The sequence below is a fragment of the Argiope bruennichi genome, chromosome 5 (genome assembly GCF_947563725.1).
Source record: "Argiope bruennichi chromosome 5, qqArgBrue1.1, whole genome shotgun sequence".
NCBI lineage: Eukaryota > Metazoa > Arthropoda > Arachnida > Araneae > Araneidae > Argiope > Argiope bruennichi.
Window position 1 is genome coordinate 128,421,619 of NC_079155.1, and position 65,598 is coordinate 128,487,216.

Sequence of the window (65,598 nt, forward strand, 5' to 3'; positions counted from 1 at the left end):
CATTCAGATAAATTAATTGATTAATACTATAGAAGAAGAAATGTTCCATGGAAAAATTTCTGCCAACATTTTTGAAACAGACGACTGACATTAAATCTTCAGTTGTTTTATTTTATCCTAATATTCTCTTTTTTAAATAACTTATACATTGAAATAAAAATAAAAATATCTAGTAAAAAGCATATAGTTTTGGAATCTGACCCTCCCGCTGTCCCTATGTTGTCTAGCTAGTATATTAGTAAGTTATTGATTTTATCAAAGGAATGGGATCAAGATGAAGAAGCGAATTAGTTGTGAGAAAATGGTAACAAAAGGACGGAGAATGCGTGTGTTCGCTTGATTGGATCACAATTCTAGAGCTTACTTACACACGGAATTTTTCTTCTCTAGAAAAGGAGGTAACACGATCTGCTCTGCCTACATGCCTCGTAAGAAAGGGGAATAAGTTTAAAGTAAACGGATGGCAACGTGTTTGCTCGCAGACTTTCATGTCCGGAATTAGAAAGCAGGGCTTTTTGTTTTATTCGCAAAACGGGATTTTTAATGTTTTGTTAAGTAGGCGAGGTGGTAAATCCATCGAATAAACGAGCTTTCGTGCATTCTAATAAAACTCGACGAGAGCAATTGGGTCGTTCTGGACTTTTTCAGCCGATTTAAAATCATTCGCTCTTTTACAGAGTGACTTTACGAACGGAGTATTCAAATCATAGGATTGTGACTAAAAACAGTTTCAAAGGCGAGCTTTTCCATTGCTCAATAATTGCATTAAATATTGTAAGATGTGCCAGACTTTGACAGGAATTGCATAGAAGTGCAAATTGTTCTTACTTCAAGAACAAAGAGAAAAAAAAACCTGGGGGAAGCGAAGGTAGATTTCTCTCTACCAATTCTTTAGAAGAAACGAAAATTCCTCCTCCTTCCTTTCCGTGCTTAATTTCAAGTGGTTAGAGCTATAAGGATGGAAAAAATGCAAAGGAAGAAAAATTTTTAAAGTGTTATTTCGGACAATGTTTAAAAAGCGTTTGATCAGGGATTGAAAATTTTAATGTTTTTAAAGGTATAGATAACTCTTTAAAATGAAATGTGGTTGCTATGAAGTGACTATAATTCTTCTAATGTGAAAAGTCCTTCTACTTCAATAATAAATGAGTTAAGAGGGAATGAAACCACCACTTCTTTGAGATGGATGCCTTTCTAGCGTTTCGGCCAAGACATTCGCCTTCGTTTCAATCTACTCTTCGCTGTTTCAAGTCTATTACTGAGTTATCGTATTCGAAAGATAACACAGGCAAAACCTTTAAGCAAGGAACCCCGATCGCAAAACCTGGGCAAATAATTTCTCTTACTCGTTATCACGATGCAGCGAGCAGTTATTTTTCTTATGAGGATTCTACCAGAAAAAGCACTTGACACCTATTATTTATGAGACACATTACGAATTTTATTTATTTGGGATTTTACGAATTTACCTGCAAAAAAATTGAAATTTTCATACTTAAATATCAGATTATAATGTAGCAACATCAGTTTCGTTTAATAAGGACATTGATCAGTTTAGTTAAGTTAGATTAAAGTCTAGTTTTAAAGTTAAGTGAAAATTACTCTGTGATGAACCATATAATTTCGAACAAGCATAAGATGCCTGGAATCAAACTTGTGCTTTTTCTCTCCTAAACCCCACTCCACATCAACGCTTCCCCAGAATCAGTGACGATTTGTTCATTTGGAATGGAGAGATGCCTGCTTCTCCGGATTTTATTTTAAAGTAATTAAATTAAGCTGAGAAATCAACGAACAAAGAAAATGAAGTAAAAACATTAAAAACAAAAAAAAACTGAAAACAATTAACATGTAGGAATGCACAGCTCTGGAGCAGCAAGTCAATTTATCTTCGATAGTATCAAAATTTCACTCATTAGACATTTCTAAGTGGTATATCGAAAACAAAGAGCCGTTTTTCTCTCCTTAAATTTAGCACGAAAATAAATTCTGTCTGTCAAAGTCTTTGCTCATATTCGAAAATAAACTCGTTTCTTTGCTTATTTATTTATTCACTTTCTTTCATTTATTACTTTATGACTTTTGCTTTGTTTTCCAATAGAATCCCATCTACTTAATGCATATCCATTTTCCGTTATAAGTCATTCATTGAAAAAAAAAGATGCGGCTATAACTTCCCTAAATATACACTCATATCCATCAAGTAAGGATAATTCAAATCACACGGAAATCGAATTTAACAATAAAAACTACACCTTTGGAATAATCAAACACATCTTCTAGAATAATATGCAAATGACATGATGCCATCAGATGACGCGGATAGCATGTCACAACAACGAGAGTGTAAGAGAGGGATATATAATAAATGGTGGCAAAGAAGTCAAATTGTTAACAAGCCTCTTAGTGCCATAACCGAATAATTATGACACAGAGGATGTAAGTGGATGCAGAACTTTACGTGATAGAATTATCGACAGCCTGGAATGTGGGCGCACTCAGATAGAAATATCTGAAGAACTTGGAATCGCCCAAAGTATCACCTCTAGGGTGTGGCAAGATGATGGAAATGTCAATAGTTACCCCCGAATTACAACACCGAATGACGGCCGGTATTTGGCCGTAACTGCCAAAAAAAGCAGACAGAGCACAGCATAGAACTGTCTCGTCAGCTATTTTCATCCAGGAGTACGACACTTTCAAGGTGTTTTTCACCGTGTGCAGACGTTTGGGATATATTGGCCCATATGCTCGCAGGCCTGTCAGATGTGAGATTTCGCTCACAGCAGCCCATTGTCACCAGCGGTTAGCCTGAAATAGAGTATATGCAATATGAACATCGTCACAATGGGCTTGTGTAATGCTTTCCGACGAGTCCAAATTTAGCTTCCAATCTGATTCAAGTCGGAGAACGCCAGGTATCCGTTACCACCAAGAGAACATCATTGAATGATGCCGATTCGTTGGTAGGTATAGGCGGTGTAGGATTCGGTAGTGTAGGTGTAGCGTTTGGGGTGGAATTACATTGGGCACCAGAACAGGTTTGCATATTCAAATCGGAACCAAGACAGGCCAAATTTATCGAGACATCATTCTGGAACAAATGTGTTTTTGTTTGAAGGCACCATAGACGCAGAATTTGTACTTACGGATAACAATGCCCGTCCTCACCATGAAAACATCGTAAACGAATGCCTTCAGTCTGAGGATATCATCCGTATGGAATGGCCAGCATTTTCGCCTGACTTAAATCCGATAGAGCATGAGTGAGATATGCTTGAAAGACGAGTTGCAGCCCGTCAATCACTTCCTACAAGTGTACCGGAACAGTCCGGCGTTGTACGGACTGTTTGGTCTGGGTATGGACATTTTGTACGAACTGGGAGACATGCAATGTATTAACAATCTCACCAACCGTGTAAAATTCAGTTTTTGTAAAGGAGATATTTTTCAAAATTGCTCCAAAGAGAAAAATCGTAGTTTTTATGAATGGTATCATACATATACTATCTTTTTTATACTTTATCTTTTGTTTAATAAATGGATTTTATGAATAAGTCACATTTGTTTTGTTTCTGAACCTTTATTTGCCGGAGGTGACATTATCCTTAATTTATATGCATTAGTGTAATTCAGAAGGCTAGAATAAAATAGGGTTTCTTAGAGATAAAATTGTTTTTTAATTGTATTTTATTTAGAAATTTTTTTTTGTAATATTGCTTTTTTCTGAGCTGTCTACCACCACTATCCAGGGCAAGAGTTTAAAATTAATTAGTTACACAAACATTATATTTCAGCTCAAAAATGTAATACGTAAGTTACTTAATCGAATTAGTATTTAATGGAATCAAATTTTTAGTTCCTTCTCCATGTCGGAAAAGTAGTCTTCTTTGTGGGCTGTCATTGTGATTGGATTAATTGAGAGTCAAGAACTCATTCTGATGACCCAATTTTCTGATTTCTGATTCCACTAATGTTTTATTTAAAGAATATGAAATACAAAAACTAAAAAAGATAACGGGCAAGATGGATGAAATTTTGCGCATCATTTTATGGCCTCTTAGATAGGTCAAAACCTAGAATAGACAGACCTGTCTATTCAAGGTACGTGAACTCAAAAAGAACAAGCTAGACAAATGAAATTCGGTTAGCGGTCTTGATTCAGCGGTCAGATTTGTACACTTCGGTCAAATGTTTGATGTAGTCGGCCAAATAGAAGAAATCAAAATGCACACTCAGTTTCAAAGGCTTAGGGCACAACGTGCCATACTGCAGAATTGTGGGAAGGACACTCCAGTTGGTTAATTGTTTTATTATTGACCCTATGCCTCTACGTACAAAACGGAAACACTCAGTACGTGTTGGAAGGCAAAAGCCCTGCTGCCAGGAATGTCTGGTCTTCATTGATTTTCCTTTCGAGATGCGCCACTTGTTACAACTGGAGTACTTTCTGTCCCAACAATGTCGTATCCAAATCATAGGTGGACTGAAATCGATATGACTTAACTGAATATTACAACAAACTAATTCATAGTTTTAAACATTAAATTATAAAAATCATGTCATTACCGAAATGAATTTTGATAGATTGAAGTGAAGACATTTAGAAGATTCTCTTTATTTAAAATTCGTACACACTCTGATGCATTCATATGCGTCGTGGCGACGTTTCGCAGTTTTACATGCAAGATTTTTTTTTATTATTATTATCGTCATTTTACCATTACATTCATAATTTTCTGCATCTTTCAAAAAAAGAAAATTACTGAGCGTAAAAATATATTGACGCAATTTCTCATCCAATCGAATAAGCATGTATTGCAAATGCTATTCCAACTTGTATTTCTAAATATGCAGAGAATGCCCAATCAAGCCAGTTACTGCGCTTTCCAAAAGACTTGATCGCACATTTTTCAGTTCTGGCAGCCTCAAATTCCAAGAATTTCTAGTAACCCATTGTGTATTTCGCTGGAAAGGGGCGATGTGACGTCAGGAAAGAGCGGTGGGTCAAGTGAATGCAGAATATGACTTTCACACCATTGATATGGTGAGAAGATGATGCAATCCCAACGAATGTATTGGAAAAATGGGAGCTGTACAAAGCTTCCGAGATTTTTTGCGACTAAAAGTTCTAGAACTCGGAGAGCGATCCATACTGATTTCGATCGATTTTCCTGCGGCTGAGAAACTTGCCTGCGAGCGATATGGTCCTTGATTGTTGTTAATATGACACCCCTCCAGGAGAGCCGCTTCTGTGGGGTGATAAAGGCGCCTTATGAAAGAATAAGCCCCTTCGAGTCAACCAAATCAACTTCGTAGGATGGTGCAGATGTATTTGTAATAGATTGTCTCCATTCTTCAGACACACTACGGGGATCGCGAAGGAAGACCGTGGAATCTGAAAATGAGGTCTACGGGGGCAAGGGGGAAAAATGATAACTTTATTCTCTTGAAATTCTCGAGAGCCATCTCAAAGTTATTTTTTATCCTGTTTGCGATTTACTAGCAGATTAATGACAAACATTCATCGACAAATTAGTAGATGTTACGCGGCTTTCCTCAGAATAATTTATTTTATTTGTGAAATGTGGAATGTGTTCAGTCACCATCATAATGTAATGGCGCATGGGTTTCAGTGCTGCATTGCACGATTTGCTTTATTCAAAAGCATTTGATTAATTGCATTTTTCTGAATGTAGAATGAGATCCCCCACTGGGGTCCCCCAATTAAATTTATATCCCGCATTCGAAAAAATCTAATATTTAAATAATCTAGGTATTGTTTTACCCATCAATGTATTTTTTATTTCGTTTGAGCGCATCTTTTACTCATAATAATGGTCAAGTGAATGATGGTTAGTAAAATTAGTAATTCTGGATCACTGTCAAGGAATTGATTACTCTTGTGCTCATGATTAATTAAGTTCATAATAGCACTAAATATTATGAGTTATTCTATGAAGACATTCCAAGACAAGTCGAACGACGACTAACTGTTTTCTATTCAATAATAATTAGAAGTAATAATTATTAGTCTGTGGTATTTATTTAAGAATGGTATTATACCCAACTGAATTTTCGGATTTGTATATCGACCCAGCAAGGATCATGTCTGCCTGAGATTGCGTCCGGATCATCATCTCGATACGAAAAATGGTTTCGTAATCAAAACATTCTTGTCAATTTTTCTATAAACAGCTGCATCCTGGAAAGGAGCACAAAATAAATGAAATGTCGGTACGGAAGAGGAAGGGAAAAATTGTTGACGTCTATGTTTATCTGCGAGGGCTTTTGTTGACTCTCTGCGCCCACTGCCGGGAAATATTTGAAAAGCCTTAACTCTGCACCCAATCATCTCGAAGTGGACAGAATGCCTTTGACGTCACACACCTGTAAATAGCGACACATCTCGCTTAGAGCCTTTCCTCTTCCAACTCAAGGAGACGCTTCTTTATTTAAAGGTGGCTAAACAATAGTAGAAATCTTTTCTAGAAAAAGCCATAAATCTGCATTATTACTAGGTGGAATGCTCGGTGATACTCAGGATGAATACGATAACAATAATACATACGCTAACAAAAAAAATGTACATATATGTAGTTATTTTTTTGACAGTTACATTAAACTTCTTTATTATACACGACACTATCATCTCTCAACGTTTTTTCTATGGAAACAGCAAATTTTTATAGATAAAAAAATTATTTAATTAATTCTCGTTAAACTTTCAAATTAGTTGAGAATTGAACTTGATGTATACTTATAATAAAGACAGCTATCACTTATCGAATCAGCTGTTGATAGCTATTTAAAGTCATGGTATATAATGTATTTAATATATTTAAATACATTATATACCATGTAATGTATGTGTATAATAAAGAAGTATGTATACCTTGAATGTATTTAATATAAGTCACCTTTGGTGATTACCTGGCTATCCATATTATAACTTATTAATCACCTTTGGCGACCAGCTGGTTCACCGGGGATATCGACCCTAGTTTTAATTAAATCATTTAAATATTACTTCATGCCCATGATTCTATCAAATCGCAGATAATAAAACCCTGTTCTTTTGATGCACTTACATATGTTCTGTTCATTGATGGAAGTCAGTCCCATGGCATCATAGCGCTATTAAGTCTACGGTTCATCCATTTTAAGAATTTGGAGGTATTTCAACTTTAATCCTTTATTCATCATGTAAACTACACACATATTAACACGCTTATATTGCTATCGAATAATCCAGTATTTGTTGCAAAATAAACAATATCAAAGCACAAATAGTATAAAAATAATTTACAAATCTAGACTTGTTACAAAGTTTATATTATTGAAAATCAAAGATTTTTAGCAAGTGCCAAAGGTTTGTATTAGTCGCCAAGAACTGACAGTTTATCTCGCATTTTAAATGTATTTGAAGAAATAAACTATCGTTTGCAAATATCCTTTTTTCAATTAAATGACAGCAATAACTTTTTAGTTTAACTCAATAACAAAGTTTTTGAGTTATCTTTGTCAAAGACAGACAGACATTTTCCAAAAATGTGTTTTTCGTATTCAGGGTGGTCTAAAACGTGGACGTGGAATCCCCATCTCGAATTTTTTGACGATTACAATACTTTCACCCTACTCGGGATTACATTCAATCTATTGTATTCGGGAAAGTAAAGAGACAGTTTTTAAAAAAACAAATGAAACTGTGTAAAATTTATCTTTGTGTAAATAGTTTCGAAAATTATCACGGAAAAACGCCAAAATTCAGCATAATTTTTAATTAAAGTTTCAAAAAAATCATTCCGAGGTGCACATTTCCACTTTTCACGGCATGTAAGTAAAACGGTCTTGCTTGTAGAGCTCCAACGCACACACACAGATATTCACCTTTAGTATTAGCAGGGATAAGGATTCAATAATATCAATAAAATTTGAAATATGCAAGTAGTACGAAATGTTATCATTGTTGATTTTGTATTAATTTCAATTCGAAACCATTTGAGAAATAAATTCTTAAACCAAAAAGGAAGAGCGAATGCATACAGAATGAAATAAAGTCTAATCCATTTAAATTAAAATTTAAATGGATTATCTATTTTAATAAAATGTTTTAAAATGTTAAAAGTATTAAATAAAAATAATTTTAAAAATTATGGTGCAACTAATAATATAATTAATAACTATTTAATTATATAATTATGGTATAACATTCATCACTCCTTTGTAAGTATTTTGTTGATTTCTCGACTTATAAAGGAGGGACAGTCTTTCTTTTACCATAGGGGAGTATGTAATGAGGATTGTGAGCGGCAGTTTGGAGCCAAATAAAGAAAAATAACTAAAAGAAACTGTAATATTTTCAGTCAAAATGCTAGCACTAAAATACGAAAAATACTTTTTTATGCAATATCATTTTTAAATTCGTCGCTGTACTGCTTTCGGCGCATGCTTGTTGAGTATCTACGTCTGTTGACAAACCATACGCACCATAACGGAAGAATTGGATTCTATTTATGTCCTTGGTGAGTATTTACAGTCAACTGAAAATCCGACAGTGAAACACACTGCATCATTCATTTCATGCATGGAAAACACACTACAAAGAAAAGAATCGTAAGAAAATAATTTAAAATATTTAATGAAATAATAAATATATAAAATAATTTAAAATATTTAAGAAAATAATTTAAAATATGACCGTAAGGAAGGAAAGGGACGACGTTCTGTCCCCTTTGTAATTTTGGAGAGAAACGTTGATAGAAAAGTTAAGGTGAATAGAAGCTTTGCAATTTCCTCTTTATCTAAAGGGTTTTCTCAATTTTAAGAAATATTCTTTCAGGATTAGTGACAGAATACTTAAATTGTGGTAGGTTGTGTTCACGCTAGATGCCGAAAATGTTGATGGAAGTACGCAAAACCAAACATTTAGGCAGTGCATTGACTTTGGCGATAATTTTTAAGTCAAATAGGTGCATGCGATGATACATGGATGACTCGTTTATGCCATCCATGGAATGACACCATTCACCATCACCAAGAAAGTAAAATTCAAGGAAATAATTTCAATCTGAAAAATCATGCATATTGTGTTTTGGGTTAATCAAGTGCTTGTGGATATTATTTATTTATTTAGTTAGTTTGCCAAATAGTGAAACAATAGATTTTGAAACCTATTATAAAACATCGACTTGACTGTGCTGTGCAATCCAAGACGGAAAGTATGGTATGCTAAAGGGATTGTTTTGCTTCATGGCAATGCCATCAACATGTGGCTAAATCATACCCACAATATCATCGCATCATTTAACTCATTAATCAACGGTCAATATAAATAAATATAAAAAAATAACGATTAAACAAATTTTTGCATAAATTACAGTTTTATGTTAAAGAATAGCACTACTAACAAATCAGTGAAAAAATTGACTTAAATAAATTATTTTACACCTAATAATCGATGCTTTACTTTAAGCATTTTTTTTTTTTTTGTTCAAATTTCCAAACTCATTTTTTCTTAGAAAAAATAAAAATTAAAAACAAATTGGGGTTTGGTTGTGAAATACATTGGCCAAGGTCACTCTTTGTCAGTACATTCCACAAAGCAGGTGTTTCTGTGGGGGAGGAGGGGAAAGTAAACACAAGTGTTGCGTTCGCGCAACGTCAGCGGAAAGGGGGTAGACTGTTATCCTTCTTGAAAGATTTCATTTCAGTACTGTGCGTCTTATTGGTAGCAACTTTTTTATCCTCTATGCTTTAAAATGCGTAAAACAAGATATAAAAAGCTTCGGAAAAAATTTTCGAACAAAATTCCGATGACGAAGATGCAGATGAGACCGATATTGTTGTCGTACCTCCAGAAACAACAGATGCTAGTGATGAAGAAGGTAATGAAAATATTTTAAATAACGAAAATGAAGTTTTACCTAGAGATACTGCTGGGGAAGTTGAAGTTCATGGAAAAAAATTAGATCCTCCCAAAAATTCTGATAAAAAAAAACGGAGAAAAGAAGAATTACGATGGACAAGAAAGGAACCAATTGATAAGCCTCAACCAAAAAATGAAGAAAAAGCTTCAATTCATCGTATCAAACAAATCATAGAAGATAAAACTAGAGCAGATATTTTCAATATGAAGAAAATAAAAAGATACTTGTTTTTCGGTGGAATGACAACTCTGTTGTGACAATAGGGTCAACGTTTGGAAAAATTGAACCACTAAAAAATGTTTCTTGATACTCTAAAAATCAGAATAAGAAAACATTAGTAGCCCAACCTCAATGCATTGAGCAATATAATCAGAAAATAGGTGATGTAGATTTGTGTGACAATTTTGTTTTCAATTACAGAATTAGGGTCCGTGGCAAAAGATGGTGGTGGCCGATATTTTCAAATTTCATCGATGTTGCACTAACAAATGCTTAGAGAATATCAAGATTTTCTGAAGAAGGAAGTAAAAGTCACTGGTGGATTTTAGACGAGAGGTTGTGATTCATCTGTTACATATGCCCTTGGATAGTGAGATAAATAAGAAAAAATCAGCTACAGGACGTCCGAGTAAATTCAGCCTTACAAAAGCAATATCCGAAGGAGATTTTATTGTTAAGTCTACAGACAATAGAAGACTATGTTGCAAAGTATTGCCACAGCCAAACTATTTATCGCTGTAATGTTAGTGAAGTTGCTTTACACCACAATTGTAGTGAAGCATATCATACTTGAAATTTATATCACCTTATTCTTACATAATAAGCTTGTCAGCTACATTTATTTGTTAGTTTGTAATAAATTAAAATTTTCAAAGAAGTGTTCTGACTATTTTACACCCTTTAATAAGCTCACAAAAATTTCTAATTTTTTAAAAACGTGAAAAAAAAGCAGCGTAGTGCTCGGTGATAACGATCAACATTCGTACTTCTTTTCCGCTGACGTTGCGCCAACGCAACACCCTATATTTTTAAAGGTAAATGCAATTTCCTTATTTTTACATTAAATTACTGTTATAAGTGGTCAAAATAATAACTTGTATTGTTTGCATCGAAAACAAATAATGATTTTGAGTTTTGGCGTTTAATGGGTTAACAGGAAACGAGTTGATAGTCTTCTGTACCATTTTGATAAGCGCTCAGTGATTACCACTTGTTCTTGCCTTTAAAAAAAGCATTTTGGTGGTCAAATGCTGTGATGACCTCAAAATAGCTACGTCGTTGTGATTATAAATAAAAAGCGATAAATTTCTACGAGTATGAAATTCAAACGCTGATTGTAAGAAATGACAAATGTCTTAATATTAGTGGCTATAATGTTGAAAAATGGATTATAGTACAGACCTTCATGTGAAAATAAAATAGATAAAAAAATGCATTGTGTGATTTAAATTTTAAAACAGTACTTAAATTTAAAAAATATCTCCTACAAGTTTTTCTAGACATGAAAATATATTTTTTGATGAATAGAAAATTAACTATTGGTTAAATTGTCGGGAAAATCTCCACTCAGGCCTTCCTGGTGCTTCGTAGCAAATGTAAGTAAATTTCGAAAAAAAAAATTATTTATAGGTTGGATTTTTAAGGCACACAAATTACTGATGAGTTTTCACTTTCGCTTATTTAGATCTGTCATTTTCAAATGGTTGAAATGAATTTCATTCTAATAATATTTCCCTTTTCTTTGCACCTAAGTCACAGCTTTTTAAAAGTTTAATCGCAAAAAAAGTTAATCTTGATAGCTCCTTTCTTTCGAAGAAAGTTCAGCACAGAAACTTTCTCGGGCAAGCGATGCATTTTGCTCTATCTTCGAATAAACTATAGTCAGTGCATTTTCTGTAGGCGGTTCAAGGTCACATTTTCTACCTCTTTATTGGTTGTCTGGTACCAGTAACGCGGTAGAAAATGTGACCTTGAACCGCTTACAGAAAATGCACAGACTATAAGAATTTAATCAACAGGTTTCTTTTTTTATTTCGTCATTTTACAGAAATGCTTTGTTTCCTCACACAAAGTTACATTTTTTTAATTAAGAAAAATATATTTATTATCCAACCAGATAACATTTGCTTAATTTTAAAGCCTCACATTTATATGTAAATGAAGGGGTCATTTATCAATCAGCGTTGAATGTGAGCGGAAGAATTCTCCCTCTTCCATAACATGAGAGAAGAGAACCAAACACGCATTCGGTTCTCTTCTCTCTGATCGGGTCCAAAGCAAGTTACCATACTGACATAAACACAGGTATAAAAACCGAAAGACAACCGATAATCAAACGGATTCGACTTGAAATCTGGTGCCTATCTACAGCTTTCGTAATAAAAATACGTATATGCCGAATTTCAACCTCACAGATCGTTGCCATTTCGAAGTTTTGTGTCCCAGTGTAAAAATAGACAAACAAATGACTTCCCGATGACCAAAATTTGATAATCACTTTGTGTGTAAGAATAAAATGCTGAATTTCGCCATTTTGCGGTGGTTTTTTTTTTTTTTTTTTTTTGCCTCTTACATTCACGGATTATCGTAATCCAAACATGAATTCGAAGGAACCCAGAAATATAATGATTCATCAAAAACAAGAAATAAAAATTTTCTCATGTACATAACACTTTTTTTTTTTTTTTGAAGGAGTAAAAATAATCTGAAAAAAGAAAAATTAAAGATAGAAAATGTAAACAAGAAATAAATTCAAATATTTCACAAAAATAATAGTATGGATCTCTGGATCTAAGTTCAAACAAATAATTAAAAATTTATTATTAAAAATGAGACTTCGAAGAGAATAAAACATTCTTAAGTAAAATAAAATCCAATATCATCTACTTTGAAGTGGTTTCCCTCCCCCCTCTCTTCTTAATAAAAAATGTTAAGTGAAAATTTCAGTGAAAAATTTGAATCTGACATAATATTTAAAATAAACGTCCTAATTGAATTTCTTTCTATCGTAAACTTTTCGATTTATTCATAGAGCTGTTCATCTTTTTTATTTGAAATTCTAATTTTGAGAAATATTTTTTTTATCTTCCTGGAGAATAAATGATTACTTAACATAACAAAAATTCTAATAAAGACTTGGAGAAATTTAAACAATTCGGAAGCTTTCCGAAATTTGTTGTAACCCGTTACTTTGTAAAAGAGTGCATTCAGAAATCGATTTTGATTGATAGAATTTAATTTATTAGATGAAAAACGTGCAAAGCATTTCTTCTATGTATGGGTTTTTCACTTTTGATTTGAAAGTAATTCAATAAATACTACAATATTTGGCAACTATTTAGCAATATCATATAATAATCATGCCAGTGAAAAAAGGAAGAAATTATTCAATGAACAAAATAAGAAATAAAATAAAATCACCAGAATAGAAAGATTTCAAATCACGCATGGTATCATGTGAATATTTATCACCAGAGTTTATTGATATTGCGGTTTTACTCGCTTCTAATCAATCTGACTTCTGCGTCAAGTTTGTAAAGATCAATCTCTATAATCGGTTTTTCACTTGCTTCCAGGCGTGTAAAGAATTTTGAAATCTCAAAAACAATGCACTACAGTTAACAGATTCACTTAATAAAATTTTAATTACAACTCAGTGACACTACATGGTAATGAAATTGAGGGAAAAAATTGATTTAAAAATACTTTTATATTTATAATAATGAATTATATACTAATGAGTGAGAAGTTAAATTCACAACAAGTTACTATTCAAAATAATTATATTATTACATTTATCAGAAATATAAATTAATTTTATTAATATTTTTAAAAAATACAATGAAATTTTGAAAAATCAGGCAATATTTGCTTGCGCTCAGTACTTTTTGTACTATAAATGCAGCTGATTTTAAATTTCAATTTTGTTTATCTGCCATTAAATAGTCTGATTTATCTCAAAATTCAATCTTTCATCTAATTGTCGATGATAATTGATCTGACTAAGAGTGATACTGCATGTACACTTCTGCTCAAAAAATTAGCAACAAATGCAAAACTAGTAATAAAACAAAAACTACGGGATATGCGTGAAAGATACGAGGTAAATGTGGCATTACTAGAACACATATAAAATAATAAAGCAAAAGAAAACAAAAATACATCTATTACAGTCGTTGCGGAGTGATAGCCCAAATTGGTAGGCATAATGTGCAATGGGAACCTCATACTAATAATATATCCTCTAGCTGGATTGTATGCCTGTGACAACGGCAATGCATGCTGGCAATAATATCGTTGATCGCTTGTTGTGGCAGTAATGCCCATTCCTGTAAAGCCGCGTTCCTACGATCTGTGGCCTTACAGACGAGGCACGCTTTCTCCTGTTTCCCTCTTACAAGTGCCTTACAAGGCCACAGGTTGTAGGAATGCCGCTTCATAAGACTTGGAGCAACTGGAAGATATCTGGCGGCACACTGTGACTTGCAATCCGTTTCCAATCCAATTCCCAGCATGTCCCACACAATATCTAGGCGATCATGTCCGGTGATCTTGCAGCCACACCAACTGTGGAATGAATGATTTCATTCACCGGATAACACGGCACCAATCGCACTCTATACGGGCGGGAGTTTTCGTCCATAAATATCGCGCCATTGAAAGGATAAAAAGGCGCACAAGAGGGTGTAGGATTTCGTCGCAGCATCGAACAGCTGTGACGAAACCCCCAGCGAAAACGTGATGGTCAGTTCGGGCGTTCATTGCTGTCTGCCAAGACTAGCAAACCACCACCTCTGTAACTATCCCTTTCGACAATATTTGGTGTCCTATAGCATATTCCTGGCTCTCGCCATATCTTTGCCCTTCCAGAAACGTTCTGAATGTTACATTCGAGAATCATCCGTAAAGAGTACATGGTTCCCACTGCAACCGCATTCTGACGTGCGCTGGGAACAAAGCCACACAAACGATAGGTCATCATGGGAACAGTCTGCGACAGTTTGGCTGGATATGGGCCTTCCTCCAGCCGCTTAGAGCTGCGATGCCAGCTGTCGCGCTATTAGAGTCCTCCGGCATCTGACACATTGCAACAAGTAACGATCATCTGACTATATGGTGATTGCAGTGTAACTGAGAGATTGCATTTTACGGTAATTTTAGTAATCTACCAGCTGGTTCGCCAATCTTAATGTTCGTTTAAATTTTAATTAAATATTTTACGCAATTCCTACTTTAATAGATTCTTCATTAAAATATTTTATAACTTCAAATTTTGATAGTCATATAATTTACTCATAATATTATAAAGGCCTTCAGTCATAACGTAATATGTATCTCTTATTTTCTGTTAGATCCCGTAGAATTTATGCTTTCAATTAAAGTGGAAAGAAATAATCTGCAATTAATATAATAAAATATTTTACTGAAACAAAGCATTTTTTTATAATATGATTACTGATAACAGAATCACTGAGCGTTTAAACTTTATGGGCACTAAAGAATATCTTTCTTAATTTATGTAATATCTCAAGCATTTGTCAACAAAATTTTCTCAGATTCATCGTGAACAGATAGATTAATTAACAATGTTTAATTTTAAATGCATCAAACACTAAGAAAATAAAATGAATCGTTTAAAATAATCGGTCCAAAACAGGTTTAAAAAAACTACTTAAAAAACGATGTACTTAAAACTAAGCATATATAAAAAAAATATAACTAACATAAATACAATTTAATTACCAAAGCATGCAACTAACTTAAAAATAATTTAAATCAAGAATCATCCGCTGATAATATTGTCAACAATTAGAACACAATGCGCATGCGTGAATTTTCAACGCCAGTTATGGTAACGCAAATGCGTGAATTTTTCTACGCCAGTTGGGGTAATGCTATGCAGATTAGAAATTTTTTATTTCCTTTATTCTGTTTTATTTTAATTCAAAAGTACTTCAGAATGAATCTGAAAGATCGATTAATTAATAATGTTTAATTTTAAATGTATAAAACATCAAGAAAATAAACAGAATCGTTTGAAGCAATCGGCCGAAAAATGTTAACCCTAGCCTCATCAGTGTTGGAAAAAAAAAATGAAGTCTTACTCATTTGGCGGTGGGGAAAATGGAAGATTTTTTGGCGGGAAAGTTAATTTTTAATTAATAATTATAATTATAATTCAAAATTCAAAAAAAGGGACCCCAGGTGCACATTCCCAACCTCTAAGGTATACATGTACCACATTTGGTAGCAGTAGGTCAAATGGCCTGGCATGTTGAGCGCCGACACACACACACATTGAGCTTTATATAAGTATAGATATACATTCAGCGATGCAACTTCTGTCTCATACGTAAATTGTGTGTTTTAATTCATTTATCGTCTTTTCGTGTTTGTTGCTTATTTTTTGAGCAGGAGAATAGTTCGATACACATAAGGAAATGCATCGATAATTTACAAGTAGCGTCATGGTAAGGGTCGGCTCATACTCAATATCCATACGTTTGTGGGATGTTTTAGTGGAGAAGGTTGCAAATTGGGATAGTTAAGTTACATCCACACATAAAGAATGAGCGACGACTTTTTTTATATAAAAATAAACATCTTTTAATTTTTAACGCTAACACATCGACAGACAACAGATTTTTTGAAAGACCGGAAATTGATCTTTTTAATTCGCACAGCATGCGCGCTTGATCGTAGATAACTGCTTCGTACTTCCGGTGCGCAGTTAGGAAAATAGTTTTTCGAATACAGTCATTTTGATGGAAGCAGGATCGCCACAGTACTCCCCCCTCTAGTAGTGCAGCAGGCACTGAAGTTAGAGGTAACGAGTGTTGAAGCGAACTCGTCGGCCAGATCTGGTCACATAAGGTACTGGAGTAGAATTTGTAGGTGACACAGGACTCGATGGAGACAGTTCAGGTACTGGTTTTGGTGAAGTCGGAACTGCAACTGGTGGTGATATTGCTGGTGCAGAGGACTGGTGAGAGTTCTCGAAGAACGCAGGCTTTAAGCGATCAATGTTGATCGTGGACTGTTTGCCGTTCTTTTCAATTGTGAACATTTTATCAGTTCGTTTGAGTACGAGGTATGGTCCATCGTATGGCGCTTGTAAAGGTTTTTTAACAGCATCGTGGCGCACGAACACATGTGAGCAAGTGTCCAGAGCTGGATGAACGAATACTTTCTTGGTGTCATGAGGTGCAGTAGCAACAGGTTTAAGTTGATCCATCAAGGTCCGTAAATTTATTAGGAACTCATGAGGCTCGACGTTAATTGAAGGGGATTCAAAAAATTCTGATGGTAGTTTAAGGGTTGAGCCATAAACTAGTTCGGCCGATGTGCACTGTAGATCTTCTTTTAATGCGGTTCGGAGTCCGAGCAAAACCAAAGGAATTGATTCGGTCCATTTCGTAGATGCATGACATCGGAGGCTTTGTTTAAGAGATCGATGGAATCGCTCGACTATTCCATTGCTTTTTGGGTGGTATGGGGTCGTTCGGATCTTTTGGACACCCAAGAGTTTGCTGAGCAAAGAAAACAAGTTGCTTTGGAATTGTCGTCCTTGATCTGTCGTGATTATTGAAGGCAAACCGAAGCGTGAGATCCAATGAGTTATGAATGCATGCGCAACAGTTTCAGCAGAAATATCAGGAATGGGAATTGCCTCAGGCCATCGTGTGAAACGATCTATGCAGGTAAGTAGGTATCCGCAATTGTTTGAAGGTGGAAGAGGTCCTACGAGATCTAGATGAACATGATCGAATCTGGCTGCAGGTAATTGAAAATATTTAAGAGGACTATTGGTGTGTCTAGCTATTTTAGATTTTTGGCAATCTAGACATGAACGGGTGAAATTTGAAATGTCCTTTTGCATGGACGGCCAAAAGAATCTCTCTGAAATCAAATGTTTAGTGGCACGGATACCTGGGTGGGAAATATTGTGCAAAGATAAAAAAACTTTCTTTCGGAAAATTTCTGGGACGTAAGGTCTAATTTTGTTTTGCTTGACATCACAGTAAAGTTTAGATGAATTGGGGTCGGTTGAGAGAGGTTTTAAACAAAGTGACAGTTCATTCTTTGCCAAAATAGTCTGAAGTTCTTCATCAGATGCTTGTGCTTCCGCCATGGCAGAAAAGTCTATTTTTGGTAACTGTATTTCATTAATACGAGATAAGGTATCAGCTACAACGTTTTTTGAGCCCGATACGTGCCTGATGTCGGTGCTGAATTGTGCAATGAAATCAAGGTATCTTAGTTGTCTTGGAGAAGAAGAGTCAGATTTTTTGGTGAAAGCAAAAGTAAGAGGTCGATGATCTGTAAATATTATGAAATTTTGACCTTCCAACAAGTGTCGAAAATGTTTGATAGTTGCATATATCGCCAAAAGTTCCCTATCATACGTACTGTATTTACGTTCTGAGGGCGTAAGTTTTCGGGAATAAAATGCTAGAGGTTGTTGACCATTAGACGTAGTTGTATGGAGGACAGATCCGATGGCTGAGTCTGAAGCATCAACCATGATAGATAATTGCTGGTTAGGTGAATGGAAGTTCAAAGTAGCTGCATTTGCAATATCAGATTTGCATTTTTCGAAAGCTTCTGTAGTGAGGTCAGTCCAAGGAACAAGTCGCTTATCATTCTTTTTAGAGTTTTTTAAAAGTTCGTGTAGGCTAGCTTCAGTCTGAGCGGCATGAGGCAAAAATCGACGGTAAAAATTGAGCATAGCCAAGAAACGCTTTAGTTCAGATATATTTTGAGGTTTGGGAAAATCAGAAATGGCTTGAACTTTTTCCGGTAAAGGTTTCACGCCTTCAGATGTAATTAGAAAACCTAGAAACTTTACCGATTGCTTCCCAAGGACGCATTTTGAAGGGTTTAGTTTCAATCCGTGCTGAGATAATCGTTCAAATACTGTTTTTAAATGTTGTTTGTGCTGTTCTACATTATTTGATGCAATCAGTATGTCATCAAAATAAGGAATGCAGAAATCTAAATTTGACAAAACTTGATGTATATAACGTTGAAAGGTTTGTCCCGCGTTTCTTAAACCAAAGGGCATATAAACATATTCAAAAAGACCAAATGGGGTTGTGATTGCTGTTTTTGGAATGTCCGCTGGGTTAATAGGAATTTGATGATAAGCTCGGATCAAATCCAGGGTGGAGAAAATGGTTTTATTGAAAAACATTTGAGTGCAATCTTGAATATGAGGAACTGGGTATCTATCAGGAACGGTAATTGAATTTAAACGACGGTAGTCGCCACACGGTCTCCATTCTCCATTAGACTTTTTCACCATGTGTAGAGGACTTGCCCATGGGTTACTAGAAGGACGGATAATACCTTGAGACATTAAAAATTCAAATTCCTGACGTGCAATTTTTAGCAACTCGGGAGATAAGCGACGAGGTCTCGAAAATACTGGTTGACCAGTTGTTTCAATAAAGTGATGTATTTTAGTTGATACTTTGCTTTTTGTTGGTTGAGATGGATTAGTGAGGTCTTGGAATTGCGATAAAATGTCATAGAATTCTGAATCACCAAGCAAAATGGATATACCAGAAGTTAATGAATCTGTGTTTGTATATTTGCCTTGAGTGGTTAATTTAGTTATGCCATCAATCAAACAACCACTTTTAACATCAACCAAAAGATTATAGTGTTTTAAAAAATCAACACCTATAATTGGTTGGTTCACATTTGCAATTATGAAAGACCAAGTAAAATTTCGCCGTAAATTTAAGTCTAGCGTAAGGCGTTTTTTACCAAAAGTAGCTATTTTTGTGCCATTAGCAGCTAAGAGGAGTAATTCATTAGAGGAATCAGCTTTAGGAGCATAATTGTTTGGTAAAACAGATACGTCTGCGCCTGTATCCACTAAAAATTTCCATTTACTAACTTTATCGGTCAGCATAATTCTATTAATTTTGCGATCGTGGCCAAGGCCAGTGGACGACCGCCGATTTAGTTTCCCGAATTCTTGAAAGAGCAAGGCAAACTACATTTTTTTGCTTTTGTGCCAAAATTTGTATGATAAAAGCAAATGCCATCAGCAGGTTCTTTATATTTTTTTAAGCGATCACGAGAGCAACTACGACTGTTTTTAAAAGGTCGATTTCTATTTCTGCTTTGAGAGCGTGATTGGCGCATTGTTGTAGTAAGCTCGCCAACTAAAGTCGTCAAATGGGCGACTTGTTTTTCAAGTTGGGCTATTTGATTATTCGAAGATTGAGGAGTAACGGAATTAATGTTTGAATGGCCAGCCAAATCATTTATTTTATCTGCAACTGATGCTAAACCAGCTAAATCTTCATTCAAAGCAGTTAAAATAGTTTGTGTGCTGTTTGGCAGTCTTCCGAGCCAAAGAGATTTTAAGAGTGGCTCGCCAACAGTATCGCCCGCCAATGTTTTCATACGAGCTAATAACTGAGATGGTCGTTGGTCGCCAAGTTCTAGGCCTTGTAGCAGCGTACGTATTTTCGAAGCTTCACTTTCAGAATGCAACTCAATTAAACGTTTTTTTAATGTTGGATATTTATCAGTATCAGGAGGTTTCAATATTATATCGCTTACACAATTCAAAATATCAGAATCAACGGCAGAAATAACATGATTAAATTTTGTATCGTCAGCAGTAATTCCCGCCAAGGCGAATTGCGCCTCAAGTTGAACAAACCATAATGCAGGGTTAGCTTTCCAGAAAGGCGGAAGTTTGACGCCAACACGAGAAACTGTTGCGTCGTTGTTGGCGGAATTTGGAGTATCTCCTGGCATGTTTTATTCAAGAAATCAAAGGCACGTTATAAATATAATTTCACAAAACTGCTTTGAAATACGAAAATACAAATAATATACTGATAATCAGAGTAAATAATATGAAAATGCTAATCCAAATTATATAACAGAAGTTCCGATGGAAATTATTTAGGCTGTGAAAATAGAAACAATATTCAACGATACGCTTACCGCCATTAGGAAGAAATGCGCTATGGCGCCATTTAATGCATAAAGAAAACTGGGAAAGTTATCCTTTCACTTTTCGAGTCACCAAATGTGGGATGTTTTAGTGGAGAAGGTTGCAAATTGGGATAGTTAAGTTACATCCACACATAAAGAATGAGCGACGACTTTTTTTATATAAAAATAAACATCTTTTAATTTTTAACGCTAATACATCGACAGACAACAGATTTTTTGAAAGACCGGAAATTTATCTTTTTAATTCGCACAGCATGCGCGCTTGATCGTAGATAACTGCTTCGTACTTCCGGTGCGCAGTTAGGAAAATAGTTTTTCGAATACAGTCATTTTGATGGAAGCAGGATCGCCACACGTTCCTCTGTATGCTCCAACTGGACAATGACTAGCGAACGGTACATGAATGATGTTCTGCTGCCTCATGTTCGCATGTTCCGTGTTGTTGTCAAAAGATAATTTTGTTTTCATAGATGACAACGAATAGTTGTTCTCCAGGAGTGTCTAGAGAGTGAGAATATTTAATGTCTGAAATGGCCAGCGCAGGGTTGCCACTCTAAACATGAAAAAAATTGACCTTGGACATATGTATACAATATAAGAAGAAATGAGATGACAGCAATCATGTGCTAGTTATAATGGAATGATACTCCACAATTTTAATGAGAAGAAAAACAAGGAAAGGAAAGAACAATTTAAGATTATTCGAAATAGAATATTAAAAGAATGTTTAAATTTACATATAAAAAAGCAATTTCTCTTTATTGCCGAGAATTCAACGCAAGATTTACATATTAAGAGGGGAGGATATTAATCACCTCTTATGCTCCACAATTGTGAATCACACAAAATTAAGGACTCGGATAAAATAAAACGTACAATAACATTTTTGCTATCATGGTATAAACTATTTAAAGATTAATTAACAAAAAACATTACAAAGCAGAATTAGCACTTTTATTTATTTTTGCCAATTCATATGTTTGGGCATGAATTTCTGCAAATTTTTCAGTCATCAATTTCATTTTTTTCTTTTCCAACAATTTCATTAGCAAAGTTGCTTTGCGTTTGTTTACTCTTTTTCTTTACCCTGAACTTTTTACTGCTATTTTACAACTACTTACAAGAATTATTTGCTATTTTAACTACAATACAAGAATTATTTGTACAACTTCCCATCTCAGACAATTATTTTGACTTCAAAATATTGGAATAGAAATAATCTAAACGAAATTTTTCATTCACTGAAGCAAGCAAATTTCAAATTGGATCTTTACACGTTCTGAACATGCCAGGGAAATGTGTGTTTTGGAATAAAGAAGTTGAAGAAAATCAACCTTCCATATTTCACATAATAATGCATTGTACTTCAATAAATGGTGATTTAAGCAAGATGCAGCTTTTAGAACTGCAAAATTTTTGAGCATGCGTTCAAATACCTTTTTAACAGTATTTTCCACAAATATAAAACACTCTGCTTAAAAGCCTCTTTCTTCCGGCTTTCAGTAATTCCACAAGTAACCAAGCAGATTGCAGCTACAATTCCAACATCGGTATTTTTTCCGTCTTAGATTTTTAGAATCACCTTGTAAAGTCTCGATCCAATAAAAGGTAGCGTTATGATCAAATTCTTTATTTACAGCTTTATTTACATAAAATTACAGTTCATCATCTAGGTTAAATGATTCTTATTCGACACAACAAGGATAGTTCCTCGAATACTTTCGGAGAAACCTTCCAAGAAAACCGCTAACCGGCTCTTAGCGTTCTAGCAAACACAGGCGTAGCTCCAGGGATCCACCGAAGCTTCTCGGGTGAAATTCTCGTCGGACACTCCACTCTCTGCCTCCTTCTGCACGATTCCTCCCTCTCTTCCAATCTCCTCGCACTTTTATCCTGTTCCCACTCTCATTCACATCGGACCATTTTCCCGGTTATCCAATAATCGTTCAGCAACAACTTCACTGGTCTACCGTCGACTTTGGCGAGCCACCCTCCACAATGTAAAGAATGGTTTACATCTGTTTCAAATACAATGCAGGTGAGGTCCCTTATCTGGACTCGCACTAATTGCCCAGATGTCCTTACTTCAAAGGGGTTGACCACCTGGCACTTCTGGAAGCACTTACACTGCGGTAGCTCCAGGGATCCACCGAAGCTTCTCGGGTGAAATTCTCGTCGGACACTCCACTCTCTGCCTCCTTCTGCACGATTCCTCCCTCTCTTCCAATCTACTCGCACTTTTATCCTGTTCCCACCCTCATTCACATCGGACCATTTTCCCGGTTATCCAATAATCGTTCAGCAACAACTTCACTGGTCTACCGTCGACATTGGCGAGCCACCCTCCACAATGTAAAGAATGGTTTACATCTGTTTCAAATACAATGCAGGTGAGGTCCCTTATCTGGACTCGCACTAATTGCCCAGATGTCCTTACTTCAAAGGGGTTGACCACCTGGCACTTCTGGAAGCACTTACACTGCGGTAGGGCGTCGCCATTGCTGATACTGCTGTCTGGATGCTAATTATGGAGCGTGGGAAAAAGGAACTTCACCATGGTCAAGCAGGGAAAAAGCTGAATCATTACAACCTAGATCTATCAAAAATAAGTTGTCTAACGTTTGTGTTTCTTCAATTATGCTTCTTTTGACAATATTTTTTTATTAATTGTTTAGCAAGAATGAGAAGATTTCCACATAAAAAATGCACCATCGTTCAAGATATCTGAATTTTTTAAAAGAAATAGGTGAAAAATATTAGCAATACAAGTGAAAAGGCAATTTTTAATCAGTGTCAATTCATCCTGACAAGGGTTTTATATTATCATTCGTTTCAGATCTGGGTAAAGTTTTTTTCATTGAAATCTATGTATTTATGTTGTCAGTTTTTGTTAATACTGACATTTTCTACCAAAAAAAAAAAAAAAAAAAACACCTAAGCGTGCCGTGTACACGTCACACAATTTCGGAAGGTAGTGTTATCCTATGGAGAAAAACATTTCGTGCTTTTTTAGTTCACTATTGCGGGTGTCGCTTTTATTATTAAACTAGCCGTCTTTGGCGAACAGCCGGTTCGCCAATCTTAATGTTCGTTTAAATTTTAATAATTAAATAGGTTGAACCAGAGTTTACCTTCTTCGCCAAGTTGCGAAAACGCGCCAAAGCTGGCAATCTTTATTATGCACTATAATTGCACATCTGCTCCTTTGCTTTTGAACATTTCGCAAGGCCGTTGTTGGCGATTTTTCAAAATTTCGCCAAGCAGGGGGTTAAACTCCGGTCGTACCATTAAATAATTTACGCAATTCCAACTTTAATAGATTCTTCAGCAAAATATTTTAAAACTTCAAATTTTGATAGTCATATAATTCACTCATAATATTATAAAGGCCTTCAGTCATAGCGTGATATGTATCTCTCTAATTTTCTGTTACCCCTCGTAGAAATTATGCTTTAAATTAAAGTGTAAATGATTAATCTGCAATTAATATAATAATATTTTTTACTGAAACAAAGCATTTTTTTAATAATATGATTACTGATAATAGAGTTACTGAGCGTTTAAACTTTATGGGCACTAATGAATATCTTTCTTAATTTATGTAATATCTCAAGCATTTGTCAACAAAATTTTCTCAGATTCATCGTGAACAGATAGATTAATTAACAATGTTTAATTTTAAATGCATCAAACACTAAGAAAATAAAATGAATCGTTTAAAATAATCGGTCCAAAACAGGTTTAAAAAAACTACTTAAAAAACGATGTACTTAAAACTAAGCATATATAAAAAATATATAACTAACATAAATACAATTTAACTAACCTAAAAATAATTTAAAACATCCGTTGGTTGTCATGTCAACAATCACAACACAATGCGCATGCGTGAATTTTCTTCGTCAGTTACGTTAACGCAAATGCGTGAATTTTTCTACGCCAGTTGGGGTAATGCTATGCAGATTAGAAATTTTTTATTTCCTTTATTCTGTTTTATTTTAATTCAAAAGTACTTCAGAATGAATCTGAAAGATCGATTAATTAATAATGTTTAATTTTAAATGTATAAAACATCAAGAAAATAAACAGAATAGTTTGAAGCAATCGGCCGAAAAATGTTAACCCTAGCCTCATCAGTGTTGGGGGGAAAAAAAAAAAAAACTGAAGTCTTACTCATTTGGCGGTGGGGAAAATGGAAGATTTTTTTGGCGGGAAAGTTAATTTTTAATTAATAATTAAAATTCTAATTAAAATTTCAAAAAAAGGGACCCTAGGTGCACATTCCCGACCTCTAAGGTATACATGTACCAAATTTGATAGCTGTATGTCAAATGACCTGGCATGTAGAGCGCCAACACACACATTGAGCTTTATTATGAGTATATAGATTAACTACAATCGGCAAAAGGATTAAAAACTCAGGTTTCTGCCAAAGGAATAATTTTTTCGGACTTCTAAAAATGTCGCAAAATGCACATTTTAACAATTTTAGAAAAAAATTCTATCACAAATAAAATAAAAATAGCAAGGTGGAAACATCCGTTTTGACATTTTCTTTCTGATGCATATTTTAACTTAAAACACATTTTTAGAATTTGTCTGTGATAAAAGAGATCTCAAAAACGCTTTCAGCTAAACGGATTTAATTTGGCATATGGTCATTACACTTAATTTGTAGCTTTCTATCAAAAATTGAGCAATTCAGAGGAAGTTTTTGTTTGATCACTTGGTCGAATATAAATTAAATAACTACAAAACGAAGAGTTAAATGGATAAAATAGCTTTAAAATCTATAATGTACTTGCATACTAATGTATAAATTTGGCACATATATACTTTGAATGGTGGGAATGCGCACTTCCTAGGTTTAAAAATTTTCGTTTTAATTATTTAAAATTAAGTAAAACTTTGGCGTTTTACGTAATTTCCGAAAATATAACAGCACAAAAGTTTTTACATCATCTTTAAATTCAATGAAGTGTCTTTTTAATGATAGCCTTTTTTGCAGCACAGCTTTTTAATCGATTAAATGTTTCACAAGTATTTTATAACAATATATTTAATTGTTGAAATGAAAGGCAAATTGCTTTCATTGTTACTTGGAATACTTCATTTTTTATTTTTTTGTTGTTGAGGAAATTATAAGAAGCGGTTTATTTTTACTTAATGAATAGATCTTATTTAAAATGTTTTTAATATACTTTTTGACACCAATACTTACAATTAAGTTTAGCTTTATAAGTATGCAACAGTGAAACTTTAATAAAATATCTCCATCTTGAAATCCTGTTACTCATTAATGTAATAAATTATTGGATATATAAGAATATATTAGAATGTGGTATGTAAGATAAGAATATATTCTGATACACATAAACAATGAAGGCATTTTCCATTCTTCTGTTCCATTTCTGTTTCAGCCATTTTCTGTTCTTCAAAAAAGTTTTTATATTATTATTAGTTGGAAGTCCATTTCACTTCCATTTTTCAAGTTCCCATTTTAGATGAGATTACCAAAAATTAAAAAGATGCATTGCACAATAAACAGAACGGTATAAGGTTTTTAAAATAGTACCAAGTGTTGCATGTCTGTCGAATTTGAAATTTGAAGTCTTTTCAGTAAGCAATCAAGAGCAAGTTAAACTAGCATTTTAGCAACCATAAATCCGGATAACAAAAATTAAGATGGCCACTGATCTCATAAAAACCTTTTCTTATACAACAAAGAAATATTGTTTCTTAATGTATATGAGCATTTGTGTAACAATACTATAACTATTTTTCTTCCAACTCATGGTTATATAGGGGGAAAAAAATATTTTTTTGAACAAAGCAACATTTTTACCAAGTTATTTAATTAAATCTTGATCGTTTTTTTAATTTAAATTATATACAAATAAATAACATACATGTACACATTTTAGTTATTTCACTATTAATGAACACATGTGGAAATATTTCCGATATATCACTGAAAGCGTTAAAGGACAAATATGAATCAAGCTTTAATGCCCACAAAATTTCAGCTTTAAATTATTATTTTTGAACAGAAAAATACGAAATGAGCATATTTCTGGACATCAAATTTGATGTTGTCATGTTCTGCTGTATTCTCTTTAGATACTAATATCAATGATGACTTTTTTTGAATTGGCATGTAGTTTTGTATGTTTCCCACTTTTTGGCATGAATAGCAAGAGCTTGTTTTCCCATATTATTTAAGCTTATTATCTTACAAAACAGTATGAAGCAGACAAATTATATGGAGCTTCTCTAACCCATTCAGCAAAGTCAGGATTGATATTATCAGAACATTATTATAATTTTTGAACAGCTCATTGTTAATCTACCGAGTCTCACAATTTCTCAAATAATAACCAAACCATTCAATTAACTCATAATGCTTCTGCAGATTGAATGTTGCAATTCCCAACAGAGAAATTAATGCTAATTATGCTCTTATGTAGTTTCAGCAATCTCGTGCATGCTCATTAGCTGCAATCTGGGAATCTCATGGAAAAAAGAATAACAATCTCTCAAATCGAAATTACACTGATCTATATTGGGGGGAAAAAGCGGGGGAGTGAATAGAAAAGGTGCGAGTTTATGCGATTACACAGTCGCAAATGGCGTTTCATTTTTGGAGCTATGGCTAACTTTTACTCTTCTAATGTTTAGAGATCAGAATTTACATGGGGGGAAAGTAAAGAAGCTTAATTTCCCTGTTCCCATTTTTTTAGATAAATTTTAAATTTCCTGTATTTTTCCAGCGCCATGGCATTCTATATTTGAATAGGCATATTCTTCATGAAAGTAAAACCTGCCCTAACAGAAGCTTCATGCGCAAACAATGAGCATGCTAGTTGCATGGCAGAAATCTCTGAAGACTGTCGCATACCAAAGCTCTCATGAAACTGAACAAGTACTGGCTGGGAAAATTCTCATCAACAAGAACTATGCTGAGATACTCCAATCCTATAGTCTGTGTATTTTCTGTAGGCAGTTCCAAGGTCACATTTTCTACCTCGTTATTGGTTGTCTGGATACCAGTAACACGGTAGATAATGTGACCTTGAATTGCCCATAGAAAATACAGATTATAACAGTAATCCCAATGAAAATAATAAAAGAGTGACTTCCTAGCATTACTTCTTGTGTTCAGATTTTAATTTTAGCTAATGTAATAAAATCAAATTACATATTTTATACTGCCCAATTCTAAATTTTATTTTACAATTACATGATGTTATTCTAGGTTGCATATGATGGTAAAGAAATATGATCAGACATTCAAAAGCATTTATATTTATTTGTAGATAAAGTTTAACCCACAGTTCTAAAATTTCGCATTTGGTCGCACAGTTGTGAAACGAGGCTTGTGGAACTTGCGGTTAATCCTGGAAGGCAAGGGGAATTTGATCTTGCTATCCTGTAATTAAAGAAAATATCTTAAGTACAATGAAACAAATAACACCAATGTCAGTTTGACTAATTCAAAAGTAATACGATCAAATCGGAAAATTTTGTTTTGCTAAAAATTCAGATAAGCCAAACTGTATCTAAACATGGAGCGAGAATGTTTTGTCAAAGAAAATACTTTCAACCCTGTACTTTATATCATTTTAAATTTTGAAATTTTTAGTAAATCTTAGTAACTCACTAAGGAAATAATTATTTCTTATGTACCTACATGTACAACTTTATCCTTTAATAAATATATTAATCAGATCAATTGTTCTAAAATTAAATAAATTCTTTTAAATTTTAATAAGTACAATATAAAGTATTTGTTGAGTTATTTCCATTAATAAAACCTTAAAATAGCAAAATGTGAAATATTAAATGCATTACATTTTCATAGTGCAGCAAAGATTTTAAAACAGTATACTAAAATTTTAAGTTGTTTCTGCAAATTTCTTCTGATAAACAATATACAGATGCAATAATATACAATAACAAAAAAAAGGAAACTAAAAAAATATTAATTGTTATAATTTTTGCACAACATTACTAAAATTAATATTTGTAATGAGCATAAAGGTCAAAATGTAGTAACCTGATTCACTTCAGATGAAAAATTTTCAAGAGAAGGCGACAGGTTTCATTAATATCTGCACAAAATTGGACATACAAAACATTTTGCAGTCTAGAAGGCTAAATTTTGTGCATTATAGCAATTGTTTGACAGGCTTAATATAAGGGAATTTATTTAGAAATTTATTACAAACACAAGAATGCAAGAATCCCCTGTCGCACATACACAATGCAAACGAGCAATAAATTATGAGTGAGGAAAGGGAAATGATTATCCCATTTCGTCTCTCCCCCAAGCTGTTTTGATTACAAGAAGATTTCAAAGAGTGAAGGATTTCAGAGAGCTAATATAAAAAATCTACTTACGTGGAACTGCTTGACATGAGGTCGTCTGCATTTTGATGCAGGAATCTCTTGCACCTTCATAATCTGAATGGAATCAGCACGAGCCCGATGCTTAGCTCCCATATCACGATCTATAAAAATTAAAATGTTTAATATTACTCTTTTATTACAAGTGCATATTTTAATAAAAATTTCTATTTGAATTAGAGGAAAAATATTAATCTAGCTTTGCATAATTATATTACCCATACATGTCAACTATACTCATGACACAAAGCAAAAAGTACTTTATTAAGTAATCCAATTGAAATGCATTAAAACTTTTGTTTTTATTCATTCATTCAAAATTTAATAACAGTCTAATATCAATATTTGCCAGACCAACTTATTAATGACACACAACACATTTTTAGGGATAAAATGAACTTCATAAATAATGAACTACAACAAACATTAAATAAAATATGGTTAATTGAACAATAAAATGAATTCAGGCAGAAAATGGGATATTAAAATTAATGTAAAATTATTAAACAAAAAGAAAATTAACCAATCTAAAAAGAATTCTGAAAACACTGAAATCCACATTTGCACAGAAATCGGCCACATTTGTAACGAGCATCTATGTCAAAATGTAGTAACCTGATTCACTTCAGATGAAAAATTTTCAAGAGAAGGCGACAGGTTTCATTAATATCTGCACAAAATTAGACATACAAAGCATTTTGCAGTCTAGAAGGCTAAATTTTGTGCATTATAGCAATTGTTTGACTGAGGCTTAATACAGAGGAATTTATTGTAAGAATTATAATCTTGTAGTTGCATAAGAAACTCAATCATTGAAATAAATAATAAAAGAGAGTAACTAAGCACTATGAAACTGTACATAAATGTTACAGATTCATACTCTTAAAATTGTACAAGTCTGATTCACTTCATAAATGAAATAATTTCAAAAGAAGGCGACAGACTCCAATTATTATTGCACTAACAATTAAAGCACACCAAATTCAGTCTGCTACCACTAAGAAATGTCAATGCATAAAAGTCTAGAAATATATTTTTAAAATATCTCTTAAAGAAATCTCAAGATAAAAATCATTTCAGTGGTAAGGTAACAAATGTATCAGTGGCAAACAAATATAACATTTAATCTTACAATATCTTAAAAGGATTCTGGCATTAAATTTCATTTTAATGCAAAATATTTTTAATACCATGAACTATTTTATTATAGTTTGCATTTGAATAGCCCTGCCATTCATATGAGTCATTTTCCGAATACAAGGAGAGATAGGGCACATGGGACATGATACAACAGTTAGAATTTCTCAGGATAGAAAATGCTGAAAATCATTATGGCTGACAGGTGAGCAATTAAATTCTAGAAGAGAACATTTTCTGACAATAGGCTTTTTTCCATTTTCCAACAGATGATTTACTCTTGAACGAGTTTTATTTTGTTGCCAGCTAAATAAAATTTGAATTTTGTTTTTAATGAAATCTTTTTTTTATTGCATTACATATGAAATTTTTTTTATAATTATTAGCTGAGGTAATTTGGATTTATTCATCAAACTTTAAATTTCTGCATTTAAAAATTCTATTAACTAGGAAACTAATAGCATTTTAAAACAGAATAATTGCACACAGATTTCATCAAACACCCAAGATTAGTTTTCACACTACTGAAATATGTCCTCAGAAATGTATTGATAATTCTAATATGCCTAGGGAAAAATATTCTTTATACTAAAATGTGCATCCTTCTTCCATATATACAGAATTTAAATATAGAAATCCAAAATTCACATGGAGCTAAAAAAACAAGCACTAATTCAAAATTTATTCAAAAATTGATTAAATTATTCACTTATCATATAAACTTTTTATAATAGCAAAAATATATGTATTATTTTCTCCTAGTATTGTGTTTTCACATTAACATAATCAGTAACATGGACTAATGTGAGTGAGGTCTAGCATACCCATGCAACAAAGTAGCAAAATTTTTTTAACATTTCTATCTTAAAACAAGCATGAATTTATAAGTATTTTACAAAACACACCCAAACTTAATATAATTCATTGACAGCCCATTGCAGGGGTGTTTGTGGGACCCCAAAAAATCCCCTGAAACTTTTACGGACTTACTACCGGCATTTTGGAGTTTCGAGAAGGGGGGGGGAATGAAAAATTACAATTATGAAGTATTGAATGACCTAATTATAAAAGTTCAATGAATTACTTTTTTTGCAAAATTAATAACCATAAATTTTCAAACATATAAACTACTACATTTTATGCAAATCTTTTAAATTACCTGAATTAATTCTTTTAAAAAAAATTATCTAATTTCTGCTGCTTTTTTTTTATTTTCTGATGTTTGTGGGCTTGTCTTTCTTTTGTGGTGAACTTCATAATTGCAGGAAGGTTGACTTTTATTTTCCTCATTTACAGTTGAAGAAATTTCCTCGAGAACTGCACATGCAGAGGTAGAAGCAGTTTGCTTTTCTGCTAATGTAGAAGGTTTTTCAGAGACTTTTATAGGTGACTCATCTGAAATACAGACTTTTATAGGTGACTCATCTGAAATACATGTTTTTAAGTCCTCTTGATATGTTTTCCAACTTCTGTTCATATTCAGTAAGAGATCTTTGTGAATTGGATCAGTCATTGGTTTTTTTGAGCCATATTTTTCACATGAGGTTTCTTTAGAAGCCATTAAATCATATTTAATAGTCTGCACTGCATCTAGGGAATCAATCTTAAGAGAGGTTCTATAGTCAGTGACAAGTGTATCCATTAAGTTGAATGCACTTTCCACTAATGGGCCATGGAAGCAGCTAAGGCAGGCTTTGACCAATTTAGCCAATGTAGGATACTTATAATCATTTGTGAAATCATCTTTTAAATTAAAAACTTTAGACCAATATTTATCAATTGTACACTTGACTTGATTTCCACTTTCATCAGATGTGTAGAGCATTTCTTTGGTGATATCAATATCACTCTGGTATAACCTTATTTCAGCTTCTACTTTTGACTTTTCATTATCACTAAAAATATGGGACATAAAAGATGATAATTTTTCAAAAGCTAATATTGTACTGGTTTTACCTCTTAGCTCTGGATCTAATGCTGTAAAACTAATTAGATATGAATTTTTAAGGGGTAATTTCTGTTTCATATGCTGAAATTTCTAAATGAAATTCTCTTGCATACATAAATAAAAAAATATTTCAATAAGCGAAACGAAAAATTTACACGTGCATCAATAAATGAAACGAAAATTTTACACAGCGAAGAAAAAAAAGTTCCGAAGCGATCAATGACAAATAGCTAATACGGCGAAAAATCCCCCTTCTCTACTTATTGGCGCCACGCCAGTAGAGATAAGACCTTTGAACCCAGAGTCACGTTATCGCACATCTGGTCGAACGAAGTCTCCCCCTTTTTTTTCTGCCGCGCCTACTTGCCGAAAAGAATCCAGAAGAGAATGTCCGAGAACCGGGGGAATGAGTCATAACTCGCAATAAGGAAAGAACAAAAAAGAAGTTTCCCCCCCTTTTCACGCATTATCACTGCCTTTGGAGAAAGAAAGGAAAAGTTTTCACCACACACACTGACCTTGCGTTTTCTGCTTTAAAAGCAAACAAAATTACCCAGATCAAAATAAATAATTCATTATTATTCCTACTTCCTTTTGAACGACGATCCCCGGAAATTCCGGGGATCGAAGTTCAAAATCCCCGGAATTCCGGGGTTTCCCCGGAGCACAAACACCCCTGCCATTGGAACATAATTATATTAATGTTACTCTATCTTTCCATATAACTTGAATTATTATAGTCATATTAAACATGCAGATTCAATCAATAATGAACATCTTAACAAGTATACTTTATATTTTATAATGCCTCCACTATTAATTGATCGCAAAAACTACTGAGCGATATCTTCAGATATGCCAAGAATAAAATAACAGTAAATGTTCTTTAAAATCTGAATTCATATTATTGTTTTCCTGATGCATATTTCATTCAGTTTAGAGTCCTCAGAATTGATTTTTCCTTTCAAATTATAATTAGAAAAAAGTAAAATTCCAAAAAACAATTTTAATAGATGGACATGTATCAATATATTATTTGTATAGCTGCCAGGTTCTCTAATTCAACATAGAAAAATACATCTCCATATTCAAAGATATGTCCTTGATTTTCAAAAAATTTGTATTGATAATTGCATAAAAGATTTTAAAAATTAAAAATATGAACCAATAAATATTCATGGAATTATCACTCCTAATGCTTCAAATGATAAAAGATAGTTTAGAAAAGAAATGCCAACCTTCCTCATTAATGTTTCAAGGTATGAACTTGATAAAAGATGCAATGCAATACTAATAACTTTATTACCTTCATAAGATATTAATTTTACTTGGTATGTTTCTACACATCATAAAATAAATAGAATTCAACCCTTAGAACTTACCCTTAGGAAACTAGACCTTTAATTTTAGACTTAAAAAAAAATGGGAAATTGGAAGGAGGGAGTATAACAGGGTTGCAACCGTTTTGATGCATAAAAATTCAAGGGAGCACAATTTGACATACTATTAACACAACTTTATAAATTAAAATATTTTAAAAATTTATTTAGATACTTATTTACTGCTATAAATAGTCAAATAAATAAAAAAAATAGATAAAAATATATATTTTGGCATTTCAAACCTTTATTGATTATGAATATTTTAAATCATTATTCATGTTTATCATAACTGCAACATGAAAAGCATAAAAATAACCTTTTTCAATTCATAATAATTTTTAAGTTTAAATACATAGGTACCAGGTAGAGAACACATTGTTACAAGGAGAGTAACTAAGTATTGTATTTGACCTTTCCTCAACACTTAGATTCCCCCCCCCCTCCTTCGATTAAACAACAAACACTGTTCGATCGCTACATATTTTATATCATCTTTCTCTGCTAATTTTTCACAATTTTTTTTTCTTCATATAACTGCATATTTTATCTTCTTATTTTCTAGTACATTTAAATGATCAAAAAAGCATTTCTCTTTGTTGAAATTGTTTTTCCTACCATATATTCTGATCTTCCAGCACATGCTACACACAATTTTGTCTCTGCACATGCTACACACAATTCTGTCTTCATAAGATATTAATTTTACTTGGTATGTTTCTACACATCATAAAATAAATAGAATTCAACCCTTAGAACTTACCCTTAGGAAACTAGACCTTTAATTTTAGACTTAAAAAAAAATGGGAAATTGGAAGGAGGGAGTATAACAGGGTTGCAATTGTTTTGATGCATAAAAATTCAAGGGAGCACAATTTGACATACTATTAACACAACTTTATAAATTAAAATATTTTAAAAATTTATTTAGATACTTATTTACTGCTATAAATAGTCAAATAAATAAAAAAAATAGATAAAAATATATATTTTGGCATTTCAAACCTTTATTGATTATGAATATTTTAAATCATTATTCATGTTTATCATAACTGCAACATGAAAAGCATAAAAATAACCTTTTTCAATTCATAATAATTTTTAAGTTTAAATACATAGGTACCAGGTAGAGAACACATTGTTACAAGGAGAGTAACTAAGTATTGTATTTGACCTTTCCTCAACACTTAGATTCCCCCCCCCCTCCTTCGATTAAACAACAAACACTGTTCGATCGCTACATATTTTATATCATCTTTCTCTGCTAATTTTTCACAATTTTTTTTTCTTCATATAACTGCATATTTTATCTTCTTATTTTCTAGTACATTTAAATGATCAAAAAAGCATTTCTCTTTGTTGAAATTGTTTTTCCTACCATATATTCTGATCTTCCAGCACATGCTACACACAATTTTGTCTCTGCCTTGATTTCAAGGCAATTTGAATTTTCAGAATAGTTCAAATAACCAATTATATTCCACTAACCTTTTATTACAAGGGGAAAAAAAAGTTTCCCGAGAGAAAGTATTAAAATGGCCTATATTATTTTTTCACAATTTGCTAAATTTTTTCCTACTAACAATTTCAGATGAATCTTGGAAATTTTGACGAATTTAATATCACTACTTAGAAAAGAATTAAATTTAATTATAATAAAGCATTGCCACTCAAAACTTAAAAGATTGTGAAAGAAAACAAAATATACATTTTTCAAAAAATATACCATGTGTATTTAAATCTAAATTTAACTCCCTATGATATTATCCAGTAAATACACAGCCTGAATACACAGAATTTTATGCATACTGGGAGGTGTGTATGTGTATATGTGGAGGGGTTTATATAAATTTTGGTTCATATTTTGAAAACAAACATGCTGCAATTACACACAGATGAATTTCAATTTTGCATAGCAGCCTTGATAATAAAAATTACTAAACTTTACGAATTAAACTTGAAATGGGATTTTCAAAATGTTTCCAACAATTTTACCTTGAAAGGCTATTTTTTTATTAGGATGTGTTTACTAAAGATACTACGCTATGTGTATATTCTTAGAGTATATTACAAATATTAGATTTAAATAAATATTTACAATATGTAAAAACTAATACATTTTATAACACTAATAAGAATAAATTATTTCTATACAAATATTTCATTACAAAAAGTGCACGGACAATAAATTAATACAAAAATGCTTCGTGAAGTATTTATATAAAACACTAAGCCAAACTGATCATTTTCCATGGCATTTTATTTAAGCTGATACCATAAAATTATTAATGTGTCATAAAAAACACTAATATGATCTTTAAAAATAACAGGCAAATACATAAAATTAAGCTGCAAATCAATATTTCATTTAAAATTCCAGATTTGCTAATAAAACAAATTGACAATGTTTCTTTCTTCCTATGCACTAGACTATTGATTGGTCATATGATACTGCTATGTGAATATTTCATACCCTACAACATTGATCACCCAGTATCGCTTCTTTGCCCAGATAATATATATAACATAATATCAACAAATTATTGGAGAATAGATATTTCCAACGAATTTTAATTAGTTGAAACAAATATTTTCCAACATTATTGAGTATAATTTAACATACACTTATTACTGACTAAACATATAAGTGAGAATTTTTAAAAAAAATCATAACACACTATTGTTGATTACAAAAATTAAAACTATTTTTTGGACATTTAGAATTTTGTTTCATTAAATAGCTAGCAATTTTTCTTTTCTTAAGTCTCAGTGCTCAATTTAACTTCATAATAAATTCCCATATTCATTTTTGTAATGAGGGGCAACTCCAAAGTTTTTGTATTCATGTTAGAAGCAAGATTCCATCCACCACCCCCCATCCTTTTCCTAACTATACTAAAAACTCATTCACGACAATATTGCTGTGAACAAGGATTAGGGAAAAGGGTTTTTATAATTTTTTACTATATATCTGTAACTCCATAATTTTCACCTGATTTCCGTAGATACTGGAGGGTTATGCTATTTGCAGCATATGTCCACTATATAGATTTAAATCAAAATACAAAGTATCTGCCAAAGACAGGACTTTTATTTCAATTTTTCAATATTTAATTTAGATATTTCATGACATTTTTAAAATTGAATTTTTTATCTCTTCTTGTAGTGATTTAGTTTTAAAATTGTATATGATACAGTATTTTCAATAATGTACTAAATAGCTTATATATCAATTAACCAATTTTTTTTTTTTTTTTTTTTTTTTTACTAAGCTAAATTTAACAGCCGTCATCTGAAAGTGAATTTAAAAAAAAAAAAAATTGCAAGTTTCATAATATTAAAAAAGAATCAAACTGAGATGAACATAACTAAAGTAGAAAAATACTTTCACACAATGTATAAATTCATTCTTTTAACCAAAAAAAATTGAGCAATTAAATGCAATGCTACTTTATAATTGATCAATAGAAAATAAAAATCATACACAAATAAAACACAAACTTTCATTGTTACAAAAGGAAATGCAAGATGATACAAATAGATATTATTAAGAACTGAAAACATATATGCCAAAATATAGAATGGAGAATTTAAATAAAAAACACCAGAAATCTTTTGGCACATTTCTATAGCACTGAGCAAGTCAAGACCATTTTAATAACAAAAAACAGCTTGTGCAAACAGTGCATTACATCCATCATTTAATTCCATAAAAATTAATTGAATTCATAATAAATGAATTTAATTTGTTCCCCAAAATGTAGACCAAAGACTTAAAAGAAAGCCTTGGAGATCTATTGGGGGATTTCTATAGCACCAAGCAAGTCAAGACCATTTACATAGGCAAACAGCTCGTGTAACAGTGCAGAATTATTTTTTTTACATTTTAATGCAAGAGTGGGATTTAAGATCTCAATACTGAAAACTTTAGACAAGGACTTGGTAAATGTTCATATAATAAATGAATTTAATTTGTTCCCCAAAATGTAGACCAAAGACTTAAAAGAAAGCCTTGGAGATCTATTGGGGGATTTCTATAGCACCAAGCAAGTCAAGACCATTTACATAGGCAAACAGCTCGTGTAACAGTGCAGAATTAATTTTTTTACATTTTAATGCGAGAGTGGGATTTAAAATCTTAATACTGAAAACTTTAGACAAGGATTTGGTAAATGTTTATTTTTCACAAAATACAAGAACAGAATATTAAAGTTTATATTAGAAAAAATATCTTTCATTCTAAGGTTTTGTTCAAAATTATTCATACACAAAATTCACAAACTTATAATAAGACATGAAAAAATTCTTTTAATGAAGAATAATTACACTTTTTGAATATTACAGATGCTATTAATGACATACAAAAATTAATGGAGGCAATTCATTTTGGTCCGACTGCATTTTAAGACATAATTGCTGAAAGACTGATAAAATTCACCTACTTTTTAAATCAACTCTCAAATTTTAACGATTAGGAATAATCTTTAAAAGTTCTAAGATCAGTTGTGAAGTTATCCCTTAGCCCATTCAGGACCATGACCACATCTACATGAACAAGCGATTCTCTCTTCACAGCCCACAGTATCTTATACGAGAGACACACTTTTCTGTTTCTATGGCACATAATCATGCCAATGTGGAACGTTTTAAATTTTTAAACAGTACATTGCGGTTCAAGCCCATTATAATTTTGAAGTATATCTAACAAAGTGCTGCCCTTCAATATACACTTTCGGTTCTGATTTTTTACTTGATTCATGGTATTTAAACATGTAAGCAACTGTATAAGCTTGGCTCTTTCAAGGAGGTTGGGTATTTAAATGACCACGATTTATTTCGCTCTGGGTTTTTATTTATTTTGACTGAGTGGGGAAAGGAAGAAATGCTTATTGGTTTATGTAGAAGGAATAGATTTGTCGGTTGCAGTTTCAGGTTCACTACAAAGTAGTTTGTATGTTTTTGTTCAGTTCTATTTTGCCTTCCCATTACAAAATGATAGAAATACGTAACAGTCTAATTGTATGACATTTGACCTTCATATGCAGGCAGGCATTGGTTCCTGTTCTACATTTCTAGATTTGAAAGTTATTGGCATAAATAAATGGTTCTCTAAAAGTGCACTTGTGATTTAAAGGGGGTTTTTTTTGTTGTTGTTGGGGGACTATAAGAAAGTACATTCAGATGACTGTTGTTGGAGTTGTGAGTGAAATATAATACAATATTTATTTTATAACTCTGTTTTCATGTGTTTAAGGTTTTTTTCCCCATGAGTATAGTTAAAAGTTAAGTGTTTTGTTTAATTTCATTTATTTCTATTAATATTAGGCATTGTAATATACTACTTCTTAATATGTATTAATATAAACATTACTTGTAAAACTGAAGTTATTAAATTCAAACGATGATTTTATATGAATTTTTTTGTAAAATTAAGCTTAACTGCAAAAACTGTATAGGTATGTGCTCCACTTCGGAGCGTTCGGTCCTATGAGAGCACTTCGTTCTTCAGGCACTAGTCCTGAAAGGATTAAGCCAGCATTTCAAATTCTTTTATATCATATGTACACAATGTCTGAACTTCCAAGTCATTGCACCCATAAGCATGGTAAGTAAATGATATATTGAAGACCAAAATAATATTCTGAACCAAATGTCAAATGAAAAATGTTCCAAGGAAGAAAATCTGCTTTTATAAACTACAGAATATCATATATAAGAAGTTGAATAACACTTACAACACTGTGTAACAGCCGATGCTACCGTCATGTCTCTATATTCTCTGTACATGTTATGTGTCCCAGTACGAGAGTTATATCTTAGCCAAATTCCAAAATTCTTTACTTTAGTAGGTGTCTTATCGTAAACCTGAAAAATAATATTTTATAAATAATTAAACATTCAAGTATTCTACTACTACAATTACTTCTATATTAAAGATAATTAAAACAATTTTTTTTAAAAATGAATTAAAACAAGTAAATGACAAAAATGAATATCAAATCAGATTAAATTCAAATATGTTAACCCTTTGCATAACTGTTTCTAATTTTCTTATTTCTTTTCCTACTTCCTTTCCTTTCTAACCTTCCATCCTACATCATTTCTATCCTGCTTCCAAATTTCATTTCTTTTCATCCTCTTCCTTCTCAATTCATCGAGTTCGATTAAAACTGGGAGAAACTAAATTAAGAATTCATTTTCAACTTTTTTTTTTAATAAATGATGGTTTTAGCTATAGCATACTATGTAAAAGCCTTTTAAGAAATTTTGTTTAATTTTTTCTAGTACAAAAATAACTGTTGAAAAAAAATTCAATAAAATTTAGTTGTATATATATTAAACTATTTATTCCATATTTTTTATTAAACTTATCTATTGAAATTTCTGAATATAACCTATAAGTTTTGAAAGATAATTTAAATAACTGAAATTTCTAAAAAGTGACTACTACAAGAACAATGTTTAACATTATGAGCTGTTAGCTGCTTTTTAAATTGAGCTACCAAAATCTGAACAAAAATTTAGATGCATTGGTGAATTTGTTGGAAAATTGATTTTGGATATAATATGAATAAAGACCAAAAACTAAGATGTCACAACTCATTTTTATAAACAAAATGTTTTACACACAAATAGAGGTTAAAATAAGAGAGCATTGAAACTTTTTTTTTAAATTAAAATTTCACTTAAAATAATTCATTAAAAATATCTGAAAATTTTTTGGAGAAAATATATTTTCGATGCAACTATTGAAATTTCAATTTGAACCTCCTAAGAACAGTATATTATTCTTCCCTCCTATAATAGTCTCCAAGTGCATATCATATGGTGAAAATAAAAGTATTAACTATAATAGTTTGTATATTTAAATGGTATAAAAAGAATTTTATTGCAATAAATCCTTTGCAATTAATTTAATGACAAAAAAATGGTCAAAATGTAGATATATAATTATTCTTAAATTAAAATTTAAAAAATAGCTTTATGGTGCATGTTTTTAGAATCCATAAGCCAAAGTTAGTAGATAGACTCGGTTATCTGTTCCATAAATTGATGAACTTTCATCTTTGTAGTCCATAATAAGGCAAACTCAGATTAATAAATTTCAGACTAAAAATAATAAAAATGCAAACTATAATGTATCAAATCAGTATAATCCTGCTCGTATTTTGTACACAATATTGATTTAAATTGATGGACGATTTAATAAAACATCTAGAATGATGAACAGAGATTCTGATTCATTTTTATTAATAAGCTATTACCAAGCAACAACTCGCATCAACTATCAACAAATTCATTTTAAATGAGAATAGAATCGGGAATGGTAATCAGAAAAAGTGAGTAAAGACAAACAAGACCTTAATAAACTGGAAATTATATATTTTAGTAGTTCATGCAGCTTAAAAGAATGAAATGAATATTTGCTGTATTATCGACATCTAACTATTTCACTTGCAACTAGCGCTGGAAAAAATATTTTCATGAATTCCATTGCTCATGATGAAGAACTACAAATTATTTTGGACAAAAAAGTTTTGCTTAATAATGCTCAATAGAACAGGGTTCTTAAACTTTAAAATACTATGACCCACTTTATAAAATCTTGAATCTTTAGCAACGCGCTTCATTCTCAGCAATTTTTTCATAGATAAACAGAACACATGCTTTCAAAGAGTAATTTTATGAGCCATAGAAAAAGTTTTGTGAAGAAAAGGTATTTATAATTAAATATAACACATGTTATTCAAATCATAAAAAGAAGCAACAAAATTACTGCATACACAAATAAAACAGCATTCATAATGAAAAAGATTTCTGGCACTACAAAGAAAGAAATTAAATTTTAGCAAAGGCAAGACAAAAGCAAAGTTAGGTTCATTTAAAAGTCATTCTTGCATTGAAAAGACAGTTGCTTCATTTCTACATTTCCCATCATTGAACACAAGTTGCTTGCTTACATATTGTATGTATGTTTTTGTTTTGTTGTGACCATAGGGCTTGAAGATTTCAACCCCATATCACATTTTTAAAAATCATGTAAATATAAATATATATTAAAGATCTTGTCCCAGTGCACCATGAATAATGACCTACCAATAGGTGGTAACTATAGTTTGAAAACGCTGCTATAGAACATGATTTATCCATTCAAAAAACATAAGCCTTCTTTCCAATATTTTAAATCAGGGGGAAAAAATGACAACTGCAAAACACATATCAACTACCCTAATTAATTTTATCTATTTGTCTTACTATTTAATTTTAATAAAAGAAAACTGAAAAACCTAACCTCTTGTTAGGGCTAAAAAACTATGAAAGAGAAAATTAATTACATTTTATAGGTTATCAAAATTTTCAAATTCCCCAGTATTTCCCCATTTTATAAAATAGCTGTGTTTTTCTTTGTTGATAGTAACCCTGGTACATTGTTTTCCCACAATTACGTCTGTAGACAAAATTATTGTAAAAATTTAATTTATGAAATTAAGCTATTTATTAACTGAGAAACTATGAAACTATTAACCGAGAAAAAAAAAACTTAATGCTGACTTATAGATTTTTTTTTAAAAAAAAAGCTCAGACAGGGAAAGATTAGAAGGAGAAATAGGATGTCAGATAAGAAAACATTTATTTATTTATAAATAATATTGTTTGAAAATTCAGCTTTCCTAAAATAAATTGGTAATATACAAGAATCAGGTACAAGGCAAAAGCATATAAACCTCACCAAACATCTGCCATCTTAGATGGCAATAAGTAGCATAAAGTGCTAATTCTGAAAATTGCTGCCATCAGATGGTGGAAAAGAGGAATAGCTCAAAAAAAAAGACAAACAATATGGCAAATAGTATTGCAAAATTATTCAAAATTGAAAATATATGATAGCCTTTGCTGCTAAAAATTCCCAGTTTATCCATTTCAACAATTAAATGGAAATTATATCAGTAAAAAATTATGAAATAAAATATTGGACTAATAAAATCTAGTTCTCTAATAAATCTCAAAATTGACAGGGAAAATCTAAAAGTTAACAAAGACAAAACTTTAAAAATGAAAAAAAAAAAAAAATGCTAAAATTAGAAGAAAAAAAAAAGTAAAAGCAATAATCCAATTTCCAATGGCCTTCTCTGCAAAAGCTCATTCAATCACACAAATTCACTCATCCAGTTTCCACAATCTGAATTTCATTTAAAATCTATTTGTAACTTGCCTCACAAAAAAAAACACTCATCCAGTCACACAAACTTTACCATCAATCAGAATTTCATCCAAAATCCATTTGCTACTTACTCAAATTATAAGCACATCCTGCAAGGAGAAGTATAAATTCAGAGCCAATGAAATGCAAATTTGGAATATTTTATTAAAAAGAAAGAATATTTGATGATTTATCCCTTTTAAGGCATCTTATTGCTAGGAAAAAAGTTACAACTTGGTGCAAATGCCTGCCATGCACTCAATTCTCCACTGAATACCCCCCTCACATTCTTTTTCCAAAATGATTTATTTTCAAGTACCACACTAAGTCATTGGAAAAAATTTCAAGAAGTGCCTTTCAGTCGGACTATTTTAATGTATGTTTCATATGTATTTTATTTCCACTCCAAATTGGAAAGAAATAGTTTTTGTAACAATCAATACAATGAGAGTAAAATACATATGTTTTCTACCACAAAAAAAAGCAATAAAACTTGACTCGGAAATCAGCTCACACCAGTTTTTTAATACTATCTTTACTGGGCCACTAGGGCCATTTGTTAAAAACATAGTAAATTAAAAATGTGAAAAATACAGGCATACTGGTGAATCAAGAGTGGAAAAAGAAGTTCCTAAACACAGCTCAAGCAAATCAGAAAATTCCCATTCCAAACACCTGCACATGTTTGAACAAACTGTCAAGGTAGTCAATAGCATCATACAGAATTCTATTTGGATAGATTAAACAAACTAGTTATTTTTTATTTATAGAGTGTACATGTTTACAAAGATGAAATCTTATTCAGTATATCACAAAACAAATCAATTAAGCTCAGAGTTAAAAAGCTCAAAAATTATTCATCATATACATTTCAGGAGCATAACCTCATCACAGCAACAAAATAATTCTAAGTAATTTTTTAAATTGTTAGTTAAAATTTTTAATTGCATTCAAAAAGTAGTATAAAGCTCTACTTATTGTACACTTTAAAATAATTTTCAAACTCCAACAATATACCAACAGAAAATTATTCATTTTTAAATCAAAAATATTCCAAAGACTATTGCTTAACTTAAAAGTACTTATGATGAATGACTAAATTAATTTTGCTCAGAGTTAAAAAGCTCGTAAAGAAATATTCATCACATGCATTTCAGGAAAATTAACTCATCATAGCAAATATTCTTGAATAAATTGCACATTTGAATAACTTATTAAATTCAGGAGCAAAGAATTGCTTTTTGTCCAGTATATACATACTATAATATGTTATATCTGTTCAAAAATATTTCCACAAGTACTCAACATCACATACTTATTTAAAGAATTTATACTCATTAAAAGAATATATATCCATAATTTTTTAATTAATAAGAATGCTAATATAACTGATATAAAAATTCTAACTTTGTAATTTTAATCAAATACCACTGTATGATAATTTTATTTAAAACAAATTCTAACTTTTAATTTCATGTATTACACAAAATAACTACTCAAAATAACTAAACTTCACATAATCTGTTATCATTAGATAATTCAAAATCATATTCGAACCCCTTATTTATAAGAATCTAAAATTTTTACTTAAAATCAAAATAATTCAAATTCTAAAATACCAAAAAGGAGATTGTTTAAAAAATGTATACTTTATGGGGAAAAAAAACAACCTGATATTTCCTTTTACAATCATAGAATCCCTACTGGACCTTTAAGACAAAAATTGAGCAAAAAAGGAACATAAATAAATAAAAATATGGTACACAAATGAAATTTTAGCTCAGAGTTAAAAAGCTCAAAAAAATATTCAACATATTTTATTCTGAAATACTGACTCATCATGGCAACAAATTATTAAAAGGATGAACAAAAAAAAAGTATTATAAATAAATCCTACAAATAACCTTCACAATCATTAAGAAAGCAAATTTCAATAAATTACCACATGCAAGCATGCATGTGGATTTTAACACCTTTACTTGTCAATCAAGGTCAAAAATTATTATATAAATCTATATTAGATCTTAAAACAATTTTTATAACTTTCTTACATTTAAAAAATATGGTTTTTAGCAAGTACAGGAGTACTCAATAGAAATCTTTTCAAAACAAATAAAATAGCATGTTAAGGAATTTGATACAACTTTGAACAAAGTTTATAATATTTTATATATAGTATTGGGTAAAAGTGTAGTTGAGTGTCAAGTATGCCAAGTCGCCAATAAAGATGGCGGACAAAATAAACACTTCTGAGAAACAGTTACGGTTATCACTTTCTGTATTAAAATGATGATCTTTACTGATAAGTATTGTAATTTTAATTTTAATCTATATCTGAAATTTGTATTTTAGTGTTTTTTAAATCTTTGGGATTACTATTGCTACATATCTTAACAATTTTGAAATAAAGATGTTCATTACACCGGCTGCGCTGGTCTGTTGTGTAAAGAGTAAAATTTAGAGCATGCGATGCCTTTCGGCATCTGAAGGAGGCACGGGGCAGAATTTTTTTAACTTAAAAATAAACATCCAACAACTTTACTAGCAGCAGGAACTTAATAGCTTTGAAAGTACATTGAACATAAGGACTGTGTGGATAAAAGGAACAGTACATACAAACAGGCATTATTTCCTAACTTCATCAACTTGTAAATATATATATATACTAGCCGCCTTTGGCGACCAGCCGGTTCGCCAATCTTAATGTTTGTTAAAATTTTAATAATTAAATATTTTATGCAATTCCAACTTTAATAGATTCTTCAGCAAAATATTTTAAAACTTCAAATTTTGATAGTCATATAATTCACTCATAATATTATAAAGGCCTTCTGTCATAACATGATATGTATCTCTCTAATTTTCTCTTACACCTCGTAGAATTTATGCTTTAAATTAAAGTGTAAATGATTAATCTGCAATTAATATAATATTTTTTACTGAAACAAAGCATTTTTTTTAATAATATGATTACTGATAATAGAGTCACTGAGCGTTTAAACTTTATGGGCACTAAAGAATATCTTTCTTAATTTATGTAATATCTCAAGAATTTGTCAACAAAATTTTCTCAGATTCATCATGAACAGATCGATTAATTAACAATGTTTAATTTTAAATGCATCAAACACTAAGAAAATAAAATGAATCATTTAAAATAATCGGTCTAAAACAGGTTTAAAAAACTACTTAAAAAACAATGTACTTAAAACTATAAGCATATACAAAAAATATATAACTAACATAAATACAATTTACTTACAAAAGCATGCAACTAACTTAAAAATAATTTAAATCATCCGTTGATAGTGGTTGTCATGACAACAATCAGAACAATGCGCATGCGTGAATTTTCTTCCAGTTACGTTAACGCAAATGCGTGAATTTTTCTACGCCAGTTGGGGTAACGCTATGCAGATTATACATTTTTAATTTCCTTTATTCTGTGTTATTTTAATTCAAAAGTACTTCAGAATGAATCTGAAACATGGATTAATTAACAATGATTAATTTTAAATGCATCAAACATTAAGAAAATAAACAGAATCGTTTGAAATAATCCGCCGAAAAATATTAACCCTAGCCTCATTACTGTTGGGAGAAAAAAACAATTGAGCCTTACTCATTTGGCGGTGGGGAAAATGAAAGATTATTTTGGTGGAAAATTTGGCGGTGGGGAAAATGGAAGATTTTTTTGGCAGGAAAGTTAGTTTTTAATTAATAATTAAAATTTCAAAAAAAGGGACCCCAGGTGCACATTCCCGACCTCTAAGGTATACATGTACCAAATTTGATAGCTGTATGTCAAATGACCTGGCCTGTAGAGCGCCAACACACAAACACACACATTGAGCTTTATTATAAGTATATATATATGTATATTCCACTCATCCTTCATCGTTTCTGCGGGCTCAAAAAACTTCCTGCCACCCCATTCACCAGACATCCATTTTTGCACAAATACCGATATAACAAATTATCAAGGGAACCATCACAGCACAAAAAAAATTACAAGAACTGCAATGAATTCCATTGCAAAAGATTTTTAAAGTAAGAATTCAGACAATTTTTTAAAGCATATACCGACAGTTAAAAATTGCAAAAGAATAAATATTTTCTGTTCGTATTCACATTAAAAATAAAATTGCTGTCTTATTAGTAGTAAAAATACTTTTAATTATAATACAGAACTAAATTAAAATCTTTAATAGATATTTTTTACTAATCTTAATTTAACATTTTTCATAAAATAGTTGCAGTTCATGTACAACTCAATAACTGCAAAAAGTAGCAAACAAAACAGCATTAGGGTTGCTAGTTGTTTCGTTGGGTTGGCATATTGGCGAAAAACAGGGAGAGGAGACACTAAACTACACTTCAACCAAGTATTGTTTACCAATGGATTCTAAAACCCTCCATATTTAGGATGAGTTTAATTAGAAAAAATAGGGAATGAAAAGACAGATGAACAGAGAGGTTTACATTTAACAATAAAGTAAATTCTGAAAATGCACACATCCTGTGTATCACCCCTTGGTGAAATAGAATCATCGAAAAGTGATCGTCTCAGAATACTGAAATGAACAGTAACCAAGTTTTTTAAATTTTTAAAAAAGGAATTCTATTTAACAGCACTAAATTTCATTAGTACATGTTAAAAATCTTAAATTTTCATATTATATTGAATTTTGGTAATATATAATCTTGTAGTCCCTTGGTGTAATCTAACAATTTCTTGCATGCTTCCTAGAAGTACTTAAGTACAGAATAATGCAGATACATCTCAATTAAATACCAAATTTTATCATTTAGTTTTCTTGAATTTGGGCAGTAAAAATTCTTACAATCTGTCTCAGTTTTCATAGCAATCTTATAATCTTGCATGAAGGTTATATGTCAAATACCTGAAACATTTGTTTTTTAAATTACAAACAAGCAAAAACATGTTCTTCAGATTCAGATTTGAAATGCAAAGATCCATCAAAATCTCAGTACTTACACATAAAATTTATTTGGCAATTACAATACTTTCTGTATACTTCATATAAGAGACAATACAATAAGAGTAGCAATATGATAAATTTAACTGTCAGCATCAATTCATAGCAACTTTTCATTTTCAAACAAGTTTGTTAAAGTATTATATACTATTAATGTACCTCAGAATTATATATTTTTAATGTAGCCTACCTCAGAAATAGACACAATTTCACCGTTGGACTTCTTCAGCTTTTTTAGCTTGCGAGTGAAATACCAGAATCTGGATTTTGCAGTCACCTTGTCAGGGGCAAAAATTCGCATCCGATAAAGAGGGGGGTTTTTTAACTTGTCAGTCGGCAGGGGCCTTCCAATGATTTTATATTCTTTTAACTGAAAATAAAAAAAGTTAGCAATTTGTCCTTTAAAAGCTAAGATATATGTTAAGAAAAGATGATAATTACCTCTTTCTCCTGCTTATCCAGTAATGCATTAAAAGACAGAATTTGTTAGCATATTTAAAATTGAAAATACAACATTCTATCAAAAGCTTATTTGAATATATAAGTAAAAATAACTCCATTGTATTGAAAAATTTAACATTACTTCCAACATTTATAAAAAGATATCAAAATATCAAGAATATAGAATTTATACCAATTAAAATTCAAATTATTTACCATTTGAAAAATTTCTTAATCAAAATGCACAAGATTAATATCATAAAAACTTCATTAACTATTAATGCTGTAAGTTTAGGAAATTCATAACATCTTTAACAAGTCTCAAATCACAATCTACTGATATTAAAAACTTCAAAGACTGCATGTAAATTTCATTTACTTTACAAAAAAAATGACGGCATGCATTTATAACAAGACAAAATTATGCTGTTAACATAATTTGTATTAGATATTATGAGATTTATCTTCACTAATATACATCATAAAGCAATCATTTATCAGAAAATTATTACATAGAAAACCATCATATTAAAAATATAACATAGGAAGATGTATATAAAAGAAAACAAAATATTTGGTTTATTTGATATTTTGACATTAATTCTAATTAAATTCAAATCAGGAAATTTACTTTCCTCCTTCAATTTTGCAATGTCAGGCAGAAGCATAGCGAATAAAGAGTTAATGCTACTGAAAACTTCAAGCCAATTACATCATTACAAGAGTAGAATTTTCCCCACTTTTCACATACTTTTGATTCCGAATTTCATCATTTTCTAACAAATAGTTATAATATGAGAAGTGGTTACAATAGGAAAGGAAGCATTTCATTCAGAGATAAACAGGAATAAAAAAAAAATAGAGGGGACTTTCATTCTAAGCCATGTAAACAGCAGCAATTTTACTTAATACTTGGTGCAAATTTAATTTTTCAGAACATCACGGCACAAAAGATCCCTTTGTATCTAATATAAAGTATATTTAAAAAATTGCATATTAGACAGTAAACTAACAATATAAGGAAGGGTAGATTCTATCAGGATTGCAAATTTATTAAAGGAACACTGCTATAAAAATGCGGCCCCCAAGTACAATTTAGCTCTCAATCCTCAAATAAGTTCTCACGTGACAGCAGTATTTTGTCAGCTATGCCATTTGAGCATTTTAGTCACCCTCCCCCCCAAAAAAAATTTTAAGCACCCTGCTCATTTAAGTCTTTTTAGATGTAAGCATTTTCTAATTACAGGATGTTTTATATATTCTATCACATTCTCCTTCATTCACATTCTCAGTTCATTTTCTATCACAAAATTGCGGATGCCTTTTTCGGTTTGAAAAAATAATGCAAATCACCATCACCAAAAACTTAAAATCAATTTTTAATAAGATTAACAATAAATGCACACATTTTGTTTCAAAAACAAACAATTTTAAAAAATTTAAACAAATACGAAAGCATCTTGTAATATTTTTCAGTAAGTTCAATCCGAAAGCAGTCACTAACTTTAAAGAAAAGCACCAAACGCAATGCATATATCTTACCAATTTTAAGAGGTTTTCATTCTTACATAACCATGAAGGCAAAAAATTACGGGCTTCTTACTTATCAATTGACTTAGTAAATCGATGTTTTTTGAAGTGGGATAAATTAAGACCCGATTTTTTATAATTAATACAGAAAATTTTATATTAGTGAAGTAAAGAAAGTATAACTGTATCAAGAAAATCAATTGCTTTCAATTCATAATACATTTATAACTATACAAGTCACAATTACAACAAATTAAAATAGCATTAATAGAAGGCGATTTCATAATGCATTTACACCGAATAAAAAATAAGCTAATGAATGCAAACAATTTTTAAATAAAACATTAAAATATTGTTTTCATAGTTATCAAGGAATAAAAGAGACTTTTTATTGACCATTGATCAACACTTTCACAAAATGTACCACGCGGTCCACGCTGAATAGGCTTAACTGAAAATTAATTTAATACATTAATCTACAAACATAAACATTTATCATAAAAATAATGAAAATCACGAGTAAAAATTAAATGCAATTAAATGTCTTACTTCGCCCTTTACTTTCATTTTTGAATTATTTACAAGTTTTAATTAACTAGAAATTAACAACCAATCCAAATCCCAACGCATCAGGCGAATATGTGGATGATGGAATGGAAATAATGGCTACAATTACAGTTAATCTGGTTTTTTTCAAAACCGGCACAGACGCTTAGTAGCAGAGTAAAACGTTGAAATTAATCTCAAGAAGCAAAATGTTAAAAATGCCTTGCATATTTTAAGCATTTTCCTTTTAAAAACGTAATATATCAAAATAATATTTAAATATATATTTTACATGTTACTTGATATGTTTTTCAGTATTTCGACATGACCATGCAACACTTTTAAAGTTATTCTTTATATCTCTTTATATTTAATAATTCTGAAATAATTTTGCCACTTGTAATCAGCTTCAACTTATGATTTTTTCACAGTAAAGTTTTTTTTGTTTGTTTGTTTTTGTTTCCAGATCAATTCTTTTATATTTTCAATATTGGAATTCGTTTTTTGATTTGAAAGATATAACGGTCTTTTGTTTATAAAAAAGCGAAGTTGCGTTTAAAAATACTTTAAGGTGGATTTTTTTTTTTTTTTTTTTTTTGCATCTTACTTTTAAGTTTAGACAAGGTTTCATTTTTTGTTTCTCCTCATATTTCTACTCTGCTTAATTCAATTTGTCCGAGGTAAGATTGTTCCTTTATATTTTGTGTATTTTTTCTTCATTGCAAGCTGAGTCACACATTTGTATCAGTGCAAGACTTCAGTGATGATTCCTTTCTGAATCTCTCGCCTTCAACACGATGCCTCAAATTACTGACATTTATTTTTTGAATGAAAAACCTGCCAAGGACCTTGTGCTAAATTTAGGTCAGAAACATTACGAGGAAATAAACGTTATTTTTTCTAATGCGAATGCTTCTTCTCAAATACCGCGCACAAACCCCATTCTGATGCAAACTTTCATAAAGCAAAATATCGACAGACACTCAAATATCATGAACGTGAGATTTACCGGGCAAGGGAAACTAATTTTTACTACAAAGGATCCGGGATGCGCAAAACAACTTCTTAGCTTAGAACAGATTAACGATACTAAGGTTAATTCAAACGTTGTTTGGGAAGGAGTTACTTCTAGATTTCTGCTTATTGATATGCCCACATGTGTTCCACTCAAAGAAGTTGCAGACGAACTGCGACAGTTTAATGATATTGAAATCAGAGAGATGAGACGTTTTGTCAAACAAAATTCGACACAACAACTTGTCCAACTCTCGTAACAATTCTGGGTACTTCTCGTCCGGATTCAGTTAAACTTTAACTTACAATCCACAGAATTCGACCTTTTACCGATCGGCCTAGACAGTATTCAAAATGTTACAGTTTCCTACACCCATCTAGGATATGTTCGAAAGACCAAGTTTGTCAATTATGTGGAATAGAACACGTTGGAAATTGTCAAAACCCAGTTAAATGCATTAATTGCCAAGATTCTCATGCAGCAACATCTGAAGCCTGTCCCTTGTACGTCAAAGAACAACAAATTTTGGATCTAAAATGTCGTAACCACCTCACTACGGGGGAAGCACGACGCATATTTAATGCGTCATCTAATACAACTTATGCGACTGTTACTAGATCGAACACGGAACCCATTGACTTTGAAAAATCTTTAAACTACAAAATGGAATCCAGCATTCAAAACATCAACAAAAAGATGGAACAACATTTCAACGACAAAATGGAATCCATCATCCAAAACATCAACAAAAAGATGGAGCAACATTTCAATGCGCTATTGGAAATATTTCAAAAGACGGTCGAGTCTATGGTGCAACAGTTAGTTCATGTGATTGACAAAGGTGAAAAAATTAAATCTCCATCCAAGAAGAAAAAAGCTTTACTTAATGCTTCGAAAAACTTCACTAGTTCTACTAGTCAACCCATGCAATGGGACGCTGGCGGCCCTGCTGGGACTTCGGATTAATAATCTTTTTTTTGCACTTTTGTTTTCTTTTTGCTGTTTTCTGTTCCTCTCCCGCTTTACTGCTTGTTATTTGTTTTCTCTTTACAAAGCACTGCTTCAGTTTTATCTTTCCCAAATGCTTGGGGATTTTTTTTGTGTGTGCGTGTACGTCACCCCGGTGTTTGGTTGACCTCTTGCAGAGTTTGCAGATTGTTTTTTCCTTTTCTGTTGGTTTAATTTATTAGGATGCGTTTTGTTCAGTGGAATTGCCGTAGTATTAGGAATAAAAAAATCTGACTTGGTTTTCCCCCCTTCTCGATTTCAGATTTCTGGATTTTTCAAGAAACTTTTCTTTTTGCTGAAGAAGATTTTAGTTTCTATAAAAAAAAAGGTTTTTTAGATCTCACATGGAAGGCAAACTGGGAGGGGGCCTTTTAATTGGAATCCCCGATCATTTGTCGGCATACATAATCCCTTCCGATGTACTTCAAAATTCGGACGTGGAAATACTCACCGTTAAAATCATTACAGCTTCTCCAAACTTTTGTATAGTTAAAATTTACGTTCCTACAGGATTTGACATTGAAATTTTCGGAAACTTTTTTAACTCACTTTCTGAATCAACGTTCATCTTTGGTGACTTTAATTGACATCACCTTTTTTGGGGCTCAACCACTTCTTCCAGACTCAGCAACAATTTTGTCGATTGGTTAACGGATTCAAATTTTGTCATTTTAAATACTTCGAACCCGACGCACATTACTCCTGCAGGTAACCAATCATTTCTGGATCTTATCCTTTGTTCCAAATCACTCTTCTGTAGCTCAGATTGTTTTGTTGCTGAATCATCTTTTGACAGCGACCATTTCCCCATAATTTCCACCTGCAAAGTTTTACACAAGAAACAAAGGTTCCTCACAGAAATTAAATGGCAATCTATTCTTTTTCAATCGGAAAAAAATTTTGAAGATACAAATCTTAACCTAGATTCAGTTTCATCAAACATTTCAGAAATCATATCCAATAATACTAGAAAAATACTTTTGAATAACAAACAATACCCACCCTGGTGGGATAAAACCTGTCACAAACTTAACAACTTTAAAATCATATATCGGAAGAAAGCATTAAGATGCATATCAACTAAATGTTGGATTCTTCACAAAAAATTCGCAAGCAGGTTCAAATTTTATAGTAAACAAGCAAAACAAAAATTTTGGGATAACTTATGTAATAGTGCAAGAAATCCTCGTTTATTTTATTCTATCTTAAGAAAACTGAATCAGCAATATGAAGATAATAACCCCTTCAACACCATTTCTGTTAACAATTCTTTTATCACAAACCCATTCGTGCAAAGTAGTCTGTTCGCAGAATTTTATGCCAACAATTCCAGTTCTCACGAACCATTACCAATCCAGTTTATGGACAATCAGGAAAGCGAATTAAACGGAGCACATTCCCGACTCCTTTTTCAAAAAACTTTTAAAAAATGCAAATTATTACATCCTTCAATTATTTCAACAGATTTTTAACACAGCATATGTTTCCAAAACATAGAAACATACACTTATTATTCCCATTCCAAAACCAAATAAAGACAAGCTTCAGATAACATCATATAGGCCAATAGCTCTAACATCTGTTTTTTCCAAAATCTTTGAACTTATGTAAGAGAATTACTGATTTTCTTACAAAGAACAAAAAACTTCATCCAAAACAATTTGGTTTTTTACCATACAAGGACAATAGGGCAGCCACTTACTCATTATATTACAGCATTTCAAAAGCAAAGAGGGAAAAAAACATTTAATTGGTATTAGTCTTGACATCGCAAAAGCTTGTGATTCGGTTTATATTGACGGATTGATATATAAATGCTTGGAATTGGGCATCTGCGGGAAGATATGCGCTTGGTTGCATCAATTCCTTAGTCGTTCCAAGTGCGATAGAGACAAACACTCTCCGACATAAGAATTACAAACAAAGGATTAGCACAAGGTAGTGTCCTCTCGCCAATCTTATGGGCAATTTTTATATCGGATTTTTTTTAAACTCTTGAAAATGAAGTTGATTGTTTGATCTTTGCGGAAGACATATTTATTTTTTGCTTGCACCAGTCTATTGAACTTATTACTAAGAAATTACAAAAAACAATGGAAAACGTACATCAATAGTGTACGTATTGGAAGCTTTCAGTTAATGCAGAGAAAAGTTACATAGCCGATCTTTCAAACAAAATTAATTTTACCCACCCAAATATCTCACTAGCAGGAACGAACATTCAATGGAAAAACTCAATTACATTCCTCGGAATTCCTTTTTCAAAAAGAAATCAAAACGGATCGATCTTCAATAAAATTAAAAATAAAGCTTTAAAAAAATCAACGCATTAAAGGATTTTGCATATAAACATTATGGCACAATATTATGAAATTCTTGGAGAAATTCCAGACATAAAAAATATTGCTAAATGGACAAGAAATAGAAGAGAAGACATCATTTGCGCTAGAATTTCTACCAAAACACTCATCACACCTGGCCTTCTACATCGTTTTAACCTGTTGAATCAACCAAATTGCGAAACATGCCATTTTTTGAATAATTTGGATCATATCTTACTGCACTGCCGAAAATACTCAAGCATCAGACGTTGCCTGTGGTCGAAGTTGGGCCCCAACTCTCTTTCAACCTGTAATTTCAAACAACTCACGAGCAAAGCATTTGCAGATAAACTTTCTCTCCATATTTTCCTTCAACACTTCAATTTTTTGACATTTATTAATTAGAGATATTGTTGAACGCTGGGATGACAGCCTTTGTAGCTAAAAATCCCTAAATCCTCCTCATTCAAAATTTTATATTTAAATTTAAATATCACTCGTGATTTTTCAGCTATTTCTTTTACAATTATTAAATAGAATTATCATATCCACCAAATTTTCCAAAAAATTTAATATTCTGCTCTAATAATTCTTGTCAAAATAAATTCATTCTATTTTTAGAATAAGTAGGGTAAATTATTACTTTTTAATATTGTAATTCTGAATCAATCATAAAGTATTAATTAAGCACTTCCTCTCATGGAAAATCATCATATTCACAGAACCAAAATTTTAAATCATGTTTTTAGTTTTTCTTCTCGCAAATATGTGTGTATCACATTAAATTGCTACTTAGAATTTTCTATCAAAAATATTCGCAAAAAATATATCAAATATATTTGATATCAAAATATCAAAAATTTCATGTAGATTTAAAATAACATTCTTTTTACTGAATCATCTATTTTTGACATAATATAATATTCCATGTAAAAATATTCTATTAATAATACTATAATACATATATTAAACGTTCTTCTCATTCTGCATTATATATCCTGACTCGAATAACTGATGTAATACGCAAAAGATGAAGATATGTTTGTTTTTTCAAGTTTTATTATCTTGTGATAACTGAAGACAAACCTAAGCTTTCCCTAAATGATTTTACGTTTAAGCACAAGTCAATTTGATAGGATGGGAATACTTAACAAAGTAATTATTAAATCTCTAGTTGTCTAGTTAGTTTGTCCAGTTAGTTTTATATATATATATATATATATATATATATATATATATTGCTACCGGGAACGAATAGAGTCATCGTAAGAAAGACCGTTGTACGATCGGTCCTGTACGTGCTGAGATCAATGAACTTAGAGCTTGGCAACAGACTTGGCGAGCATTTGGAGACTTGGTGATAAATTTGGCGAGTTTGGCGACTTGGCGATAAATTTGGCGAGTTTGGCGACTAAAGGGATAATACCGGAAAGTTCGAGAACTTTCATGATCCATCTAGTAAGACCCGAGGTACAGCCAGATGCGCCCTGATTGGTCAGAAGATTCTAGCCCCGCCTCCCGGAACTATAAAAGACCTGCAATCTGAAGCTGCGAGGAAGAGATAAGAGGGATCCGATGGGTTGCAATATTGACGAGGTCAGTGCTTGGGATTTGACCTGTGAAGACGTGCCTCTTGTGAGCTCCTGTTAAAGCTGGCCAACTCCGGAACAACCGAAATCAGCATCTGTCCTGACTCGTCCTTTTTAGGATCAGCCTTTGGGAGGGACAGAATGTCTGAAGATGACGAACCTTTCAAGCGGATATGCTTGGAAGAACAAGAAATGCAGATTGAAAATGACCTAGCTGACGAGGAATCAGACATATGCAACATCTGCTTTCAAAAAGAAAGAGCAGCCAGCTGCCTCAAAATACAAGAAATAAATCTGAAACACACGGAAAACAAAAGAGCAGTCTACGACACCTTCAAGTTCCATTCAGCAGAGACCGAACAGGACTGCATCACCCTCACCAGAGAATCCATAGACATAAAGAGGGAAATGGAGTACTTGAAGGGTGAGTTGAGAAAGCTTAGTGTTTTTGAGTGTAGCAAGCCGGGAGTGTGCAAACTTTCCCCAGTAGAAAAACCCAACTCCCCCACCCCAAAGGAAAATGAATTCCAAATCGTGCCAAAACGAAAGGCAGCGAGAAAAAATAGTGAGGTAGCTACCCCAAGCAGTAGCATCCCGACCCAAAACAAATTTGAACACCTCGATAAGATTAAAGAAAACGAACCACCCGTAACAGAAAGCGTCCCCCCCATTATGCTTAAATTCACCCCAGACTACCATAGGGTCTTAGAAAAATTGCATTCAAGTTGCAAGATTAAAGACTCCAAATTAGGAAATGGTTTTATCAGGGTTTTCCCTGAAGATAAAAATGAACACATAAAAATCCAGGAGTGCTGTAAGAGAAATCAGTTTGAATTTTACATATTACAGCCGAGAGCCGAAAGGCCGGTAAAAGTAGTAATAAAAGGCTTACACATCGAGCAAATTGAAGAGGATCTTAAGGAACACCTGGTTGAAAAGGGATTCTCTGTTGATAAAGTCACCAGGCTAACCCAGGCAAAAACCCGCTGCCCCCTCCCCCTCTACCTAGTTGAGCTGAGGAGAACTAAAAATGTGCAGGACATCTATAAAATAGAACATATCAGGTACCTCAGAGTCACTGTCGAGGAGTACAGGGGCAGGAACACCGTAGCTCAATGCTACAAGTGTAATTATTTTGGCCACAGAGCCTCCAACTGCCAAATGAACCCTAGATGCTTAAAATGCAATGGAAATCACAACACTAGGGAATGTCAGATTAAGGAAAAAGTGGACAACCCAGTCTGCATAAATTGCAAGAAACCAGGGCATATCGCATCCTTTAGGGGTTGCGAGGCCTTCCCAAAAATAGTAAACAAAAATAAAAACCCAGAAAATATCATAAGTCACCCTTTTAGGCAGAATCAGGCGTTAATACAGCCTAATAAAAGTTTCGCCCAACTCTTTAACGGCAACAGAGCCCAACAGATGGCGCCACAGAAATTAACTGCAACCGCAGAAATAAATATAAACAAACCCGAGACCGTAAACAAAGACGAGATAACCAGCAGCTTCACTGCTATAATTGAAATATATAAGGAGGTTAAGGAAATAATAAAGCATGTCCCGGAAATTTTAATTATGGCCAAGGAGCTCAAAAAAGCTGAGAAAATAGAGGACAAATTACAAATAATATTCAGGACTGTATTACAAGCCATAGAGAAGGGTAATGAATAACATTCACCCGTGACGCCCTAAAAACTGTGTGCTGGAACGCAAACGGGATAAAAGGCAAAATTAACGAGCTGAAACTGTTCATTAATAAGCATAGCCCCGATCTCATTTTATTACAAGAAACCCACCTGAGACCCGGACAAAAAATCCACATTGCAAACTATTCAGGGTATTACCAATATAGGGAAAATCAGGACGACCACAGAGCGAGCGGAGGAACGGCAATCTTAGTCAAAAACATCATACCCCACTACCAAGTAAACCCTCTAACTCTGCATCATGTCGAAGCGACATTAGTTGCTATTACCCCCAGAAACAGTGATCCAATTACTTTCATCTCAACCTACGTCCCCCCAAGTGCCGACCACAACTTATTCATTTTCGATATCGAAAACCTACTCCAAATCAGCCCAAACCCCATCATCTGCGGTGATTTTAATGCGCACCATATTTCCTGGAATTGTATTCATAATAACCCAAAAGGAACTACCCTCAGGAATTTCATCGATAGTGCAGGGCTTGAAGTCCTGGCGCCTAGCGAACCAACCCGTTATGGACCAAATTCCGCGTCAACAATAGACCTTACTATAATTAAAGATTTCCTCTTCCCATATTGCATCCAATCCCTACCTGAAATGAGTTCCGATCATAATCCGATAGCCCTCACCTTCTATTTTAATTATTCAATACCAGAAACAAACGCAAAAACCAGAGTAAATTGGAAAAATTTTATTAAGGATCTCAGGAAGTCGCACTTCCAAGTCAACAACCTCAATCACCCAGAAGGAATAAACAAACTTGCCGAAGAAATCGAAAACGCAATAGTGACCAGCAAAAATATTAACTCCCTCCCCATTAAAAATAACCAACCTTACATAAACCCCCAATTAAAAAATTTAAATGCAGAAAGGAACAAAATAAGGAAATTGTACCAGCTAAATAGATCCCCCGCGACGAAAGCAGAGCTAAATAGACTAAACAAACTTATAAATAAATTAGATAATGATCTGAAAACCAGGGAACTATCCGAAAATTTAGCCAGACTGAATAATGAGAACGGTGAGCTGTGGGCCTTTGTGAGACCCTTCAAAAAGAAAAAACACCACATTCCGACCCTTAATGGTCCGGCTAGTATTGCACAAACCGACCTCGAAAAAGCAAACTGCCTAGCGAACAGCTTGGAGACCCAATTTAATCTAAACAATTTAAGCCATGAGGAAACTGAAATCGAGGTCGAGGAAACTTTAAGTCACTACCGCGACACCCAGATGGCGCCACTGAAACAAACATGCCCCGTATCTGAACTCCCGTTACCATCTGAAATAATTGCAAACATCCAAAAACTTAATGTAAACAAAGCTCCCGGATTTGATAACATCTCCAATAAAATTATTAAGAAACTACCACTAAACATTATCATGATTTTTACCCTGTTAATACAAAAGATTTTGGAAGTAGGCCACTTCCCAACAAGATGGAAGACAGCAACGGTGGTTCCTATTTTTAAGCCAGGAAAGGACCCCACAGACCCAACCAGCTATAGACCAATTTCACTACTTTCAACTTTAAGCAAAATTGCTGAAAGTATCATACTCAAGAGGCTGAACACACACCTAATAGAAAACAACACCCTGCTCCCAGAGCAATTTGGTTTTAGACCTAATCTCTCCACTACACACCAACTTGTCAGAGTAGTAGAGTACATAACAGAAGGATTTACTAATAAACAAAAGACAGGTGCTGTCTTCTGGATATACAAAAAGCATTTGATCGAGTGTGGATAGATGGATTAATTTACAAGATGATTCAAAATCGGGTTCCAGGCTACCTGATTAACATCTTAGAGTCCTATCTCACTGACAGATCCTTTAAAGTCAGGATACAACATGAATACTCAGACACCAAACTCATAAATGCAGGAGTACCACAGGGCTCCAAGTTAGGCCCAGTACTCTTCTCACTGTACATAAACGACATGCCTAAACAGTTTGACACTATGCTATGTTTATTCGCAGACGACACAGCGATACTAGCCAGAAATAAAAACGTAAACTATGTACACATTGCCCTTAATAGACATCTTAAAATTTTAGATGACTGGTTCCAAAAGTGGAAGATCGAAATAAATGCGAATAAAACGGAAGCAGTACTGTTTCACAAGGGCCAGCAGCAACCGAACTTTCCCAAAGTTAAAATTAAAAACAGCCTAGTGCCGTGGTCTCAGGAGGCTAAATATTTAGGACTAATACTTGACTGTAAACTAACTTGGAAAAAACACTTTTTATCTATTAAAGACAAGTTCCGAGCTTTATCCCGTAAATTCTACCCCCTATTAGCTCGAAACTCCAAATTGAATAGGGACATGAAATTGCTTATTTTTACAGCCTATTTGCGTCCAGTACTCATGTATGCATGCCCTGTCTGGGGATATGCCGCTAAAAGCAATATCAAAATAATACAACAACAATACAATAGAATAATTAGGAGTATCTGTAAAGCTAAATGGTATATGAGAACGACAGATCTTAATAAAGCCCTGAATTATAAATCCTTCCACGAAGTAATGCAGAAATTGTCTGTTAACTTTTTCAATAAAATGGATACCAATGACAATGATGCAGTCAAAAGTATCACCAAATACTCTCCCGATATTAAAATTAAAAGACCCAGAAATAGCACCATCTCTCAGTAAATCAGAACACACCCCAACTAACTTATTCCCGTACAACCCACCCGAAATAGACCTGTACCCCATTGGCTATCAATGAACAATAGATTCCACACAGCATTAAACCTCTCAACCGCTAACTACAGCACACTTCCCAGGTTTTGCACACGGCACTAGCTTACTCCCACCTCTTCCCCACCTAGCTGAACGAGACGTCCCCATTAGTCAAGAGCTCTCACCCCCTCACCACTCCACCAGGAGACCGGACGCTGAAGAAGATCACTCACCAGATTGCCGCAGTCCAAGGCACATCCGATACCAAGTCTACATGCTACTAGGAAGGAGATAGCCCGGCTTCGCCGGGCGGGTGCTCCATAATCCCAAATCTTGCTGCGAGGAAGAAGTCGTGTCGTGTTTTTCAGAAGAAGTTGTTGTGTGGATCGTCCGAGAAGTCGTGTGCATCGTCACAAGTGGTGTGAGAGGAGTCGGAGTCGCCGACACGTAGAGAAACTGGAGGATTAAACAGCAAGAAAGCTGCTGAACTATTAGAGATTAAATGAGCTGCGTCATTACGATTAATTTGCGATATTTGTTGTAGAGAAAAATTTTGTAACATTTGGTGTCAGAAGTGGGATTAGTTGGACTTTCCTGTGTATGCCTTGAACCAGAAAAATGGATGAAAAATTCGCATTGTTATTTGCCTTGATGGCAGAGATAAAGAAAGGACAAGAGGAATTGATGAATGAATTCAAGATAGAAATTTTAGAAAATAAAAGTAACAAAACCGAAGACGTCCATGATATCACAGAAGAAATTGAAGGAAACAGCGAGAGCCAAGTGGAAGAAAAGACTGAAGATCGAATGGAGACCAGTGTCACCGAAATGGAGCTTAGCCATCCGGAGGGTGAACCGAAGTTCAATGAGGAGATGCACGAACAGGGAGACTGTCAAATATCTGCAGGGCTGAAACAGGCTTCTCCGAACGAGTCCCCTGAAGTGGAATCGAAGGTGCAAACACTTGGGGATGGAGAAGATGAACTCTGTTTGGACGGGTCTGTTAGTGGCGACCCGTGCTCAATGCCTATGAATGCAGGTGTTAAAGAGACCCTGTTTGGACTGGATTCATCCCGAGGGTCGATGGGACAACCTCTTAGCAAGCCTCTTAGTGTCTCCTTGCATAATGACACGGATGAAGACTACGTGGCTCGAATCGCTGATCTCTGCAGTCTTGGCCCCAATTTCCTTCAAGAATTCGGCTTTGCTGTGGATTTGCAAAGTGGTGTGATGCAAATAGAAGCCGAAGAATCGCCTGTGTATCTGGTCAAGCTACGTCGTCGCAAAAGGACCCTTCCCGCAAAGACAGATGCGCTCTGCAGAAGTTCCTGTGTGGAGGACGGCGGACAATTCTCGAGTGTTGAGAATGGACCGGGAAAGGGTGGACGTATTCCCGTGAGAGCTCTGCCGACAAAGTTGAATCCCTGGCTTTCAAGTGGACTCCAGTGGGCACTGTTGGACCTTCCTGATAGTCGATTGGTTCGATGGAGGAAGTTCAAAATGACCAACCGACCATCCTGGCAAGAATTCGTTCCGGAGAAATCCGTTGCAATACGATGTTTGGCTCCATGGGACATCCTGCATTTTAAGGAGCGGGATCAAGTCTGGGTGTACAATCCGAAACGACGAAGAGGTCCGTGTCAAAAGCATTGAGAAGGTTCGGATGGATCGTTAGTCGCCGCCAAATTAGCGAATGATGTCATCTTCGAAAGTGCAGAAGTCGCCAAATGCATCAGCATCATCACATCGTTCGGAAGCCTACGCCAGCTGCTGGATTGAAGTGGACTGCCGGGACGTCAGTCTTTAAAGAGGGGAGCAATGTTACGAACCTATAATATTGCTACCCGGCACGAATAGAGTCATCGTAAGAAAGACCGTTGTACGATCGGTCCTGTACGTGCTGAGATCAATGAACTTAGAACTTGGCGACAGACTTGGCGAGCATTTGGCGACATGGCGATAAATTTGGCGAGTTTGGCGACTAAAGGGATAATACCGGAAAGTTCGAGAACTTTCATGATCCATCTAGTAAGACCCGAGGTACAGCCAGATGCGCCCTGATTGGTCAGAAGATTCTAGCCCCGCCTCCCGGACTATAAAAGACCTGCAATCTGAAGCTGCGAGGAAGAAGTCGTGTCGTGTTTTTCAGAAGAAGTCGTTTCGTGTTTTTCAGAAGTTGTTGTGTGGATTGTCCGAGAAGTCGTGTGCATCGTCACAAGTGGTGTGAGAGGAGTCGGAGTCGCCGACACGTAGAGAAACTGGAGAATTAGACAGCAAGAAAGCTGCTGAACTATAGCAATTAAATGTGCTGCGCTATTGCAATTGATTAGCGGTATTTGCTGTATAGAAATATATATATATATATATCACTTTGGACAACAGCTATTTTGGAATGAATTAATTTTAACTTGTAAATTTAACTTGTGATCTGATGGTGAGTACAAAATATGAACTGACATCCAAAATGTGAACTTTCCAAACTTCCATGCCACATCAACTGGAAAACATTTCATGACAGATATTTTCAGCATAATTCGCAAAATTAATCAAAAGAAGCAGATGATCATCAAATTCAATTAGGACTGCTTTCATATTAAATAATTTAGTCAACTTGTGTTAGATAATAGAATCAATTAATACAACATAGCCCAGGTTGGAAAATGTTTACAATTTTAAATGAATGGATAATCTTAATATTTTTCTAAATATAAGAATAGTTGAAGGAATGCATTTTAAGATTTACAAAAGGTATTTGAAACGGTTCGAGTTCACGATTATATGAAAAATGTTTCTACTATTGTCATTATAATTTCAGAATAACTGAAATTATAACGCTATTAAATAGCTTTTAATTGGAAGAAAATCATGAAAATTTTTGCAAACGTAGTATAAAGCAACTGATAGTAGAAGATGTTTTGGAATAATTTTGCACGATGCTGTAAAAGCAGAAAAGAATGGGAATGATATCAACCAAACGAATAAGAGAAGTCAATCAAAAGGATAAATAGGAACTTCAGGACTGTTTTTAAACAAGAATTCTGAGCACGATTTACGGAATTAGCTTATTTATCAGTATTAAAGTACAAGGAGGAAAGCAGTTTAAAATAACTGCAGAAAATTTATAAATCCAAATATAATTCTAAAAATATATTTCTTTTAAAAAAAATTTTAAGGTAGAATTTTTTTTTCACTTTTTAAGCTTGTTTTAACAATTTTCTAGAGAAATATCAAATGCTTTTCATTTTATATGCCAAAAAATCTTTATCCTAGTTGAATATTTGAGGAAAATTGGTAGTTATATGGGCTTCTTTGTATCATTAAAAGCAGCAGATTTTATGTTAGGCCGACTAAACATAGGGTCGTTGTACTCAAGGAGGCAAGTCGATAAAAATGTTATTAATTTAATTTCCAACTGAATAAATTTACAAAACAAAATTATGCAAGTTATAATATTAGAATTAAATGGATCTTAATTGAATTTTTAAAACTATTATTAAATACATTAAATTGTAATTAATTACTTATTTATAATATATTGGAATATTAATTATATTATATTCCGTATGAAAAATTCTGTAAAGCAATAATTTTTAATTTCTTTTTTGTTTGAAATGCATTGTTTTTGTTGAAAATCATAAACTAATAACTGTGGGTAAAATTTGCATTTTTTTTTTTTTTTATTTCCGTCAATGTTTCCATTATATATTTTAAAAAGTGCTTAATGTTTAAAAAATATTTCAAAAATTGGTTATTTCTCAGAAAATTTCTGAAAGGAAAAGTTAAATTAAAATAAAATATTAATTAAATGAAGTTAAGAATATAATGAAAAATTATAATAAATTGTTCATTTATTAAAAGAGAGGTTTAAAGATGGGCATTCCTCCAGCTGCACTATTCCAAAATTCTTCACAGATCATTGCTCTCATTAGAAACAGACATGGGGACATTCAGGAAGGAGGGGAGCTGGAAGTACAATCGCTTCCATACCAGAAATCGTTTCTCTCCCCCCCCCCCCCTTCTATTCTTGAGAAATTAACATTTTCATCGATAAAAATTTTTGCACTTTCGAACAGAGGTGTACAGAACTTCATATCAAAGAATTTGATAATCTAAATTCCATCTTCAAATTATATATTAAATATTAGAAATATGCGAATTTCTCCGGACCTGATAACCCATTAATAGCAATTAAGCTTGCGGAATGTCAGACTGTAGTTATTTTATTGACAGAATAACCGGCCTGATGATAAGTGAACCTGATGTTACATTGTGTCTACTGCTTTTAGTCGCTCGGCTTGGATTCTCGAATGCTTATATTTCTCGAATGCTTATTAAGTGGTGACTTTATTTTAAGTAAGTATTATCTACTTTTTCAAAAAATATTAGAGTAATATGTAATATACTTTGAATTATTATGCTTTTCTAGGTCATCTAAATCTGACTTGAGAAGATTTGCCAGTTTCATTTCATATAGTGTCCATTTAATGAGCATAAGTTTTACCTACTTAGCTAAAACTATCTTTCAATAGTCGTTTCATAATAAGTTACATTTTCATTTATTTTGGTTATCATTTATTTTTCTTTTACAATTTAAATAATGATATGAAATTTTATGACCAATATCAGTTTGGTACATTTCATGTGATATTATGTTACATAAATTTTGAAATAACATGGAAAACTAGTGAACCAGCCATCGAATCCCAAACACTAGCCCATTCACCATTTTTTCATATGAAAGTTTATGCCCTCTAGATATGTGATCAATGGT

The 65,598-nt window shown here is 32.7% G+C and overlaps 1 protein-coding gene and 3 non-coding genes across 4 annotated transcripts; all 4 read right to left on the minus strand.

Annotated features, from left to right (window-relative positions):
* Positions 1 to 28,201: 28,201 nt before the first annotated feature.
* On the minus strand, positions 28,202 to 50,659 carry LOC129968532 (60S ribosomal protein L18a-like). Its single transcript, XM_056082519.1, has 5 exons — positions 50,505 to 50,659; positions 48,175 to 48,354; positions 39,518 to 39,647; positions 29,313 to 29,422; positions 28,202 to 28,341 (listed from the first exon to the last, which is right to left on the minus strand). The coding sequence occupies exons 1-5, from the start codon at positions 50,520 to 50,522 to the stop codon at positions 28,249 to 28,251; spliced, it is 531 nt and encodes a 176-aa protein (XP_055938494.1). The 5' UTR covers positions 50,523 to 50,659; the 3' UTR covers positions 28,202 to 28,248.
* LOC129969959 (small nucleolar RNA SNORD36) lies at positions 43,811 to 43,881 on the minus strand. Its single transcript, XR_008784708.1, has one exon. It is a non-coding gene; the product is annotated as a small nucleolar RNA SNORD36 (small nucleolar RNA).
* LOC129969958 (small nucleolar RNA SNORD36) lies at positions 44,090 to 44,163 on the minus strand. Its single transcript, XR_008784706.1, has one exon. It is a non-coding gene; the product is annotated as a small nucleolar RNA SNORD36 (small nucleolar RNA).
* Positions 44,760 to 44,831, minus strand: LOC129969960 (small nucleolar RNA SNORD36). Its single transcript, XR_008784709.1, has one exon. It is a non-coding gene; the product is annotated as a small nucleolar RNA SNORD36 (small nucleolar RNA).
* Positions 50,660 to 65,598: the final 14,939 nt, after the last annotated feature.

Coding starts and splice junctions, on each gene's coding strand:
- LOC129968532 (XM_056082519.1), bottom strand. Junction 39,648..48,174: donor AAATTGTGTCTATTTCTGAG/GTAGGCTACATT, acceptor ATTATTTTTCAG/GTTTACGATAAGACACCTAC. Junction 29,423..39,517: donor ATCGGCTGTTACACAGTGTT/GTAAGTGTTATT, acceptor TAATTTTTATAG/ATCGTGATATGGGAGCTAAG.